Source organism: Triticum urartu, chromosome 1A (assembly GCF_056163025.1).
Source record: "Triticum urartu cultivar PI428250 chromosome 1A, HENAU_Tu73, whole genome shotgun sequence".
Lineage (NCBI taxonomy): Eukaryota > Viridiplantae > Streptophyta > Magnoliopsida > Poales > Poaceae > Triticum > Triticum urartu.
Window position 1 is genome coordinate 505,027,682 of NC_141873.1, and position 69,739 is coordinate 505,097,420.

The following is a 69,739-nucleotide window of genomic DNA, read 5'->3' on the forward strand; positions in this document are numbered from 1 at the left end:
GGTTTGGATGCACCGGCGAAGTTTGCGCCAACTCTCAATGTGAGAAAGGGCAATGCACGGTACCGAAGAGGCTAGCAAGGATGGAAGGGTGAGAGTGCGTATAATCCATGGACTCAACATTAGTCAAAAAGAACTCACATACTTATTGCAAAAATCTACAAGTCATCAAAAACCTCGGTACCACGCGCATGCTCCTAGGGGGATAGATTGGTAGGAAAAGACCATCGCTCGTCCCCGACCGCCACTCATAAGGAAGACAAACAAATAACACCTCATGTTTCAAATTTGTTGCATAACGTTTACCATACGTGCATGCTACAGGACTTGCAAACCTCAAAACAAGTATTTCTCAATTTCACAACTACTCAACTAGCACGACTTTGATATTATTACCTCCATGTCTCAAAACAATCATCAAGCATCAAACTTCCTTAGTATTCAACACACTCATAAGAAAGTTTTATTATTAGTCTTGCATACCAAGCATATTAGGATTTTAAGCAAATTACCATGCTATTAAGACTCTCAAAATAATCTAAGTGAAGCATGAGAGATCAATAGTTTCTATAAAACAAATCCACCACTGTGCTCTAAAAGATATAAGTGAAGAACTAGAGCAAAATTATATAACTCAAAAGATATAAGCGAAGCACATAGAGTATTCTAACAAATTCCAAATCATGTATGGCTCTCTCAAAAGATGTGTACAGCAAGGATGATTGTGGTAAACAAATAAGAAAAGACTCAAATCATACAAGACGCTCCAAGTAAAACACATATCATGTGGTAAATAAAAATATAGCTCCAAGTAAAGTTACCGATAGAAGTAGATGAAAGAGGGGATGCCTTCCGGGGCATCCCCAAGCTTTGGCTTTTAGGTGTCCTTAGATTATCTTGGGGGTGCCATGGGCATCCCCAAGCTTAGGATCTTGCCACACCTTGTTCCATAATCCATCAAATCTTTACCCAAAACTTGAAAACTTCACAACACAAAACTTAAAGTAGAAAATCTCGTGAGCTCCGTTAGCGAAAGAAAATAAAAGACCACTTCAAGGTACTGTAATGAACTCATTCTTTATTTATATGTGTGTTATACCTACTGTATTCCAACTTCTATATGGTTTATAAACTAATTTACTAGCCATAGATTCATTAAAATAAGCAAACAACACACAAAAAACAGAATCTGTCAAAAACAGAACAGTCTGTAGTAATCTGTAGCTAGTGCAAGATCTGGAATCCCAAAAATTCTAAAATAAATTGCTGGACGTGAGGAATTTATCTATTAATCATCTGCAAAAATAATTAACTAAATAGCACTTTCCAAATAAAAATGACAGCAGTTCTCGTGAGCGCTAAAGTTTCTGTTTTTTACATCAAGTTCAACAAGACTTTCCCCAGTCTTCCCAACGGTTCTACTTGGCACAAACACTAATTAAACACAAAAAACACAACCAAAACAGAGGCTAGATAATTTATTTATTACTAAGCAGGAGAAAAAAGCAAGGAATAAAAAAAAATTGGGTTGCCTCCCAACAAGCGCTATCGTTTAACGCCCCTAGCTAGGCATAACAAGCAAGAATAGATCTAGGTATTGCCATCTTTGGTAGGCAATCCATAAGTGGCTCTCATAATAGATTCATAAGGTAATTTAATTTTCTTTCTAGAAAAGTGTTCCATGCCTTTCCTTAACGGAAATTGGAATCTAATATTTCCTTCCTTCATATCAATAATTGCACCAATCGTTCTAAGGAAAGGTCTACCAAGAATAATAGGACATGAAGGATTGCAATATATGTCAAGAACAATAAAATCTGCGGGCACATAATTCCTATTTGAGACAATAAGAACATCATTAATTAATCCCATAGGTTTCTTAATAGTGGAATCCGCAAGGTGCAAGTTTAGAGAGCAATCATCAAAATCACGGAAACCTAACAAATCACACAAAGTCTTTGGCATCGTGGAAACACTAGCACCCAAATCACATAAAGCATAGCATTCATGATCTTTAATTTTAATTTTAATAGTTGGTTCCCACTCATCATAAAGTTTTCTAGGGATAGAAACTTCCAATTCAAGTTTTTCTTCATAAGATTGCATCAAGGCATCAACGATATGTTTAGTAAACGCTTTATTTTGACTATAAGCATGAGGAGAATTTAGCATGGATTGCAACAAGGAAATACAATCAATCAAAGAGCAATTTTCATAGTTAAATTCCTTGAAATCCATAATAGTGGGTTTAGCAACATCTAGGGTTTTAATTTCTTCAATCCCACTTTTATCAAATTTAGCATCAAGATCAAAAGATTCAGAATTCTTGGAACTCCTTCTAGGTCAAGGTGGATCATATTCAGTCCCATCATTATCAAGATTTATATTGCAAAACAAAGATTTAATAGGGGACACATCAATAACTTTTAGATCTTCATCATTATTTTCATAGGAACTAGAAGAACACGCTTTTATAAAGGCATCTTTCTTAGCACGCATCCTAGCGGTTCTTTCTTTGCACTCGTGAATGGAAATTCTCATGGCTTTTATAGACTCATTGATATCATGCTTAGGTGGAATAGATCTAGGTTTCAAAGAATCAACATCAAGAGCAATTCTATCAACGTTCCTAGCCAAATCATCAATCTTAAGCAATTTTTCTTCAATCATAGCATTACAATTCTTTTGCGAAGTAATAAATTCTTTAATATTAGATTCAAAATCAGAGGGAATCTTATTATAATTTCCATAATAATTTTTGTAGGAATTACCATAATTATTAGAGGGATTACTAGGATAAGGCCTAGGATTGAAATTTCCTCTATACGCGTTGTTACCAAAATTGTTCCTACCAACAAAATTCACATCCATATATTCATTATTATTCTCAATCAAAGTAGAAAAGGGCATATCATTAGGATCAGAAGAAACACTCTTATTAGCAAATAATTTCATAAGTTCATCCATCTTTCCACTCAAAACATTAATTTCTTCTATCGCATGCACCTTTTTATTAGTAGATCTTTCAGTATGCTATTGAGAATAACCATAATATTATCTAGGAGTTTAGTAGCTTCTCCTAAGGTGATTTCCATAAAAGTGCCTCCCGCGGCCGAATCAAAAAGATTTCTAGAAGCAAAATTCAATCCGGCATAAAAATTTTGTATAATCATCCACAAATTTAAACCATGAGTAGGGCAATTACGTATCATTAATTTCATTCTCTCCAAAGCTTGTGCAACATGTTCATGATCAAGTTGCTTAAAGTTCATAATATCGTTTCTAAGAGAGATGATTTTAGCAGGAGGAACATACTTAGAGATAAAAGCATCTTTGCACTTGTTCCATGAATCAATATTATTTTTAGGCGAAGACGAAAACCAAGCTTTAGCACGATCTCTAAGGGAAAAAGGAAATAGCTTCAATTTAACAATATCATTATCCACATGTTTCTTCTTTTGCATGTCACACAAATCAACGAAGCTATTTAGATGGGTAGCGGCATCTTCACTAGGAAGGCCGGAGAACGGATCTTTCATGACAAGATTCAGCAAAGCAGTATTAATTTCACAAGATTCAGCATCAGTAAGAGGAGCAATCGGAGTGCTAATAAAATCATTGTTGTTGCTATTGGTGAAGTCACATAATTTAGTATTATCTCAAGCCATCGCGACAAACAAGCAAACAAACACACAAGCAAACAAAAAGCAAGTGGACAAAAAGGGGAAAATAGAGAAAGAGAGGGAGGATAGAGAGAGAGAGGGCGAATAAAACGGCAAGGGTGAATTGGGGGGAGAGGAAAACGAGAGGCAAATGGCAAATAATGTAATGCGGGAGATAAGGGTATGTGATGGGTACTTGGTATGTTGACTTTTAAGTAGACCTCCCCGGCAACAGCGCCAAAAATCCTTCTTGCTACCTCTTTTAGCACTGCGTTGGTTTTCCCCGAAGAGGAAGGGATGATGCAGCAAAGTAGTGTAAGTATTTCCCTTAGTTTTTGAGAACCAAGGCATCAATCCAGTAGGAGGCTACGCGCGAGTCCCTCGTACATGCACAAAACAAATAAATCCTCGCAACCAACGCAAATAGGGGTTGTCAATCCCTATAGGGCCACTTACGGGAGTGAGATCTGATAGATATGATAAGATAATATTTTTGGTATTTTTTTATGATAAAGATGCAAAGTAAAATAAAGTCAAAGTAAATAGCAAAGTAAATAACTAAGTAGTAGGAGATTAATATGATAGAGATAGACCCGGGGGCCATAGGTTTCACTAGTGGCTTCTCTCGAGAGCATAAGTATTCTACGGTGGGTGAACAAATTACTGTTGAGCAATTGATAGAATTGAGCATAGTTATGAGAATATCTAGGTATGATCATGTATATAGGCATCACATCTGAGACAAGTAGACCGACTCCTGCCTGCATCTACTACTATTACTCCACTCATCGACCGCTATCCAGCATGCATCTAGAGTATTAAGTTAAAAACAGAGTAACGCCTTAAGCAAGATGACATGATGTAGAGGGATAGACTCATGCAATATGAAGAAAACCCCATCTTGTTATCCTCGATGGCAACAATACAATACATGCCTTGCTGCCCTTACTGTCACCAGGAAAGGACACCGCAAGATTGAACCCAAAGCTAAGCACTTCACCCATTGCAAGAAAGATCAATCTAGTAGGCCAAAACCAAACTGATAATTCGAAGAGACTTGCAAAGATAACCAATCATACATAAAAGAATTCAGAGAAGATTCAAATATTAGTCATAGATAGACTTGATCATAAACCCACAATTCATCGGTCTCAACAAACACACCGCAAAAAGAAGATTACATCGAATAGATCTCCACAAGAGAGGGGGAGAACATTGTATTGAGATCTAAAAAGAGAGAAGAAACCATCTAGCTACTAACTATGGACCTGTAGGTCTGAAGTAAACTACTCACACTTCATCGGAGAGGCTATGGTGTTGATGTAGAAGCCCTCCATGATCGATGCCCCCTCCGGCGGAGCTCTGAAACAGGCCCCAAGATGGGATCTCGTGGATACAGGAAGTTACGACATTCGAATTAGGGTTTCGGCTCCTGTTCTGATCGTTTGGGGGCACGTGGGTATATATAGGAGGAAGAAGTACGTCGGTGGAGCAACAGGGGCCCCCTACCTCGTGGCCTCCTGTTAAATGGCTTGACGTAGGGTCCAAGTCTCCTGAGTTGTATTCGGTGAGAAAATCACATTCCCGAAGGTTTCATTCCGTTTGGACTCCGTTTGATATTCCTTTTCTTCGAAACCCTAAAACAGGCAAAAAAACAGCAATTCTGGGCTGGGCCTCCGGTTAATAGGTTAGTCCCAAAAATAATATAAAAGTGGATAATAAAGCCCAATAATGTCCAAAACAGTAGATAATATAGCATGGAGCAATCAAAAATTATAGATACGTTGGAGACGTATCAGACAGCGGTAAAAGTTATCCTTAGTTACCTAAGCAGACTAAGGAAATATTTCTCGGTAATGGAGGTAATAAAGAGTTTGTCGTAAAGAGTTACGTCGATGCAAACTTTTACACCGATCCGGATGACTCCGAGTCTCAATCTGGATACATATTGGAAAGTGGGCGCAATTAGCTCGAGTAGCTCCATGCAGAGCATTGTAGACATAAAAATTTGCGAAATACATACGGATCGGAATGTGGCAGACTCGTTGACTAAACTTCTCTAACAAGAAAAACATGATCACACCTTAGTACCCTTTGGGTGTTAGTCACATACCGATGTGAACTAATCACATAAAGATGTGAACTATTGGTGTTAAATCACATGACGATGTGAACTAGATTATTGACTCTAGTGCAAGTGGGAGACTGAAGGAAATATGCCCTAGAGGCAATAATAAAGTTGTTTTTTATATTTCCTTATATCATGATAAATGTTTATTATTCATGCTAGAATTGTATTAACCGGAAACTTAGTACATGTGTGAATACAAAGACAAAACAGAATGTCCCTAGTATGCCTCTACTTGACTAGCTCGTTAATCAAAGATGGTTATGTTTCCTGACCATAGACATGTGTTGTCATTTGATGAACGGAATCACATAATTGGAGAATGATGTGATGGACAAGACCCATCCGTTAGCTTAGCATAATGATCATTTAGTTTTATTGCTATTGCTTTCTTCATGACTTATACATGTTCCTTTGACTATGAGATTATGCAACTCCCGAATACCGGAGGAACACCTTGTGTGCTATCAAACGTCACAACGTAACTAGGTGATTATAAAGATGCTCTATAGGTGTCTCCGATGGTGTTTGTTGACTTGGCATAGATCAAGATTAGGATTTGTCACTCGGTGTATCGGAGAGGAATCTCTGGGCCCTCTCGGTAATGCACATCACTCTAAGCCTTGCAAGCAATGTGACTAATGATTCAGTTACGGGATGATGCATTACGGAATGAGTAAAGAGACTTGCCGGTAACGATATTGAACTAGGTATGAGGATACCAACGATCGAACCTCGGGCAAGTAGCATACCAATGACAAAGGGAACAACGTATGTTGTTATGTGGTTTGACCGATAAAGATCTTCGTAGAATATGTAGGAGCCAATATGAGCATCTAGGTTCCACTATTGGTTATTGTCCGGAGATGTGTCTCGGTCATGTCTACATAGTTCTCAAACCCGTAGGGTCCGCACGCTTAATGTTCGATGACGATTTGTATTATGAGTTATGTGATTTGATGACCGAAGTTTGTTCAGAGTTCCGGATGAGATCACGGACATGACAAGGAGTCTCGAAATGGTCAAGAGGTAAAGATTCATATATTGGAAGATTGCATTCCGACATCAGAATGGTTCCGAGTGGTTCAGACATTTTTTCGGAGTACCGGGAGGTTACCGGAACCCCCGGGAGAAGCATTGGGCTTATTGGGCCTTATTGGAGGAGAGGAGAAGGGCCACATGAGAGGGGTGCCCCCCCTTCCCAAACCAAATTGGACTAGGAGTGGGGGCCAGCCCCCCTCTTTCCTTCTCCCTCTCTCTCTCTCTCCCTTCCCCTTTTCCCTCTCCGGTGGAAGGAAGGTGGGGGCGGCGAATCCTACTTGGACTAGGAGTCTAAGTTGGACTCCCCCCTTATGGCGCGCCCCCTAGGCCAGCCACCTCCTCCTTCCCCTTTATATACGGAGGCGGGGGCACCCCAAAGGCACAACAGACATCTCTTAGCCGTGTGTCGTGCCCCCTCTACAGTTTACCACCTCGGTCATATCGTCGTAGTGCTTAGGTGAAGCCCTGCGCCGGCAACTTCACCATCATCGTCGCCACACCGTCATGCTGACGGAACTCTTCCTCGTCCTCAACTGGATCTAGAGCTCGAGGGACGTCATCGTGCTGAACGTGTGCTGAACACAGAGGTACTGTACATTCGGTGCTAGGATCGGTTGGATCGTGAAGACGTTCGACTACATCATCCGTGTTACTAAATGCTTCCGCTTTTGGTATACGAGGGTACGTGGACACACTCTCCCCTCTCGTTGCTATGCATCTCCTAGTTAGATCTTCCGTGATCGTAGGAAAATTTTGAATTACTACGTTCCCCAACACGTACATAACCTTCCAATATATGAATCTTTACCTCTCGACCATTTCGAGACTCCTCATCATGTCTGTGATCTCATCCGGGACTCCGAACAAACTCCGGTCACCAAAACAACTCATAATACAAATCGTCATTGAACGTTAAGCGTGCGGACCCTACGGGTTCGAGAACTATGTAGACATGACCGAGACACATCTCCAGTCAATAACCAATAGCGGAACCTGGATGCTCATATTGATTCCTACCTATTCTACGAAGATCTTTATCGGTCAAACCGCAATGACAACATACGTTATTCCCTTTGTCATCGGTATGTTACTTGCCCGAGATTCGATTGTCGGTATCATCATACCTAGTTCAATCTCATTACCGGCAAGTCTCTTTACTCGTTCTGTAATGCATCATCCCGTAACTAACTCATTAGTCACATTGCTTGCAAGGATTATAGTGATGTGCATTACAGAGAGGGCCCAGAGATACCTCTCCGATACTCGGAGTGACAAATCCTAATCTCGATCTATGACAACCCAACAAACACCTTAGGAGACACCTGTAGAGCATCTTTATAATCACCCAGTTACGTTGTGATGTTTGATAGCACACAAGGTGTTCCTCCGGTATTCGGGAGTTGCATAATCTCATAGTCAGAGGAATATGTATAAGTCATGAAGAAAGCAATAGCAATAAAACTTAACGATCATTATGCTAAGATAACGGATGGGTCTTGTCCACCACATCACTCTCTAATAATGTGATCCTGTTCATCAAATGACAACACATGTATATGGTCAGGAAACTTAACCATCTTTGATTAACGAGCTAGTCAAGTAGAGGCATACTAGGGACACTCTGTTTGTCTATGTATTCACACATGTACTAAGTTTCCGGTTAATAAAATTCTAGCATGAATAATAAACATTTATCATGATATAAGGAAATATAAATAACGACTTTATTATTGCCTTTAGGGCATATTTCCTTCACAATCCACCTGCGGCTACCATCTGGCACTGTTTGTTTGACAGTCTGAAGCTGAACTGAATCATAATTAATCACTGCAGGCCCTTGCCTTTTATTGGATCATAGAGATAGGGTGCATTTAAAGGATTTTGTGAAACGCCCACCATTTGTGAAACGCCCACCAGTGTGTCCAGGTAGCTAGTTAAGAATCTTTAGGACACAGAATAAGTTTTTAATTAAGTAGCATAGTTAAAGTAGACATATGAGTATCTGGTGGATTAGCAGGTAAACATGTAGCACATACTAGCCACAGATACGAGGGTGCTTGCATTTTTCGGAATTTATTTTAGGCTTTCTGGTGATATGCGTTCAGCGGAAGAAGATGTTCTCGTCAACTACAAAGATGTCTGTGGCGGCTTCCCCGATCTCATGATGATATGTCGCCCCAGTCTTTCAAAAGTGCTCACAGAGATAGGGTGTGTGGGTGCATTTATATAGGGGATGACTGTATACGCGCATGTATGAATGTTTGCGTTTGTACTATGTTAAAAACAATGTGGGTCGTCATCAAATATATAGTTAAGGGTAATGTTTAGATCCGGCGCATCGGCCGAAACTTCGGTCGGCTCCTGCCTCCTCACGCACAACACACACGCACATGTAGCAACTTCTCCCCTGATGTGGGCCTGTGCATCTTATCCATCCCTCCCCGCATTGTTCCCACGCAGTCCGCGTGCGCCCACGAGCAGCGCCCCCGAGCCCCGTCGCCCCGCGCCCCACCTCCTCGTCGCCCGGCCCCGCCGCCTCGCCGGCTGGTCGCCGGAGGGCGCCGCCACCGTCGGGTCTCAACCCCATCCACCGTCGGCTGGGAAGGGAGCTGCAATCATGGGAAGGGAGCTGCAATCGTGTACTGGTTTTGCTGGAACCGGTAACGGCGGCGAGTTGCGGGATTCACCCCGATGAGCTGTTGGGGTCACCACGGCAAGTTGGACTTGGAATGGACGGGGTGATGCTGCAACCACAAATCACGGTTGCTGCAACCGACGCAGTGTTTTGCTGGAAGTAGCACCCAAAAATGCTCCCATCGAAGTCGTTTTTGCTGGACCAGCAGTTTTTGCTACATCCGGCATCGTATTTTGCTATAGCTGGCATCGTTTTTTGCTGCAACCTGTCGACTGTCCGCTACGAACGCCGGCGCGGCAGAAGATGCAACCAGGGTGGACAAATGCTACAACCGATGTATACATTTTCTACTGGCTACGTTTTTATTTGCTGGAACTAGTCAAGTGTCTAGCTTCCACCCAGGGAGAAAATGCTTCAACCATTTGTGGAAAAGCTTCATTCAGCTAGAGGAAAAGTTTTTAGAGTGGCATGAGGAAAAATCTTGCTCCGCGTAAAAAAGCTTCAATGGTGGAAAAAGCTTCAACCGGCAGGACAAAAAGCTTCAAGCGGTAATGGCAAAAAAGCTTCAACCGGGAGAGCCCGGCGAATGACCGGTGGCGACGAGGACGGAGATCGGAGACCGGGGGCGACGAGGACGGCGACTTGGGGCGAGGACGGCGACCGGGCGGTGACCAGCGATCGGGGGCGGGGACGGCGACCGGGAGGCGACAAGGACGGCGACCGGCGACCGGGGGTGAGGGCGGCAAGCCGGCGACGAGGACGGCAACCGGCTACCGGGGGCGAGGGCAGCGAGCCGGCGACGAGGACGGCGACCGGCGGTAAGCTGGTGATGCTTCAAGGTCAGGCCTCGGAGCGGTCCATGGCGGGTGTCCAGCACAAATAGCGTTGCGGGGGATTTTTGTCGTTCACGCGCGTGAGGAAGGGGGCGATAGAAGGGTGTGATCTAACGGCTCTGGGCAAAGCGATCCGACGGTGGGCAGCCGATCGGCTATGTTGCACGGATACTTGGATACTTATCGGATACGTGATACGGGGATACGCCCCATATGCCAATTTTCTGAAAACATGGATACGGCGATACGCTTATATGTAGATATTACATATATTAATTATTAAAAATATTGAAAAGAAAATAGAGCTTCTAGGTCAAAGCATGCCTCAATAGAATTATTCCCTTTGTTTTCTTGCACTTGGTCCACTTTTATTAATTAGCAGTTGGATTTTCGCGGGTTTGTTGTTCCAATCAGTGCATCGACTCTCTCTTGCTCACATTTCAATTGAACAAAAATATTGACAGTCATGTTTTGGCATGAACTCACACCCATGTTGGGTATCTTTAAAAGATGTGCCTTTACTATTGAGGGAGGGGATTTCACGTCAAACGAGAGGTTTCAGGTATCCAAAAAGTATCGCAGAAGTATCCTTGGAGTATCAAACATTATTTTCTTTTTTTTAAATCAGAAAATCGAGATATACTTACGGGATACATATCAGGCAGTATCCGAGTATCGGGGCAGTATCCGGCTGAATACGCGCGCTTTCTAAAGTATCCGCGCGCCGACCGGCCGAATCGTTCGGCCAGTGCACCGGCGCAGATCACTGCCCTATAGTTAACCGCAAGAGGACGTTGGTGAAATTTTTCAAGAAAAAAAAAGATGTTGCGATGACGCCACATTCGTGGACTCATACTAACAAGGATAAGAAGCCATGAAAACAGCCTTAACATGAGATTTACAGAACTCAATCATCGATGGTAATACAAAATTGCAACGTGGCTACAACAGTTAGTACTATTACGATCTGTCAGCAGAAAAGAATCCACAGCGCTACATTACGTGGTCTTAGATGTTGACGAAGGGCGCGCCGGTAATGAACTCGGTGGCGGCGAGCGCGACGAGGCCGAGCATGGCGAAGCGGCCGTTCCAGAGCTCGGCGTCGGCGCTCCAAACGCCGCTCGACTTGCTCTCGACACTCTGGCCCTGCAGCAGCGGCACCAACGATGCCACGGAGAACACCCCCGTGGTCACCAGGAACCAGCCAAGCCCAGCGCCGCTGCCGGCCTGGTCGAGGAGCCCACCACCGCGCGCCGCCTCGACGGTGAGCGCCGCCACGAATCCCACCATGGCCAGCCGGCCGTTGATGCGCTCCGGCGCTGGGCCGCTGAAGGCGAGCGCGTCCCACACGGAGGGGTTAGCCTTCTTGGTCATGGGCTTGGGTGCAGCCGGGATCGGGGTCGGGGTCGCGCTCGTGCTCGGAGAGAAGGAGGAGGTCGATGCGCTCGTTGTCTCCTTGGTTGAGTCAGGCTGCACATACACAAACAATTTTACATTGAGATCGAGTCTTGAAGTAACACTAGCCAGCCAGCGCATCCGAAACAGTTGAGCACGAGACGTGAAAGCTCACCTCGGTCTGGGCCCTGACGACGAGGGCGCGCCGGCGCGGGGCCACCACTAGAGAACGGGCGGCGGACCGGCCAACGACGGCGAAGGAGCTCAAAGCCACCATGGTCGCCATTACTCAAGGCAGAGAAGAGCTAGCGCAGGAAGAGAACTAGAGAAGGTGCTGCTGGCTAGATCGATGGTGATGACACTTGGTTGACGTTGTGTTGCTATGTCACTTGGGAGCGAGCAGGCGCGCATTTTATAGCGGCCGTGAGGGCGTCGCCAGTGGACGCGGCCGTGGCCACGTGAACGAGGTGATAGAGCTGTACGTGGAGGGAGGGAGGCGGCCGGCTCACGTCGACGTGGACACCGAAGGCCCCATAACCCGCTCTCGCCAAAAAGTGCACAAGACTAGAGAACCAGCAGAGTAATGCTACATATATATATAAGTTTACGAAAACACTAACACCCACACGTGTGGCAACATTGCAACTCGCCCACACGTCTGAATCATCGTCCAGTTAAGTTTGCATGAATCTTGACACATCGAGATAGTTTTCGCGTGCCACGTAGGACAAGGCCGGCGTGTGGGCGTTAGAGAGGTCGCCCACACGCTCCATAGCACGCGGTTGCTAGTTGCACTGTGTGGGCGAACTAGTTTCTGCCCACACAGCCACCACCTAGTCCATGCGCGTGTGGGCGAATTGCTTTTCGCCCACACAACAGTCGTATGTTGTTGGATGGCAACTGCAGTTGCGCATACATGGCAACTAGGCAAACACACATGACAACTATGAATCGTTTGCTAGACAGCAATTGTAGTTGCGCGTACGTGGCAATCAGATAAACATACGTGGCAACTGTGATTAACCACACGTTGCAACTAGGTAAACACACATGACAACTATTGTTTGACCACATGTGGCAAATAGTTAATCACACACGACAACTATGATTTGATTACACGCGGCAACTACCATAAATTAGACATGACAATTATAGTTAACCAAAACAGAGAGAGTTGATGTGCTTTTACAATCATATTTGCCATCCCGGATAACTACATCTGTCATCCCGGATGGCAACTAAATCGTCACCCTGCGCGTACCTAATGTAGCTGCGCCAGGACGTGTGGGCATATTTGCTTCGTGCCACACGCGCGGGACGGGGATGAGTAGTACTTGTTGGGCGTGTGGCACGAAGTAGCTGCGCCCACACGTGTGGGCAATTCTATTGTTTGCCCACACACAGCCCGTATGGACTGCCCCCTGCTCATGCCACACACAGTGTGTGGGCGAATGCCTATTATGCCACATGTGTGGTGGATATCGGCGTCTTGAGTTTATATGAGTTTCACAAACAGATAGGTTGTGATTGGAGCTTAAGGGGGAGGAATGGCCCACCCCCATGAAAATCAGGGGGAAGTGGTTAGGTAGAAAGAAAGAATTTTAGTCAGCGTGTAATTGCGTGTAACTCTTTATATGCTTAGCATTATTGGAACCATGTACTAACAAAAATTCCTCTTACAGCATCTACAGCCGCAAGGTTGCAAATCTGGCGCAGATAGTGATCAGTCGGGCCAAAAAATTAACCATTTGCAATCACATGCCCTATTTTCAAAACACCTATTACATGCAGCGCCATGCATGACGATCGTCCCGTCCATCTTGGGTCAGCTGGGCTATCAAAACACACCGAAAATTGCTCATAATTAAGATTTTCACACCCGTATTAGTCCCACATGACCGCATGACAAGCTAGTCGACCGGCTTAAATAGCCAGGTCGTGCAGAAGCAGTAAGCTTCTGACATTATTGGATCCTTTATATAGAAGATAGACTGTTACTAAGAATCCACAACCCCCCCCCCCCTCCCCCACCCCTCCCCAAAAAAATCTACACTAAGCCATATTTTCTCTAGGAAGGGCAAGTCTCATTTAAGAATGGGGAAGCTATAGAGCTCCCATGGCCATTGGCGCAGCCGCCTACCAGCCCAGTCCGACTCCACCACCCATAGCGCCCTCTCCCCAATTTCGGCAAGATTTTGATGAATTTTTTTATTCATTTTTCCATCTTCCCCGTCATCTCCGACGACGGTGGCTCATCCCTCCTCCTCGTCCCCGTCCATGAGCAAAGCACAACCGCACGCGGAGGAGCACTTACAGGGCAAAAAGTTCACGTAAAGGAGAAACCGACAAAGAGAAACAAGGTCGCCAGCCACCATCACTGATTTCAATGAATCGTTGCCTTTCGAACCACGATATTGTGCCACTAGGAGAAGGAAGATGAGAAGAACCATTTAGACGAAGAAGTGCCCAAAACCGTGGCCCATGGAGGAACAAATATTGCCTACATCCACTCCTTCGTCACGTATATACATTGCGCACGGTGAGGAACTATCAAATTGCTTTTGCAGATCATCTATCTTGGATCATAGCTAGCTCATATACATCATCAAGTGATGAGAAGGCATCCAGGAGGTCGGTCGGCCGCAGAAGCCAGGGGTAGATGTCGCGATGGCAAACAAGTTGTTCGATCAAATGCCTTGAAGGAATAGGGATGTGTGTGAGAGAGAGTAGTGTTAATGGAGGGTGAGCCCACGTCCAACTTAACGGTGGAACAAACGGTATTTGACCGTTTTATGCCACATCAACACTTACTACGAGCCCTTTCTGTCGGAAACATGTTTAATTCACTCCAAACGGCTCACTAGTGTTAGCTGCCAAAAATTATGTTGGAATAGATACAATTTTGTAGCCGTGGAGTAAAGTGGTTGCGAGTTAAAACCCTAGACATAGATGTGATTGTTTTATGATATTCACCCTTTTTTAGGAAATACCAGCATGGCGGTAATATATTAACTTGGCATAACAATTACAGGAATTAAGAAGCTAGAGGGTCTCCATGACTCCATCCCATGACCCTCACCATGCTTAGCTAAAGCATGTGCTGCTCTTTTAGCCTCTCTATAAGACGATGCTTAGATATCTCACGTGTGAAATTGATAGATAGATACAAGTACTCATGATTGCCGTACTGGTGGTGACGGTGCACCGATGGCGAATCGTGAACATTGCGTAAGTAGGCCGGTCGACTGAGTCACACGCTGTGCACGCCCGCGCGTATGTGTAGCCTCATATGGCTTCCTATCCATTCCCATGAGAGCAATATGACGCGTAGAAACTGTGCAGTTGTGTCTGAACCTGATTTTTGTATGGATCACGACCACACACATAAAATATTTTGCAGTGACGCCACACTCCTGGACTCATACTAAAAAAGGATAAGAAGCCATGAAAACAACCTAAACATGAGATTTATAGAATTCTACTACCGGAAGGAGGGAAGCATAACCGGAAGGAGGGAAGCATCGTTGAAGGCTATATGGCCGAAAAGGTCATTGAGTTCTGCCGATAGGAGAGCCTCGATACATCCATGAGGTTAGATTTCATGGTTTTGCAATGATCGGAATGATCAAGATCACTCCAAGTTTGATAAATTTGAACTGGCCCTTTTACCATCTTATCTTGAAAGATATGCAGTCATTAGTTCCTTATATGCAATAACACCTACATTGTTTGCATGCACAACATCCAGAAAGCCAATCTGTTGTGAAACCGCATGATTCCTTGTTCTGCCGCTGGTTCATTGAACGCCTATGTGCTGCCCTCAAACTCGCGACAGTGTCAAGGGTACCAAATCAAATGGGTACGTGAGTTTGCTATGAAACAAAAAGATGGTAAATCATAGATATAGAACTCCATGCTCTCGAAGAAAATAACAAAAAACTTCATTTTTACATTAGTATACCATAAGAAAGCAAATGGCTGCTATGCCTTTTGAACTAGGCAAAATCAGTGGTATAGAAGGATAACTCCCATGAGTTTCTATGTAAAATTATGGTAAAAAATTGTGCCATATATATAGTTTCAAATAAATAATAAGTTTTTAATTAATTAGCATATTAAAAGTAGACATGTGAGTATATGATGGATTAGCGGATAGACATGTAGACCACACTAGCCACGGAGACGAGGGTGTCCTAATCCAAACAATGTTCTTCGTCACGGAAATTGATAATGCTATACGCACAGGCAAAGGCTACGGACCTTCACAGACCACGCTGCATGCCTTACTCTAATCCCCCCGAGAGGTCGCATCACTTAACCAAATCCCGGCCAATGAAATTCTAACCACGCCGTACTCCCCTGTAAACCCCCCGTATGTCTAGATTGCTTCATGAAAATATATAGTCTACCGAAGAGGGAGTAGGTGAAATTTGTCAAGAAAAAAAAAAGATGTTGCGATGACGCCACACTCGTGGACTCATACTAAGAGCATCTCCAGTCGCACCCGTGGGGCTTTTCTCGGACGTTTTTTCCGCGCCGGTGCCGAAAAAACGACCCGGTCGCGCTCCCAGAAGCTCATTTTTCACCGGCTCGGGGCAAAACTGGTGCCGGCGGACCCAGGCCGAACCCGGCTTCCTGGGGACGCCTGGGGCGCCGGCACAAGTGAAAAGGGCGCGTGGGTCCGCCCTGTCGGCGAGGTGAGCGCCTCTTCCCGCCGTTTCTTCCCGCGTTTTCCCCACTTTCCTTCCGTACTCTTCCTTCCTCCCGCCAATCTCCTTCCCGCTCGCCTCCCTCCCAGCCGGCCGCCATGCCACCGAAGAAGTACGTCGCCCCCCGCGCGGCGGCAACCGCGACCGCCTCCGTCGCCCAGCCGAAGCAGAGGAAGCCGAGGGCGCCGCCGATCAAGCCACCGAGCATGTCAAACGCCGAGTAGAGGGCGGAAGTTCAGCGGCGGGAGGCTGTCACCGCCGACCGTCGGAACAGGGCCATCGCCAAGAAGGCCCGCGACAACGCGGCGCGCGTGGCTGCGGCTGCCTTGGCGGACCAAATCGATGCCGAGGCGACTCGCGCGGGGATGATGAATCCACCCGAAAGCCATGCTCAGTACGCGCCCTGGGGTCAGCAAGGCGTCGGCTCTCCGCAGCCATGGGGATCGCCCTCGCCGGGCTACGCCGACGGGGACGCGCACGGTGGGTTCAACCCAAACGTCACCTTCCCCATGGATACCCGGCCCAGTGCACGCCCTCTCCCGCCTTCGCTGGCGTGCAGTACCCTCCATACAACTACTCGCCGCCCAGTTTGTCCCTCCGCGCAGTTGCTATGCATGTTCGCCGAATTCAAGCACCTCCACGTCTACAAGCGCATTGACAAGTGCGAGAAGTGGGCGGAAGTCCGGCGCACCCTCGACGAGGCCAAGGAGACCTACAAGCCGGACGCGCCGACTCCTGGCGCATCGGAAGGGCGGCCGGACGGCAACAAAGTTGCCAAGAAGGGGAAATACGCCGACGCGGCCACCGCTCGAGTGCAGGAGTCCATCGAGCACTGCCTCGCCGACGCGCAGGCCCGGGCCGTCCTTCGTGAAGAGAAGACCGAGGCGCGGTGGCCGGCGTTGATGTCGAGCAGCGCCGTCAAGCTCGACCTGCTCCGGACGAACGTCGCCGCGAAGAAGAGAAACACCGACCTGGCTTTCCTGCTGGGTGGGGCGGACATGCTTCAGAGCACCGACGAGGCGGTCAAGGCGTGGTACTTGGCGGAGCGCGGCCTCATCCGGAACCAGCTTCCCTCGACAAGGCCGCCGACGCCAACGCACACGCCGACGCCGACGCCGACCCACACGCCGCCGCCGCCGCCAAGCCCGCGTGACCACACCTCCACGACGCCCAGCACCACTGAAGCCGCGCCGACACCGCCCAGCGCAGAGCCTGCTCCGACACCGCCAAGCCCGCGCACGCCAACTCCGCCGACGTCTGGGGCAGAGCCCGCCAAGTGATGCGCACGCGAACTTTTGTCGCTCTATTTTTTGTACGCCGAACTGTGACTTACGATCGCTCGACTTGTGGCGTCTTTTGTGAGCGGGAGCGACCAAGTTCGAATTTTTCGCGTCCTGGGGGCGGCGCCTGAGGGCGTGACTGGGAGCTAGGTCGCCCCCAGGGGCCGAATTAGCGCCGGTTCGCTCTCAGACCGTTTTTTTTAGCGCCCTAGGGGGCTGAACGGCTGAAGATGCTCTAACAAAGGATAAGAAGCCATGAAAACAACCTTAACATGAGATTTACAGAATTCAATCATCGATAGTAATACAAAATTGCAACATGCCTACAACAGTTAGTACTATTACGATCTGTCAGCACAAAAGAATCCACAGCGCTACATTACGTGGTCTTAGATGTTGACGAAGGGCGCGCCGGTAATGAACTCGGTGGCGGCGAGCGCGACGAGGCCAAGCATGGCGAAGCGGCCGTTCCAGAGCTCAGCGTCCGCGCTCCAGAAGCCGCTGGACTTGCTCTCCACGCTCTGGCCCTGCAGCAACGGCAGCAGCGACGCCACGGAGAACACCCCCGCGGTCACCAGGAACCAGCCAAGCCCAGCGCCGCTGCCGGCCTGGTCGAGGAGCCCACCACCGCGCGCCACCTCGACGGTGAGCGCCGCCACGAATCCCACCATGGCCAGCCGGCCGTTGATGTGCTCCGGCGCTGGGCCGCTGAAGGCGAGCGCGTCCCACACGGAGGGGTTAGCCTTCTTGGTCATGGGCTTGGGTGCAGCCGGGATCGGGGTCGGGGTCGCGCTCGTGCTCGGAGAGGAGGAGGAGGTCGATGCGCTCGTTGTCTCCTTGGTTGAATCCATGCCAGGCTGCACATACACAAACAATTTTACATTGAGATCGAGTCTTGAAGTAACACTAGCCAGCCAGCATCCGAAACAGTTGAGCGCGAGACGTGAAAGCTCACCTCGGTCTGGGCCCTGACGACGAGGGCGTGCCGGCGCGGGGCCACCACTGGAGAACGGGCGGCGGACCGGCCAACGACGGCGAAGAAGCTCAAAGCCACCATGGTCGCCATTACTCAAGGCAGAGAAAAGCTAGCACGGGAAGAGAACTAGAGAAGGTGCTGCTGACTAGATCGATGGTGATGACACTTGTTTTTTTTAGCATCAGTACAGACACAAGCTTCGAGAGACTGAACCGACATATCATCTTGAAATTTACGAAGTCACCGTAGGCGTCTCGTCGTCGACGGGAACGTCTCCTTCCACTGAAAGCGCATCGCCGAAAATCCTGAAATAAATCCAGAAATAATGCGAGCACCAGGATTTGAACCCTGATGAATTGGGGATACCACTGTCCATCTAACCAACTCAATCACAGGTTGATTCGCGTGATGACACTTGGTTGATGTTGTGTTGCTGTGCCTAGCGGGCAGGCGCGCATTTTATAGCGGCCGTGAGGGCCTCGCCGGTGGACGCGGTCGTGGCCACGTAAACGAGGTGATAGAGCTGTACGTGGAGGGAGGGAGGCGGCCGGCTCACATACATCGACGTGGACACCGAAGGCGCCCCAAAAAGTGGCACGAGACGAGAGAGCCCAGCATGTAGTAGGAGCGTACACGGACCATGTACTGACAAAAATGTTCCTCTTAACCTAGGCATAACAAAATATGACTCTGAGTGCTTTTATGGCATCTCTAGTCCATCCTCCAAAAGTTAAATATGTGGAAAAACCTTTTGATTGGGGAATTATCGCTTTACTAGCCCATTCCTCGTTTCATTTAGTTCTTCAAATGTGGCTTTCCTCAACAACAAAAAAATCACACTAAGCCATATTTGTTCTAGGATAGGCAAGTCTCAAAAAAGGGGAAGCTACGGAGCATGGCCACTGCGCTGCCGCGCAACATCCCACCTGCCAGCCCGGTCTCACTCCGCCACCCATAGCGCCCGCCTCCCCAATTTCCACAAGATTCCGATGAATTTTTTTCTTCTTTTCACCATCTCTGACGATGGTGGCCCTCCTCCTAGTCCCCGGCCACCAGCAAAGCACAACCGCACGCAAAGAAGCACTTATAGGAAAAAACTAGGTAAAGAAGAAACAGACAAAGAGAAACATGGTGTCAACTGCCATCGTTGATTTCGATGAATCGTTGCTTTCCGAACCGCATCATCGTGCCACTAGAAGAAGGAAGATGAGAAGAACCATTTAGACAAAGAAGTGCCCAAAACCGTGGCCCATGGAGAACAAATTTTGCCTACATCCACTCCTTCGTCACATGCATACATTGCGCACGGTGAGGAACTATCAAATTGCTTTTGCAGATCATCTATCTTAGATCATAGCTAGCTCATGTACATCATCTAGTGATGAGAAGGCATCCAGGAGGTCGGTCGGCCGCAGAAGCCAGGGGTAGACGTCGCGATCGCACACAAGTTGTTCGATCAAATGCCTTGAAGGAATAGGGATGTGTGTGAGAGATAGTAGTGTTAATGTAGGGTGAGCCCACGCCCAACTTAACGGTCAAACAAACGGTATTTGACCGTTTTATGCCACATCAACACTTACTACGAGCCCTTTCTGTCGGAAACATGTTTAATTCACTCCAAACAGCTCACTAGTGATAGCTGCCAAAAATTATGCTGGAATAGAAACAATTTTGTAGCGGTGGAGTAAACTGGTTGCGAGTTAAAACCCTAGACATAGATGTGATGGTTTTATGATATTTACCCTTTTTTAGGAAATACTGTCATGGCGGCAATATATTAACTTGGCATAACAATTACAGGAATTAAGAAGCTAGAGGGTCTCCATGACTCCATCCCATGACCCTCACCATGCTTAGCTAAAGCACGTGCTGCTCTTTTAGCCTCTCTATAAGACGATGCTTAGATATCTCACGTGCGAAATTGATAGATAGATACAAGTACTCGTGATTGCCGTACTGGTGGTGACGGTGCACCGATGGCGAGCGTGAACATTGCGTAAGTAGGCCGATCGACTGAGTCACACGCTGTGCACGCACGCGCGTATGTGTAGCCTCATATGGCTTCCTATCCATGCCCATGAGAGCAATATGACGCATAGAAACTGTGCAGTTGTGTCCGAACCTGATTTTTGTATGGATCACGACCACACACATCAAATATTTTGCAGTGACCCTACACTCCTGGACTCATACTAACAAAGGATAAAAAGCCATGAAAACAACCTAAACATGAGATTTACAGAATTCTACTACCGGAAGGAGGGAAGCATAACCGAAAGGAGGGAAGCATCGTTGAAGGCTATATGGCCGAAAAGGTCATTGAGTTCTGCCGATAGAAGAGCCTCGATACATCCGTGAGGTTAGATTTCATGGTTTTGCGACGATCGGAATGATCAAGATCACTCTAAGTTTGACAAATTTGAATTGGCCCTTTTACCATCTTATCTTGAAAGATATGCAGTCATTAGTTCCTTATATGCAATAACACCTACATTGTTTGCATGCACAACATCCAGGAAGCCAATCTGTTGTGAAACCGCACGATTCCTTGTTCTGCGGCTGGTTCATTGAACGCCTATGTGATGCCCTCAAACTCGCGACAATATCAAGGGTACCAAATCAAATGGGTACATGAGTTTGCTATGAAACAAAAAGATGGTAAATCATAGACATAGAACTCAATGCTCTTGAAGAAAATAACAAAAAACTTCATTTTTACATTAGTATACCATAAGAAAGCAAATGGCTGCTATGCCTTTTGAACTAGGCAAAATCAGTGGTATAAAGGATAACTCCCATGAATTTCTATGTAAAATTATGGTAAAAAATTGTGCCATATATAGTTTCAAATAAGTAAATAAGTTTTTAATTAATTAGCATATTAAAAGTAGACATGTGAATATACGATGGATTAGCGGATAAACATGTAGACCATACTAGCCACGGAGTTGAGGGTGTCCTAATCCGAACAATGTTCATTGTCATGGAAATCGATAATACTAACGGACCACGTTGCATGCCTTACTCTCCCCCCCCCCCCCGAGATTTTAATTGATGCCAGCCAATCAAATTCTAACTGTTAGACTGTATATATACGTAGCCTCTGTATATCTGTTGTAACATTGTATTGTACCTCTTAATACTTCTATATAATGAGATAGCCACACCCCGTTTAGGGTGTCGAGCAGTTTCCCAAACATACGTTTTACATGGTATCAGTTTAGGGTTACGATGTCTTCCGCTGCACCTGCCGCCTCGGTCGCGCCCCCCCCCCCCCCCCCGCCGCCGCCACCGTTGCTGTGCCGCCCCCTGCGCCGGCCCCTGCCGTCGCTCCCTCGTCGCCGTTTCTGGCCTCCTAGCCACTGGCTGCGGCCTCGGCCTGATGGACCACCCAGCCGCCCGCGGTCTCCCAGATCGGATCGGGAGCCGCCAACGATGACCTGCCTCCGCCGCCGTCCTCTGGCGGCCCATCGCCCTCGACCACCACGGGTGTTCCACCGGCGCCGCCGTCCTTCCAGGGTCAGCCGCCGGCATACGGCACTGCCCCTGCCCCGACCTATGGCGCCGCCTCTGCCTCGCCGTACGCCGCCCTGCACCCGTACGGTGCTTCGGGTCCGGCCTATGGCCCCCGTGGTATGGCGCCCCTGCATCCACTCCGGGTGCTCCGCCACCATCGCCGTCCGCCTGGCCGATGCATCCCTACGGCGCTGCCGCCGCAGCCCTATGTGGCACCGACGCGTCCTCAACCCTACGCGGCGCCGCCCCCTTCGCTGCCCTACGGGGCCGCGTCTCCTTCGTCATCAGGGGACCCATATGTTGGTGCTATCCCCGGCTATGGTGCACCCTTGGCGATCGCGCCGCCTCAGGAGACGGATCCATCTATGGGTCTCTACGCGCCACCGACACAGGATCGTGCTCCACCGCCATCGCCGTTTTACTTCGCACATCTCCTTCCGGTGAAGCTCACGCCGGACAATTACCTGTCGTGGCAGGCTCAGGTGCTTCCTCTCCTCCGCAGCCGCTGCCTGGAGGGCTACGTCGACGACTCCATCCCGTGCCCGCCGCCGTATCATCTGGCTCATCATGTGTGGGTGGCCCAGGATCAGGCAATCTTCTCTGCCATACACTCGTCTCTGACCCCGAGCGTGTCGTCGCTGGTCATCTTTGCCGCGACGTCTAAAGATGCTTGGTCGTCGCTTCACAGCAGCTTTGCCTCTCAGTCTCAGGCGCGTGCTCATTCTATACACACCGAGTTGGGGGTGACCAAGCTTGATGGCCTCAGCATCACGGACTACTTCAACAAGATGACTGGTCTCGCGGACACGCTGGCCTCGATTGGTCAGCCGCTTGGTGATGAGGACTTCACCACCGATGTACTCAATGGCCTGGATGATGACTATGATAACCTCATCGAGAATGTGCATGGCTGCGAGACCCCACTGCCACCCTGCGAGCTCTACGCGCGCCTCCTTGGCCGCGAACAGCGCATCAAGGCGCGCCGAGCCTCTCCGGGGTTTGTCTCCGCCAACGCCGCGACTCGCGGCAAGTCGCAGAAGCCGGCGCCGCTTGGTGGGAAAGCGGCGGCCTCGCCTCAGTCAGCTCCGTGGGGTGCGGCGCCCTCCATCACTGGTGGCAGCCGGCCCGTTGCTTGATGTCCCTGCTGCGGTGCTCAGCAGGCCTGCCAGTTGTGTGGCATTGAGCGTCACATTGCCTCCCGCTGTCATCGTTGCTTCAAGCAAGACTTTCTGGGCCTAGGCAACAATGGCAAAGGGAATGATAAGCAAGATGCCGCCGCAGTGACGAGTCATGAGCATGGCCGCACTCCATCCTACTCCATTGATCCTACGTGGTATATGGACACCGGAGCTACCAATCACCTCACCGGAGATATGGGCAAGCTCTCTACTCAGGAGCCATACCGTGGTCATGATCAGGTGCACACTGCCAGTGGAGCAGGTATGCACATCTCACATGTTGGTCAGGCTTCTCTTCTTGCACACAACTTTCGCAAACTGCATCTTTCCAATGTCCTTTGAGTTCCCTCTGCTACGCGTAGTTTGTTGTCTATTCCTTAACTTACTCGTGATAATAATGTCCTTGCTGAATTTTACCTTTTTCGTTTCTTTATCAAGGATCGGGACACGAGGGCCGTTCTTCTTAGCGGTCGTCTACGCCATGGCCTGTATGCACTTGACGCGCCGCGCACACCTCCCATGCAGTTTTCTCCTCAGGCGTTCAGTGGTGTTCGTGTGTCACCTACGCAATGGCATGCGCGCCTTGGTCACCCTGCAGCTCCTATAGTTCATCATGTGTTGCATCGTCATGAACTACCAGTTGTGTCCAATAAAACTGCTGAAACTATATGTGATGCCTGTCAGCAGGGCAAGAGTCACCAACTTCCGTTTTCAGATTCTAGTCGTGTTGTGAAACATCCTCTTGAGCTTGTGTTTTCTGATGTGTGGGGTCATGCCCAAACATCTGTTAGTGGTCACAATTATTATGTCAGTTTTATTGATGCTTACAGTCGGTTCACTTGGCTATATCTTATTAAGCGCAAGTCTGATGTGTTTGATGTTTTCATTCAGTTCCAAGCACATGTTGAGCGTCTCCTTAAGCATAAAATTATTCATGTTCAATCCGACTAGGGGGGTGAATACCATAATCTCAACTCATTTTTTAACAAACCTGGGATTTCGCATCGTGTGTCTTACCCTTATACACATCAGTGGAATGGTATTGCCGAACATAAGCATCGTCATCTTGTAGAAACTGGCCTAACCTTGCTAGCTCATGCATCCGTTCTGTTTCGGTTCTGGAGTGATGCTTTCTCCACAGCCTGTTTTTTGATAAATAGGCTCCCCTCACGACTTCTGAAGATGCAAACTCCGCTTGAACTCTTGCTCAATGAAATTCCAGACTACACATTCTTCAAGGTGTTCGGGTGTGCGTGTTGGCCTCACCTACGTCCGTACAACAAGCCTAAGCTAGAATTTCGGTCTAAGAAGTGTGTTTTTCTCGGGTATAGTTCCCTTCACAAAGGGTACAAGTGCCTTCATGTTCCTACAAATCGCGTCTACATATCTCGTGATGTTGTGTTTGATGAAAATATGTTTCCCTTTCGTGCACTTCCGACAAACTCTACCACTCTCACGCCACCAGTGCACATGCTTGTACCTTCGCCTGATCATTTTCTGGATGTTGCATATGCCCCTGTGTTGCTCCCTAATCATGTTGTAGGTATTGGACGCGGTGCACGCCTTGAGCTCCTTGAGGAACAAGCGCCGGATGATGCTCGCAACTGGAACGCCTCTCATGTGCATGGGCCATGCATGCCGGGTGGCATCCGCCAACCCGTCGCTGCCTCGCCCGGGGAGCGGGCGCCGGCCTCACCCGCCCCGACGCTGGCTTCGCCCGGGGAGCAGTCGCCGGCCTCACCCGCCCTGACACTGGCTTCGCCCGGCCCGCCAACGGCGGCCTCGCTCGCCCCGACACTGGTCTCGCCTGGCCCGCAGACTCCGGCGTCGCCCGGCCTGGCGGTCACCTCGCCTGGGCCAGCTGCCGCCTCATTCGGCCCGGTGGTGGTCTCGCCCGACCTGGCGGCCACTCCGACTGGGCCGACTGCAGTTTCGCCCGGCCCAGCAACCCCGACAGACCTTGCTTTGGCCTTCGATGGGCTGCCTTTCCTCGACGCATCATCGCCTGCTTCTCTGACGCCAGGGAGTCCTGGTGAGAGCTCGTCGGGTGTCTCGGCTTCATCACCATCACCTGTCGCTGTGGTGTTGCCAACACAGCCTGTTGTCACCTTGCGTCCTCGCACATGAAGTCAATCTGGCATTGTTCGTCCGAAGGAACACAAAGATCGGACTGTCGCATGGCTTGCTGCTTGCATGGCTCATACTGCTGCTGACCCCACTGCAGAACCTCGTCACTTTCCGGCTGCGCTCAGTATCCCTCATTGGCGCGCGGCAATGGAACAGGAGTTTCAGGCTCTACAAAAAAATGATACTTGGCAACTTTTCCTCCAGTGTCTAGCGTCAACGTCATTGATTCCAAGTGTGGTTTTAAAGTCAAGAGACATGCTGATGGTTCTATAGAACGCTACAAAGCACGACTAGTCGCCAAGGGTTTCAAACAGAGGTATGGTCTTGATTATGAAGACACGTTCAGTCCCGTTATCAAACCTACTACTATACATTTGCTGTTGTCTCTTGCTGTCACTTGAGGATGGTTTCTTCGTCAGCTCGATGTGCAGAATGCTTTCCTACATGGAATTCTGGAGGAGGAGGTTTATATGCGCCAGCCGCCTGGTTTTGTTGATCCGGCACGTCCTCATCATCTATGTCGTCTGGTTAAGGCACTGTATGGACTCAAATAAGCTCCTCGTGCATGGCATGCCCGCCTTGGCTCTGTTCTTTGAGCTCTTGGATTTACTCCCTCCAATGCGGACACGTCGCTGTTTCTCCTTCAGCGCCCTGAGGTGACGATGTATCTCCTGGTTTATGTTGATGATATCATTCTCATCAGTTCCTCTGATGCTGCTGCTGGTCGTCTTGTGACTGCGTTGAGTGGTGATTTTGCTGTCAAGGACCTAGGTGCTCTGCATTTTTTCCTCGGTCTGGAGGTCTCACGGTCTTCTGCTGGGTTGACCCTCACTCAGAAGAAATAATCCATGGATTTGTTATGACGGGCTGGCATGTTGAAGTGCAAACATGCTATCACTCCGATGCCTGCCACTGATCGGTTGTCTGCTTTTGATGGAGAATCTCTTTCACCTGATGATGCTACTGAGTATCGCAGTCTCGTTGGTGGTCTGCAGTATCTTACTATTACCAGGCCTGATATCTCCTATGCAGTTAACCGTGTGTGTCAGTACCTTCATGCACCCAGGACATCTCATTGGTCAGTTGTGAAGCGTATTTTGCGGTACATCTGTCTTACTGCCTCCTATGGTTTGCTCCTTCAGCCTGCCCCGTCTGGTGAGCTCTCTGCTTCTTCCGATGCAGATTGGGCTAGTAATCCTGATGACAAGCGATCCACGGGGGGTTATGCGGTATTTCTGGGTTCTAACTTGATCGCCTGGAATGCTCGCAAGCAAGCAACGGTGTCTCGCAGTAGTACTGAGGCTGAGTACAAAGCGGTTGCTGATGCGACTGCTGAGATCATATGGGTACAGTCTCTCTTGAGGGAACTGAGAGTCTCTCCAGCCCGTCCTCCAGTTCTGTGGTGTGATAACATCGGTGCTACATATCTCTCGTCTAATCCGGTGTTCCATACTCGGACGAAGCACATTGAGGTTCACTATCATTTTGTTCGGGAACGCGTTGCACAGAAGCTACTCTGTATCAAGTTCATCTCGTCAAAGGATCAACTTGCTGACATCTTCACGAAGCCTCTTCCACAACCACAGTTTGTAGGCTGTAGGCGCAATCTTAACTTACTTTGTACTTCAGGCTATAGTTAAGATTAGACTCTATATATATGTAGCCTCTATATATCTGTTGTAACATTGTATTATACCTCTTGGTATTTCTATATAATGAGATAGCCACACCCCGTTTAGGGTGTCGAGCAGTTTCCCAAACATACGTTTTACACTAACCACCCCGTACTCCCCTGAACACACACACACACAAACACACACACACACCACCACCACCCCCCCCCCCCCCCCCCCCCCCCCGTCGTATATAGTCAACCGAAGAAGACGTAGGTGAAATTTGTCGAGAAAAAAAAGATGTTGCAGTGACGCCACATTCGTGGACTCATAGTAACAAAGGAATTTCAGGATAAGAAGATAAGAAGACATGAAATGAAAACAACCTAAACATGAGATTTACAGAATTCTACTTACCCATGGTACAAAATTGCAATGTGGCTACACTGGTTAGTGCTATTACGATTTGTCAGCTCAAAATGAAAATCCACAATGCCACAGTCTCTTAGATGTTGACGAACGGCACGCCGGTGATGAACTCGATGGCGGCGAGCGCCACGAGGCCGAGCATAGCGAAGCGGCCGTTCCAGAGCTCAGCGTCGACGCTCCAGACGCCGCTGGACTTGTTCTCCACGCTCTGGCCCTGCAGCAGCGGCACCAGCGACGCCACGGAGAACACCCCCGCGGTCACCAGGAACCAGCCAAGCCCAGCGCCGCTGCCGGCCTGGTCGAGGAGCCCACCGCCGCGCGCCGCCTCGACGGACAGCGCCGCCACGAAGCCCACCATGGCCAACCGGCCGTTGATGCGCTCCGGCGCCGGGCCGCTGAACGCGAGCGCGTCCCACACCGAGGGGTTAGCCTTCTTGGTCATGGGCTTGGGTGCCGCCGGGATCGGGGTCGGGGCCGGGCTCGTGCGTGGGGAGGAGGAGGTCGACGCGCTCGTCGTCTCCTTGGCTGAGTCCATGTCAGGCTGCGCATACACAAACAATTTTACATTGAGATGGAGTCTTGAAGTAACACTAGCCAGCCAGCATCCGAAGCAGTTGAGCGGAGACGTGAAAGCTCACCTCGGCCTGGGCCCTGACGACGAGGGCGCGCCGGCGCGGTGCCACCACCGGAGAACGGGCGGCGGACCGGCCAACGACGGCGAAGGAGCTCAAAGCCACCATGGTTGCCATTACTCAAGGCAAAGAAAAGCTAGCACGGGAAGAGAACTAGAGAAGGTGCTGCTGGCTAGATCGATGGTGATGACACTTGGCTGATGTTGTGTTGCTGTGTCTATTGTGAGCGAGCAGGCGCGCATTTTTAGCGGCCGTGAGGAGGTCGCCGGTGGACGCGGCTGTGGCCACGTGAACGAGGTGATAGAGCTGTACGTGGAGGGAGGGAGGCGGCCGGCTCACGTCGACGTGGACACCGAAGGCCCCATAACCCGCTCTCGCCAAAAAGTGCACGAGACTAGAGAACCAGCATGTACTGACAAAAATTCCTCTTACACCATCTACAGCCGCAAGGTTGCAAATCTGGCCCCTGAAACATCTGCGGACGCGCCCACGAATAGTGATTAGGCGAGCCGAAAAATTAACCATTTGCAATGACATACCCTATTTTTGAAACACCTATTACATGCAGCGCCATGCACGACGATCATCCCGTCTATCTTGGGTCAGTTGGGATGTCAAAACACACCGAAAATTGCTCATAGTTAAGATTCTCACACCTGTATTAGTCCCACCTGACCGCGTGACGAGCTAGTCGACCGGCTTAAATAGCCGGGTCGTGCAGAAGCGATAAGCTTATGACATTATTGGATCCTTTGTACTAAAGAAGATAGACTGTTATTAAGAATCCAACCCCCCCCCCCCTCCCTCCCAAAAGAAATCCACACTAAGCCATATTTGCTCTAGGATGTGGAAGTCTCGTTTAAGAGTGGGGAAGCTATAGAGCTCCCATGGCCATTGGCGCAGCCGCCTACCAGCCCAGTCCCACTCCACCACCCATAGCGCCCCTCCCCAACTTCGGCAAGATTTTGATGAATTTTTTTCTTCATTTTTCCGTCTTCCCCGTCATCTTTGACGACGGTGGCCCAGCCCTCCTCCTCGTCCCCGCCCACGAGCAAAGCACAACCGCACGTGGAGGAGCACTTACAGGGCAAAAAGTTCACGGAAAGGAGAAACCGACAAAGAGAAACATGGTCGCCAGCCACCATCACCGATTTCAATGAATCATTGCATTCCGAACCGCGTTATCGTGCCACTAGGAGAAGGAAGATGGGAAGAACCATTTAGACAAAGAAGTGCGCAAAACCGTGGCCCATGGAGAACAAATTTTGCCTACATCCACTCCTTTGTCACATGCATACATTGTGCACGATGAGGAACTATCAAGTTGCTTTTGTAGATCATCTATGTTAGATCGTAGCTAGCTCATGTACATCATCTAGTGATGAGAAGGCATCCAGGAGGTCGGTTGGCTGCAGAAGGCAGGGGTAGACGTCGCGGTCGCACACAAGTTGTTCGATCAAATGCCTTGAAGGAATAGGCATGTGTGTGTGAGAGAGAGAGTAGTATTAATGTAGGGTGAGTCCATGTCCAACTTAACGGTCAAACAAACGGTATTTGACCGTTTTATGCCACATCAACAATTACTACGAGCCCTTTCTTTCGGAAACATGTTTAATTCACTCCAAACAGCTCACTAGTGTTATCTGCCAAAAATTATGCTGGAATAGATACAATTTTGTAGCGGTAGAGTAAAGTGGTTGCAAGTTAAAACCCTAGACATAGATGTGATGGTTTTATGATATTCATCCTTTTTTTAGGAAATACCAACATGGTGGTATATATTAACTTGGCATAACAATTATACAGGAATTAAGAAGCTAGAGGGTCTCCATGACTCCATCCCATGACCCTCACCATGCTTAGCTAAAGCACGTGCTGCTCTTTTAGCCTCTCTAAGACGATGCTTAAATATCTCATGCGTGAAATTGATAGATATATACAAGTACTCGTGATTGCCTTACTAGTGGTGACGGTGCACCGATGACGAACGTGAACATTGCCTAAGTAGGCCGATCTACTGAGTCACACGCTATGCACGCACGCGCGTATGTGTAGCCTCATACGACTTCCTACCCATGACCATGAGAGCAATATGACGCGTAGAAACAGTGCAGTCCGTGTTCGAAGCTGTTTTTTGTATGGGTCACCACCACACACATAAAATATTTTGCAGTGAGGCCACACTCCTGGACTCATACTAAAAAAAGGATAAGAAGCCATGAAAACAACCTAAACATGAGATTTACAGAATTCTACTACCGAAGGAGGGAAGCATAACCGGAAGGAGGGAAGCATCGTTGAAGGCTATATGGCCGAAAAGGTCATTGAGTTCTGCCGATAGGAGAACCTCGATACATCCATGAGGTTAGATTTCATGGTTTTGCAATGATCGGAATGATCAAAATCTCTCCAAGTTTGACAAATTTGAACTGGCCCTTTTACCATCTTATCTTGAAAGATATGCAGTCATTAGTTCCTTATATGCAATAACACCTACATTGTTTGCATGCACAACATCCAGGAAGCCAATCTATTGCGAAACCGCACGATTCCTTGTTCTGCCGCTGGTTCATTGAACGCCTATGTGATGCCCTCAAATTCGCGACAATATCAAGGATACCAAATCAATGGGTACATGAGTTTGCTACGAAACAAAAAAAATGGTAAATCATAGACATAGAACTCCATGCTCTCGAAGAAAATTACAAAAAACTACATTTTTACATTAGTATACCATAAGAAAGCAAATGGCTGCTATGCCTTTTGAAGTAGGCAAAATCAGTGGTATAAAGGATAACCCCATGAATTTCTATGTAAAATTATGGTAAAAAATTGTGCCATATATATTGTTTCAAATAAATATATAAGTTTTTAATTAATTAGCATATTAAAAGTAGACATGTGAGTATATGATGGATTAGCGGATAGACATGTAGACCATACTAGCCACGGAGACGAGGGTGTCCTAATCCAAACAATGTTCTTCGTCACGGAAATTGATAATGCTACGGACCTTCACGGACCACGTTGCATGCCTTACTCTAACCCCCCCCCCCCCCCCCCCCCCTCCCCTCCTCTAACCACCCCGTACTCCCCTGTAAACCCCCCGTATGTCTAGCATTGCTTCATGAAAATATATAGTCAGTCTACCGAAGAGGGCGTAGGTGAAATTTGTCAAGAAAAAAAAAGATGTTGCGATGACGCCACACTCGTGGACTCATACTAACAAAGGATAAGAAGCCATGAAAACAACCTTAACATGAGATTTACAGAATTCAATCATCGATAGTAATACAAAATTGCAACTTGCCTACAACAGTTAGTACTATTACGATCTGTCAGCACAAAAGAATCCACAGCGCTACATTACGTGGTCTTAGATGTTGACGAAGGGCGCGCCGGTAATGAACTCGGTGGCGGCGAGCGCGACGAGGCCGAGCATGGCGAAGCGGCCGTTCCAGAGCTCAGCGTCCGCGCTCCAGAAGCCGCTGGACTTGCTCTCCACGCTCTGGCCCTGCAGCAACGGCACCAGCGACGCCACGGAGAACACCCCCGCGGTCACCAGGAACCAGCCAAGCCCAGCGCCGCTGCCGGCCTGGTCGAGGAGCCCACCACCGCGCGCCACCTCGACGGTGAGCGCCGCCACGAAGCCCACCATGGCCAGCCGGCCGTTGATGCGCTCCGGCGCTGGGCCGCTGAAGGCGAGCGCGTCCCACACGGAGGGGTTAGCCTTCTTGGTCATGGGCTTGGGTGCAGTCGGGATCGGGGTCGGGGTCGCGCTCGTGCTCGGAGAGGAGGAGGAGGTCGATGCGCTCGTTGTCTCCTTGGTTGAATCCATGCCAGGCTGCACATACACAAACAATTTTACATTGAGATCGAGTCTTGAAGTAACACTAGCCAGCCAGCATCCGAAACAGTTGAGCGCGAGACGTGAAAGCTCACCTCGGTCTGGGCCCTGACGACGAGGGCGCGCCGGCGCGGGGCCACCACTGGAGAACGGGCGGCGGACCGGCCAACAACGGCGAAGGAGCTCAAAGCCACCATGGTCGCCATTACTCAAGGCAGAGAAAAGCTAGCGCAGGAAGAGAACTAGAGAAGGTGCTGCTGGCTAGATCGATGGTGACGACACTTGGCTGATGTTGTGTTGCTGTGCCTATTGTGAGCGAGCGGGCGCGCATTTTATAGCGGCCGTGAGGGCCTCGCCGGTGGACGCGGCCGTGGCCACGTGAACGAGGTGATAGAGCTGTACGTGGAGGGAGGGAGGCGGCCGGCTCACGTCGACGTGGACACCGAAGGCGCCCCATAGCCCGCTCTCGCCAGAAAGTGGAACGAGACCAGAGAGCCCAGCATGTAGCAGGAGTGTACCAGCACCATGTACTGACAAAAATGTTCCTTTTAACCTATGCATGACAAAACATGACCCTGTTCTTTTGGCAAAGGGAAACGTTGGCTTCCGGTCGACCGGCTAACGATTTGGGCCGGTCCAGTGCGCGACGTTCGATCGCCCCCGATCCAGCCAACTCCACGCAAGCCACGTGTCCTTTGATGCCCCCGCAGCCGCCCTCCCGCTCCTACCCCTTATCCTTTCCCGTGGACTCCCAGCCACATCTTCTTTCTTCCCTCTCCTTCTTCAACCTCCCGCCTGCCCCATCAAGCTGACCCGTTGCTCCTCTTCCCTTTTTCTACAGCAGCCACAGATGCAGGCCCGTACGGCGCACCTGTGCAGAGTGTTCGACTGCACAGGGCCCCCAAATTGACAGGGCCCCAAATTTTCTAGAGCATTGATGACTAGTTTAGGTGTGGGTAATCAACACATCAGCAAATACACGTTGGAACCTGGAACGAAATAACTCCAAGGCGGAGGCCCAGTCTCACGCACGTCTCCTCCTCTTCTCTCTCCTTTCTCTTTCACTTCTAGCTCAAATCCCTTTCTCTCCCCATGGTCCAATCACACCACCAAAGGTCTCGATTCTATTCCATTCCAGTGGACCAATTCCTTCGTATTTCCCCCAAAACTAATCTCTGTATTCAATGAGTTGGTATTGTTCTACCCTCTGTCCATCTATTTATCCGGTTTCTCATTTCTCTCATCTTCTCACACATCTTCGCTGCTTCTTTCAGTCCCATTGTTGCTGGCTGCTGGTCCTGCGACCTGGGTGCATTGATCGGAGTTGGAGGTATGCCACAAGCGCTAGGTTGCCGATTAACCAAGACGAGGAACCGGAAGACCCTAGCCATGTTGCCACCAAATGGTGTTCCTTCCAAATAAATCAAAGGTTGTTTCATCAAATTTCGTTTCTATATTAAGTTTTAATGCATGATATTTGCATCCTATTTTTTTATTTCTGAAAGTATTCTAGTTCTATAATTACGAATCTTGAGTCAATTTATGAAAAACCTAAGAAAAAAAAACGAAATTCGACCTTGAAAATATGCTCTTGATAAGTTTTTACCAAAAGGATCAAAGTTTCTTGTGAAAATCAGAGTGCAGATACAAGCTTTATTTGTCTTTTTTTTAGACAAACAAGCTTTATTTTTCTGATTGCCATTTGTTATGTTGAGGGCCTAATTTTTGATTTCGCACCGGGCCTCCATTTTCTCGGGTATGGCCCTGCACAGATGGTGGTGCTTCCTTCCTTTTCTTCTATCCTGCGAAAACACCATGAGCGGTGCTACTAAAGGCATCCTGTGCTACTCATTTTTCTCTGGAGGAGCCACCGCAAGGGTGGTTGATCCCTGCACACGCGCGCCACCGCGACTGCCCAAACACCAGTGCTGCGCGCGGCGACGACGTGCACTACGAGTTTCTCCGCGCGTGGGCTGCTGCATGGTCTGAGCAGCACCACACCCCTGCTACAACTGGTGTCGCGTGTTGCTACCACGGGCGTCGGACTTTGCCACAACCGCCATCGTGTTTTGCTACAACGCAAAAAAACTGCTGTCGCCCTCTTCTTTGCTACAACCAGCGCCCCCGTTCTACAACCGGCTTCAATTTTTGCTACAATCGACGCTGCGGTTCGCTACAACGAGCGTCGTGTTTTGCTACAATGCAGAAACTGGCATCATGTTTCTTGCTATAATCGGTCACTGCCCTGCTACAACCGGCTTCATTTTTTGCTACAACGGGTGTCGTGGTTTGGTGCAATCGGCACCTCGATTTGCTACAAACGGCGTCTTTTCTGCAAATCGTCGGTGTGTTTTTGCTACAATCACTTCTCAGCCAGCTACAACCAGTGTCGAGTTATGCTACAACCGACTAAATCGGCGGCGTGGTTTGCTACACACCGTGCTATAACGGAGGCGGCTAGGGGTTGCGACGATGACGACCAAACGATGCCAGGGACGACGGCGCCGTGCTGCAACAGATGCGGCCAGGGCTGTGATGACGATGACCTCGCGCCAATCATCACCATGAATGGTTGTAGCAATTTTCCAGCACCGGTTGTAGCAAAAGCAGACGTCGGTTCCAGCAAAATCGTCGTCGCCACCATCACGGATCATTGCATTGTCATGAATGGTTGTAGCAAATGTCATCACCGGTGGTAGCAAAAGTCAACGACGGCTACAGCAAGCCTTCGTCAATGCCGTAGTAGATTGTTGCATCGCCATGAATGATTGTAGCAACTGTCTCGCTGGTCGTAGCAAAAGCCGATGACGGTTGCAACAAATGGTTGTCGTTGTTGTTGCCAATGCAGCATCCCCACGAATGGTTTTAGCAATTGTTGTCGTCGGTCGTAGCAAAAGCCATAAACGGTTGCAGCACCGAGGCTCGCCAATTGTAGCTTCGACCGTGGGCTGATGAAGGAGCAAGGGATGGGTGGGCACGGCCATGATGACCGGCGTGCTCGCATGGCTGGTTTGGGGTGCTGGTTGTGGGGATAGTCGGATAGAGAAGAAAAGTTTGACGAGCGAGAGAGCGGAGAGAAGCTGGTGCTAGCTCCTCGGGCGCACAAGGCGCCCCTGCGTTGGTCTTTTTTTCGATGCACATGTACAAGATACGAAGTGGAAACATGAGTCTTTTTTTTCGATACACATGTACAAAGATGCAAAGAGAAGAATGAGCAAGCACGTCAAGTCTTTTTTAATACACACGTACGAACATGCAAAGAGAACGAGCAACTATAGATAATATTTTTTCCGATGCACTAGTACGATAAGAGCAGCGAGTCTTCCTTTTCTTTTATATATACGCACGTGCAAAACATCGGAAGACAAACAACCGAACGGAGTAGTGGCAGGCGCGCTAGGCGACCGGCCGAAAATTCAGCCGGTGCGCCGGCGCCTAGCATTGGCCTTTGGCAAATGTGCCTGTAGCTTCTCTCTGTTAAAAAGTGCCCTAGCGCTGCTGGATATCTTACTTTGCTAGTTCTAGTTTCTGGCTTTGTGTTGCTATAGATTTGTGATGCTTTACTGCGGCAGCGTGCCTGCTGTCCCTCCTGAGCTCTCGTGATGTAATATACACTGGATCTGTTGTTTCGTTTTTTTATGAAATGGAGCAGGGGCGCAGCCCTTTCATTCTATTTTTTTTTACATAAAAGATATTCGAGCCTGTGATGTCCGTGCCAAATTTCAGCGTATTTGGACATCTGAGAAGCTCGTGGCAAAAAAAAACAAAATCGCTCTGAATAATAAATTTTCTCACAGACCCCTTCTTTTTTTTACTGTGAGCTAGCCGAATGTCCAAACACGGTGAAATTTGACACGAACATCACACTTAAACATCTTTAACCACAAAAAAAATCAGATTTTTTATTTTGATTTTTACCATTTTTAATGAATTTACTGTTATGCATCGTTTTTTGTTTTTTATTTTTTATGCCAAAACGCCGCTTCCGACGCTAAGTGTTTTTGTGGCATCTCTAGTCCATCCTCCAAAAGTTAAATATGAGGGAAAACATTTTGACTGGGGAATTATCACCTAACTAGCCCATTTCTCATTTCATTTAGTTCTTCAAATTTAGCTTTCCCCCAAAAAAGTCAACACTAAGCTAGTATGGTCTAGGATGGGCAAGTCTCATTAAGAATGGGGAAGCTATAGAGTTCCCATGGCCACTGTTGTCACCGCGCACTATGCTGCCTGCCAGTCCGATCCCACTTCGCCACTCATAGTGCCCCCTCCCTCTGAAAGTGCGTTATATCGACTAGAGGGGGTGAATAGGCGATTTTTATGAAATCTTCACTAAGGAATTTCAGGGTGAGGAAATTCTTGAGTGAAGAACTACTTGCAGCGGAATAAGTACTCAGAAGTAAGCATAACATAGCATGAGCATGGTCTTCAAGAAGAAATGAAAACAAGCACAGAGTACAGAAAGCGTAAACACAGGATAAGACAAACAGACTGAAGAAATTGAGCTGAGAAAATAGATAAAGTCTTCAGTCAAAGTCTTCAAACAGATATGAACAAGCACACAACACATATAAGAGGAAATGGAAGGGTTGAGGAAATAGAACCAGTTAGCTCGGTGAAGACAATGATTTGGTAGACCAGTTCCAACTGCTGTGACAGTTGTACGTCTGGTTAGGGCGGCTAGGTATTTAAATCTGAGGACACACAGTCCTGAACACGCATCTCAGGACACTTAGTCCTCATCGTATTTCCCTTAAGCTAAGGACACACAGGCCTCGCCCAATCACTCGTGGTAAGTCTTCAAGTGACTTCCAAACCTTCACAGACTCGGTCACTCGGCGATCCACAATTTCCTCTTGGATGCTCTAGACCATGACGCCTAATCATCTGAAAGATGCACAGTCTTCAAAGGTAACAAGCGTCGGATCCACGCAGGATCAATCTCTTCAGTGATGTTCAATCACTTGGGTTTGTAGGTGTTTGGATTTGAGTTTTCCTCACTTGATGATTTTCACTCAAAGTCCTCGGAGGATGAGATGCTCTCAAATGACAAGTGTCAGTTTCTCTCGGAGCAGCCAACCAGCTAGTGGTTGTAGGGGCAGCTATTTATAGCCTAGGGAGCAGCCCGACATGATAAGACATAAATGCCCTTCAATGATATGACCGTTAGGTGGGTAGATATTTTAGGACAGCTGGCACAGGGCACAACAACGGTCGGAAATTTGAGTATCAAATTCCTCAAGGCTATCATGTTCCTCACTGTGTAGGCAATCCGCACTGGCGAATTCCTAACTCCTCAGTCAGAACAAATTCCTCAGAGACCAGAAGTACTTCGTCTCTGTCACTGAAGAATATGACTGAACTGTATGAGATTTCCAATGGCTTCACTCGAAGGGATTGGTAGGTGTAGGATTTTGAGTTGAGCATCACTTGGAAATTTTTCCTTAGTATCTCCTCGCCCCCCTTGAACAGTACAGTGTTTCCTATGACTCAAGAAAGAGAAAATGAAACTACGAAAACAAAAGTCTTCATGCTTCATGTTCCTCGAATGACTGCCAAGTCTTCAGGATTACACCAATTTCTTCACTTTCAAAGTCTTCAGAAAGTCTTCAGAAATCCAAAGTCTTCAGTCGAAGAACTTTATTTTTAGGGTTCTACTTTCTCCGTAAATATCAAACTCTTCATATACTTATAGACATGTGTACACTCACAAACACATCAGTCCCTTAACCTATAAGTCTTCAATACACCCTAAGGGGCACTAGATGCACTTACAATCTCTGCCTTTTGGTGATTGATGACAATATAGGTTAAGTTTTCAACGGGGATAAACATATGAAGTGTAAATACTGATATTGAGGATTTGATTGCAAGATATAGAAGAACTCCCCCTGAAGATGTGCATAGTGAGGATTTTGCTTTAGAAGCAGTGCACACTTGAAGAGTAGAATCATGGAGATCTCCCCCTATATCTTGTAATTCATACACGCATTTAACATATAATATGAAGAATTTGAAATGCATGATAAAATATGGTGACTGATGTAATTCAGCATGCGTGCATTAATCTTAATGAGGAATAAGCATGCAGAAGAAATCAGCAGAAGTATCAGACCGCCATAGAGTTTAAGATTACAACTCGACCCAGCAAAGTCTTCAAAAGAACGAGAGTTGTAACTTAGAAGAAAAAAACGCCCATATAGGTAGATCCGCTTGAAGACTAACTCAAATTTCTCCCCCTTTGTCATAGAATGACCAAAAGGATCGAAAATGAGGACTAACGCCCCTGGAGAATATCAAGTTGATGGAGGAGCGCCAGCGTTGTTGGGGTCGTTTGTCGTTGTAGGGCCTGTTGCAGTGTCGTCCAAGTCTTCATACTCGTCGGTGTCGCGGGATGAAGAATATGAGCTGGCCACCAAGGAAGGAACTTTGACTTTCTTGAATTTCCTCGGAGGAGATGCAGACCAGTCAAAGTTATCCTTGAGACCCATTTGTTTTAGATCTTCTTCACCATACAGATGTGATAAGACAGCCCAGGTGCGACCGAAAACTTCATGGAGGTAGTAGTGGTTTTTCTTCACTGCATTATGTGTAGCAGTCATGTTGTGAAGAATTGAACCAAACTGACGCTTAACCCATTTATGGTTGTGATCCACCTTTTGGTGAAGACTAAAAAGCAGCTCACGGTCAGTCATCACCCTGGGAGTTGTGGCTTGAGGATTTGACTTGGATGCATTTGCAGCAGAGTCATCATTGGTGGAATAAGATGCAGCTTTGCGAAACTGACCATCCAATGGACGAATGCCTTCATCAATGACAACAGGTGCCTTTCCCTTTTCATCAGTTGAGGTATAAGTCTGCTTGAGGACTTCAATCGGGGGCAGGTAGCTGAGGTGATTCTGAAAATCAGCCTTGTAGTTGAGTGAAGACCTTGTTCTGAGAAATCTCATAATCCAAGGAGCATAAGGCTTCAACTCAAACAGAGAGAGTGCAACATTTGCCAGAGTCCTCATGAAGAAATCATAGTAATTGACAGGAATGCTATGAATGATGTTGAATAGCAGATTCTTCATGATGCCAACTATTTCCTCATCAGATGAGTCATGGCCTTTGATAGGACTCATTGTCCTCATCAGAATGCGATAGACTATTCTGGGCACATAGAGTAAGTCCTTCACAAGGAATTTGGTCCTTGGGGATTGATCGGGTTTCAGAGGCTTCATTAGAACTTGCATGTAATGAGCAGTGAGTTCAGGTTCTTGGTACAAGAAGCGAGCTCCTTCACTGGGTGGACTGATGGGCAGGGCGTGAAGTAATTCAGAGGCCGGTGCCTTATAATGAGTGTTATCGGTCATCCAGTCCAAGACCTAGGTGTTGATATCCTCAGGATCACTTGTGATGTGCAGTGTCGCATAGAACTGAAGAATAAGCTCTTCATTCCAATCAACAATGTCAGAGCAAAAATTGAGGAGGCCCGCGTCATGAAGAACACCAAGGACAGGAGAGAAACAAGGCAATGATTTCATGTCCACGTGAGGAATATGCTCATGGTAGAAGATTTTGTCCTTGTTGAATAGCAGTGAAGAATAGAAGTTGGCCTAGCTGGCAGTCCAGAAACGCTTCCTCCTTAGACGAGCAGAGTCATAAGGATTGTAGTCAGTGAAGAATACATGCTCGCCAAAGAAGTCATCAGCCTTGAATTTCTGCTTCTTCGAGAAGGGATCCTTTGGCTTGGGGTGAGGAGTGTCAGTCAATTGCATCACAACCTCAGGGATCTCGATCTCAGGTTCTGCAGGCTGAGAAATTTCAGGTTCTTCTTCAGTGGCAGCCTGGGACTTCAATTCTTCATTTACATATGCTTCAGCACTAGTGGCTGAAATCTCTTCATGGACAGATGGTGTGGCATGAGGTTCTTCAGATCCCAGTTGAACTTCAGTGGTTACAGGGGGCTGAGGAATTTGTTGAAGGGGTGTGAACAGAGGAGAATCGGGGTGCTGACTTTCCCAAAAGTCATCGTTCAACACTGGAGTTGTGCATCCAATGTCCACATCTTCTTCTTCATTTATTTCTTCAACGTCGGCCTCTTCAGCAGTGAACTGAGGCATGGGCGATGAGAGTATTGGGGTTGAAGGGATTTCATTCACTTCAATTTCTTTATCCAACTGCTCTGACGAAGCAACAAAAGGAATGTCATCATCTGATCCACTTGGGATCATGTATTCTTCATCAAAAGGAACAAGGTCCTTTGATGGCATGGATGAGACAGGAACAACATCAATTGGATTGTCATAGGAACTTGTCAGTGGCTTCATTTTCTTCAGAGCTGAAGAATCTGATGCAGTTGATGCCTTCCTTTTCTTCACATCTGCACGCTCTGCAGCCTTGGTCTTCTTCACATCTGATGCAGATGGAAGGATAGTAGTTGGTGTAGGCGCAGGAGGAGCAGAGGAATTTGGTCCTAGATCTTCAGGCACAACTGATGCAGTTGCCCTGACTTCTTCATTTTCTTCAGGCACTACACTAGTGGTTGCCCTGGCAATTTCTTTAGTGGCTGGAATGCAGTCATCAGCCCTGGAATTAGCATTTTCTTCAACAGCCTGAGTGTCATCAGCGGTGCTGGCATTTTCTTCAGTAGGCTGAGCAGATGCTGCAGCCTGAGGAATTTCTTGTTGCGTTTGTGATGCAACAGTGGAGGTGAAGTTGTCAGCAAGTCTCATAAAACGAACCTTGGCTCCTAGCCAATCAGCGTGGTATGCGTCAAATTCATCACTGAGTTTCTTAATCTCAGATTGAATAGTGACAAGTTCTTCAGTTGTCATAAAGACAACGTTTTTCTTCAGGAAGCGCTCCTTTTTGTACTGCCTTTCTTGATCTGCCTGGCCTTTTCAAATTTCAATTTCTCTTCCTGAATGAAGTGAGTCAACATATGACTTTGGCCAGGAGTCAACTTGAAATCAGGCATGGGAGTGTTGGGGTCCTTGTGCCAGAGATCAATGTAATCAAGGATCAACTTTGGATCCAAAAGTAGAGGCACACTTGTGCCTTTGGCTCTAGCGGCCCTAACTTGCCTGTCCCTGATGATTTTAGCAAGTTCTTCATCATCAGCTTCGTCTTCATCAGACGGCACTTGAAAAGCGACCTTCTTATTTTGAGGACTTGGTCGAGAGCCTCGTCCAGCAGTTGCCTTGGTCTTCAGCAGAGTGGGGCCAGTTGAAGAATGTAGTGGAGCTGAAGAACTTGCAGAGGCGCCTGAGGCAATAGAGATGCATGTTGTCCTTTGGCACGAGGCAAGATGCGCAGGTGCAGAGGACTTTGACGGAGGAGCTGAGGACTTTGGAGGAGCTGGTGTGGATTGAGGAATTGGCCTTGAGGGCTTTGAAGAAACTGGTCGTGAGGGCATTGCTGAGGAATTTGGCCGTGAGGGCATTTGGGTAGAAGCACTTGGCTTATGAGCTGGCTTCTTTGGCATTGCCTTCTTGGGCTTACTTGTAGAGGCCTCAGCAGTGGCAGTAGTAGCAACAGAGTCTTCATTGAATTTTCTCACTGCTTCCTTAGCTACTCTGGCAAGCTTGGCCTGGCGCTTGGCCCATTCATCAGGATAATCCTCACCACGCTTGAGGCTGGTGGGATCAGCTTCTTGGCCAGGTGCCAAAGGAAGTCTTGGGCATGAAGGATGAAGAGCGAATTTCTTCATATACTTGGGAGTGACATATCTGTATTCCCTCCATTCCCGTGCCCATCTCCACTCTATCCTTTGGATGCGCACTTTGCGCTCATTCTTAGTTTCCTTCCCATGGGTGGCCTCATCAAGAGTGCAATAATCCTTGTATATGTCATCAGGTATTTCAAACGTAGTGTTGACTTCTATCTTCTTTCCTCCCTTCTGAGGTTTCTTGCCATCTGCCATTTTCTTCAGCTGAGGGTTTTTAATGATTGAGTTCTCTGAAGAGGTATGCAATTTTTCTTCGAGGAACACTACAAATTAGTTAAGTTGATGAGAACATAATGATTCAGCAGCGGACATGTGTACCTGTGAACAGAGTATAGGTGCGAAGAATTTGAAGAGGTTATATGCGTTCTCAGAAGTTTTTGCAAAAAGAACAAGTTTGAGGAAATTGACCAGATGAGTCTTGAAGAATTTCACTAAGCGTTCTTCGACTTAGGTTTCTTAGTTGTACAGATTTGAAAATCCACACAATTGAGGAATCTTGAAGAAAAATGTTGCTTAGAGAAACAGATCAAGAACAGATGATATGTGAAGAGTTGAGGAATAAACACCTTTTGAAGATTTGAAGAAAACATCAGAATCAACAAGGGCAGTAAAAGTAACTTTTAATTACCCTTGAAGAAGAACACGACGAACCAGGAAGTGTAGATTTGAAGCTCGTCGTTTCAGATCTTCCACGCCCTAACTTGGCTGAGGAAGACAGCTATGGCGGCGGCAGAGTGAAGAAATCCGCGTCCAGCGTGAGTACGGCGGTGACGAGGTCGAGGCAGTGAAGCTCTTCCTCATCGGTGACGATGAAAGTAGCGGCGGCGCTAGGGTTGGGGAGCTTGAGCGAGGGAGTGAGGTCGAGCGGAGTAAAAGTGAAGTGAGGAAGGGAGAGGGGTATTTATAGCCGAAGTGAAAAACTGCTCGCCCGAGGAAATAGGATGAACGTGCCCCTGACCTTTCTCATTTGCTTGACATGTGTCACCCACGTATACAAAGGTGGCGATCGTGCGAGATCTTGGGTGAATAGATAAACATCACACAGAATGCGGAACATTTTGAGCGGCAAAGCCAAAAATTTAGATAAGATGGGTTTTAAAGTTCCGTTCGCAATTTCTTCAGCTGACAAGGATACAGTGAAGATTCTGAACGAGATTCAAATAGAACGCACATGAAGAATTTGTGAATAGACTGGGTTGAGTTTAGCATAGAGGGGAAAGGGTCTGATCACATTCACTTAGCAGAAAGAGCAACTAGAAGAAATAGCAATAAGTGAATGTTGTAGAGGACATAAACTCATATATATAGTCAAAGAAGAAAAATGACGGAAATAGTGAAGACAATGCAAGTTGAAAAACAACCGAGGAATTTCAAAGAACTGAGGAAAAACTCAATTGAAGATTTTCAACATTTGGTGATGGCGTGACCCACTGTATAAGAATGATGATTTCAGACACCCCGTATAATTGTCGTACGGTTTTGAGAATCAAATTCTTCGTTAATTTCTTCACACTTACAGTGTTATTCTTCATTGATTGAAGAAAAACGTTTCTTCATGTGTTGCACATCTAAGTCATCAATTTTGCATAAGTGTTAGGATGAGTGTCCTTTTCAAAGAACATTCGAAGATTCTAGGATATTTAGCTCACACCGCAACTTGCTAAATCTCTTCTCATCCAAGGGCTTAGTGAAGATATCGGCTAGCCGTTCTTCACTCTTCACATGCTCAATAGAGATGTCGCCCTTCAACACATGATCACAAAGAAAATGATGACGAATCTGAATGTGCTTTGTCTTCGAATGCTGAACTAGGTTATGAGCAATCTTGATGGCACTCTCATTGTCACAGTAGAGTGACACATTCTTCACATTGACGTCGTAGTCCTTGAGAGTTTGCTTCATCCATAGCAGTTGAGCACGGAAATAACCAGCAGCAATGTACTCAGCTTTAGCAGTAGACAGTGATACGCAGTTCTGTTTCTTCGAGGACCAACAGACCAAAAATCGTCCGAGGAAATGGCATGTGCCAGATGTTGACTTGCGGTCCACACGATCACCAGCATGGTCAAAGTCTGAATATTCAATGAGATCAAAAACTTAGCCCTTGGGGTACCATAATCCAAGTGTGTTGGTGTGTGAGCTAGATATCGAAGAATATGCTTCACAGCCTTATGGTGTGATTCCTTCGGTGTAGCTTGAAATCGGGCACACATGCAAACACTAAGCATAATATCTGGCCTAGATGCACATAAGTACAATCAAGAAGCAATCATGGAGCGGTATATCTTTTGATCGAAGTCAATACCATTTTCATCGGTGCATAGATGACCATTTGTGGGCATAGGGATTTTGACTCCTTTGCAATTTTTCATGCCGAATTTCCTTAGTACATCCTTGAGGTATTTCTCCTGAGATATGAATATGCCATTGCGCTGTTGACGAATCTGAAGACCTAAGAAGAATTTCAATTCTCCCATCATAGACATTTGATATTCTTCACTCATCATATAGGCAAATTCATCACTGGAATGTTGATGTCGCTGATGATTTTCTCAATTTGCACTTCATTTGCAACGCGAGGATGAGCGGGTTGTCGTTGAGGAATTTGATCAGCATTTTCTTCAGCACCATTTTCCTCACGTGCATCAGCATGACGTTCTTCATGTTCTGGAATGACTTCTTCAGCAGATTCTTCAGTAGGAATGACATCCTCAGTAGCCTTGAACTTAATAGATTCCTCAGGAGGTATTTCATCTGTCACAGGAGGTAGGTGCTCTCTTTGCGAGCCATTAGTTTCATCGAACCGCACATCTACAGTTTCAACAACCTTGTGATGACAGGTGTTGAAGACTCTGTAGGTGTGCGAGTCCTTACCATAACCGAGCATAAAACTTGCATGTGCTTTCGGTGCAAATTTAGAACTGTGATGATGATCTCTAATCCAACATTTAGCACCGAAGACTTTGAAATAACTCACATTGGGTTTCTTGTCAGTGAGGAGTTCATATGCAGTCTTCTTGAAGAATTTGTGAAGATATACCCTGTTGATGATGTGGCACGCAGTATCAATTGCCTCAGGCCAAAAGCGAGGAGGCGTCTTGTACTCATCAAGCATAGTGCGGGGCATCTCAACAAGAGTCCTGTTCTTGCGCTCTACGATGCCATTTTGCTGAGGAGTATAAGGAGCAGATAACTCATGGGTAATACCAAGTTCATCAAGATAGTCATCAAGACCAGTGTTCTTGAACTCAGTTCCATTATCACTTCTGATGTGCTTGATCTTCACACCAAAGTTGGTTGAAGCCCTCGATGAAAATCGTTTGAAGACTTCCTGCACTTCAGTTTTGTAAGTGATAATATGGACCCATATATATCAAGAATAATCATCAACAATGACAAAGCCATATAAGGATGCAACATTAGTAAATGTGGCATAATGAGTAGGGCCAAAGAGATACATGTGAAGTAATTCAAATGGTCGAGTAGTAGTCATGATAGTCTTCGCTGGATGCTTGGCCTTGGTCATTTTTCCAGCTTCACAGCCTCCGCATAAGTGATCCTTGAGGAATTTGACATTTTCAATGCCAATGACATGCTTCTTCTTCGCAAGCATGTGCAAATTCCTCATGCCAGCATGACCAAGTCGTCGATGCCATAGCCAGCCTTCTGAAGCTTTTGCAAGTAGACATGTAGCAGGTTGTGGTCCTATAGAGAAATCAACAATATACAAATCTCCTCTCCTAAAGCCTTCGAAGACTTTGGAATTGTCAGCTTCCATGATCACAACACAACGATACTTGCCAAAGACAACAACCATATCAAGATCATAAAGCATTGAGAAAGACATGAGGTTGAACCCTAAGGACTCGACAAGCATGACTTTGTCCATGTGTCGATCCTTTGAGATTGCAACCTTACCTAGACCCAATACCTTGCTTTTGCCTTTGTCAGCGTAGGTGATATGCTTCAGATGTGATGGAGATAAAGAAGTGTCCATCAATAAGCTCCTGTCACCAGTCATGTGATTTGTACATCCACTATCGAGGACCCACTCAGTGGCTTTGGGTTGATCATCCTACAGATGAATTAGTGCATCTTACGAACTCATATACTTCATCAGTGAAGAATATGGTATTAATTTCATCAGATCAATTTCATCAAGAAATAAAACAGATAAAGCAGTATGAGGACATGAGAAATGAAAATTCATTTCTTCATGATTAACTTGAGTCCTTTCAAGCACGTTCACATCTCCAGCAAATTCTTCAGACGATTAAGTTCGTTTGGAGACCTGATCCTGCATAAGAGATTAGTTCTTTTTCTTCACCACCCACATCTGAAGGGGTGACAAAGAGTTCATCATTCTGCGACCTCCATAAGAGAAAGGTGGCATAGATGCCAATTCACTTCGTTTCACATAAGAGGGGTTAGGATAAGCATAAGAGTAAGCAGAGAAATTCTTCGAGGACTTATAAACATAATGATTTGAAGAATAATGCACATATCCATAATCCTTAGATTTTCCCTACGAAATAGACGAGTTAGCACGATGATGTTCATATGAGGACTTTGATCCTTTTGAGGAATTTGATCCATGTGAGGAGTTTGGTCCTTATGAGGACTTGGATCCATATGAAGATTTTGGTCCATATGAAGAATTTGGTCCATATGAAGAATTCGATCTGGGGTTCCTATTCTTCACAGGTGGTGTCATGATGACATTCACCTGAAGATTTTCAAGGCACCATTTGGGAACCCAGATGTTCTTCATAGGAGGACCGTTCCTGCAATTAGTGCCAACATATCTAGCAAATACTTCACCATTCTGATTTTTCAACAGTTTATAGTTGGAGTCAATTGACTCATCAGAAGAATATGAAGATTCACATGTAAAGCCAGATAAAGTAGATGGGTCCACTGAAGGTCCCTTTACAGCAACCCATGAGGTTTTGGGATACTGCTCAGGTTTCCAGTAGGTCCCATCAGCATTGAGTTTCCTCTCAAAGGCAATACCCTCTTTTCTAGAATTCATGTTGAGGATCTGCCTTTTAAGCACGTCACAAAGAGCCTGATGCCCTTTGAGGCTTTTGTACATGCTTGTCATATACAATTCCTTCAGCCCTGCATCATTAGTGATACTAGCAATGTCCTCAGATGAGGAATTAGTGACAGCAGAGGCAGTTGAAGAATTTGCAGCAATGGAAGTATTTGAGCATTCAGGTGAAGAATTAGCAGTTTCATGTTCAATGCACGTCAAACATGGAGGAACAAATTCATCCTGAGTAGCGTTAATCTGTTGAGCAAGTAATGAATCACACTCCTTCTGAAGATCCTCGTAACTCACTCTTAACTGGTCAAGATCTTGCTTTCTTTGAAGAAATTCATAAGAAAGTTTCTCATGATCAGATAGGAGAGTGTTATGATGACCTTGAAGATTGTCAAACTTGGACTGAAGTCTCTGAATATTTTCAGTAAAAAATTTAGTGTGATCCATTTCCTCGCCCAACATATCATCGCTTTTATCTAGCATGTTTTGAACCTTTTCAAGAGCCTTTTGTAGTTTCACAGCAATCTTAGCAAGTTTAGAATAGCTGGGTTTGAGGTTTTCATCAGATTCATCCTCACTAGATTCAGAGAAGGGATATTTGAGTACCTTTGAGCCTTTTGCCATGAAGCAATAGGTGGGAGCGTAGTCCTCATCACCGTCATTAGTAGTGTTGGGGAGGTCCTTTTCTTCAGAATTGAAGGTGGACTTGCTGACGAACGCGGTAGTGAGGGCTAGGCTCGCCACACCAGAGTCTGACTCCTCAAATTCCTCCTCTTCCTCATTTTCCTCAGATTCAGCCTCAGAGTCCATTTTCCTTGCCAATGAACGCCTGAGCCTTCTTGGAGCTGCTCTTCTTGTGAGATGAGGACCTTGAAGGTTTTGATGACGAGGACTTTGAAGATTTCTTCTTCATTGAATCATCAGAACTATAATCCTTGTACTTCTTCTTCTTTGATCCCTTTTCCCACTGAGGACAATCTTGAATGTAGTGTCCAGGCTTCTTGCATTTGTGGCAGAGTCTCTTCTTGTAATCATGGGATGAGGAATCTGTTCTCAAGTCACCACCTCTTGAGGATTTACCAAAGTCACCACGTCTTGAGAACTTTTGGAACTTCCTCACAAGCACAGCTAGCCCCTCGCTCAGTTCTTCAGGGTCACCAAGGCGGCTGTCAGAATCTTCACCTTCAGATTCAAACACTGCCTAGGCCTTCAGAGCCCGTGATCTACCATAGCTTGGTCCATAGAGATCTCTCTTCTTAGCAAGCTGGAACTCATGAGTGTTTAGTATCTCGAGGATATCGGCGGGATCAAGTGACTTATAGTCTCCACGTTTGTAACACCCCGGATGTAACTTTCCCTATTTATACTCCAACTCTTGCCGTTTCCGGCGTTAAGTTATATTTATTTCCTCGGGTTCGGGTTTTTTTTGTCTCCGGTGTTGTTATCGTTGTCATGCATCTCATATCATGTCATCATGTGCATTGCATTTGCATACGTGTTCGTCTCATGCATTCGAGCATTTTCCCCGTTGTCTATTTTGCATTCCGGCGCTTCGTTCTCCTCCGGTGGTCATTTCTAGCTTTCTTTCGTGTGTGGGGATTAAACATTTCCGGATTGGACCGAGACTTGCCAAGCGGCCTTGGTTTACTACCGGTAGACCGCCTGTCAAGTTTCGTATCATTTGGACTTCGTTTGATACTCCAACGGTTAACCGAGGGACCGAAAAGGCCTCGTGTGTGTTGCAGCCCAACACCCCTCCAATTTGGCACAAAACCCACCTAACTCTGCTCCATCATCTAGAGCGTTCGATCACGATCGCGTGGCCGAAAACCGCACCTCATTTGGACTCTCCTAGCTCCTCCTATGCCTATAAATAGGCCCCCCTCGAAACATCCCGGATCCCCTCCTCTTCAAACCCTAAATTTCGCCCCCGCACCGGCCGGACGCGTCCGCTTCCCCGCCGCCGCGAATCGCGCGTCGCCACGTGGCACGGCAGCCGCGCCGCCGCCGAGGCCCGTTCGGCCCAGGACGGGCCCCCGTCGCCGCCTACCGGGCCGCCGCCTCCTCAGCCGCGCCGCCCGCTGCCCTTCTCCTCCCCAGCCGCGACGCGCCGCCTGCCGCCAACCGCGCCGCGCCGCCGAGCCGCCCGCGTCGCTCCGCGCCGCCTCCCGCCGCCCTGCCAAGCTCCGCCACTCCGGCGACTCCTCCTCCTTCCCCGACCGACTCCGGCGAGCTCCGGGTCAGCTCCGGTGGGATCTCGGCGATCCTCGATTTCCGTGCCCAGATCCGGATCCGGTGAACAGTGAAACCCTAGGTGGTGATTTTTTCCCTAAGTCCCGTAAATCCCAGTCCATATGCACATGTTCGTAGCCCCGTAACTATGCATCCGTAGCTCCGATTCATGCATATAGCATATCAAAATGTTCACCTCAGAGAGTACATCATTTCATTCCATTGCATCATTTTCATTTGAGCTCATCTTGATGCCCGAAATGCTGTTAGAAGAGGGCTACTTGAGTTGATTGTCAGATCTGCTACTCCGTTTAGCACTTTTGTCATTTTTGCCATGACTATTGTGTGCATGATATGCCCGTGAGTTCTACATATGTTTTGTTAAGGGTTTTGTCATCTTTCCAAAGGTGCAACCCATGTATTTTTAGGATGTGTGTGGTGACTTGTGCAAGCTTGCAAAGTGGTGCACTTGCTAATTCTGTTTTCAGGGACTTAGTGATTTCACTAAGTCCTGGGCTGCTTATCTCATGATGCCATATGTTCTTGTTGTTTCCTAGTGATCCGTGCCTCTTTTGAGGATGATCAGTAAGGGAGTTTTGTTAATATTGTAGTTCTCTATCCATCCATGTCTTTGTTTGCAATTATGGAGCACCCTAGCTTGAGTCAATCGAGCTCTACTTTTGCCACTTTGTGAATCTGGGCAGATTGTCAACTTGTTTGCAATTTTGCCGGTGATGTTGTAGTTGATCCTTGCATGCTATGCTATTGTTCTTGCCATGTCTAGCTTGCATTTTGTGCCTTCTTTATGGGTGTATGCTTGTCTTGCCATGACTTGCACCGTAGTGAGTGCATCGAGCTCGTAAACATGCCTACTTGAGTTATATTTCAGCATGTGTCAGTTTTTCACTAAGTATGAAAACTGATTATGTTTTTGCTATGTTCACATGCTTGCAATTGTATTTTCTGATCCCTTTTGGCTCAAGGTCACTAAGGGACTTTTGTTAAGCTATTTGAGTAGCTCCATGCCATGCTTTACTTTGCCTTGTTCAGGTCCTGTAGCATGTAGTTTTGTTGCTCCGAAGAGTGCTACCTGATCTGAAATTCCAGACAAGTGTTAATTTCACTAAGTCTGAGAACTGTTTGTCATATGCATTTTTGCCATGCTTGTTTGAACCCGTTAATGGATGAATTGGCCGTAGCTCAGTGCTAGACTTTTATTAAGCATCCTGTGTGAATCCCTGCCATGTATTTTGTTGACATGTTTGGTTGCTGTAGCATGTTCATTTCATTGCATTTAGATGCCTACTTGCTGTAAATCGCAGACCGGTGTCATTTTTGAATCGCTTGCCATTTCCAAACCGTAACTCCGATTCCGGCGTTCTTTATATCGTTTTCAAGCGATTTCATCTCATATTTCCAATGGCACACTTGGTTTTCCATGTTGAGGCCAGGTTCATGCATTTCCTGTCATATCTTGCATTTTGCATCCCGCATAGCATATCATCATTGCATCATATCGCTTGATCCTTGCACGTGGTTGATTGTGTCCTTGTTGCTTGTCTGTCTTGTTTGGGTAGAACCGGGAGACGAGTTCGCTAACGAGGAGCCCGTTGAGTTTGCTTTTGAGGATCCAGTCAACTCTGACAACTGTGCAGGCAAGATGATCATACCCTCGAAATCACTACTATCTTTGCTATGCTAGTTTGCTCGCTCTTTTGCTATGCCATTGCTACGATGCCTACCACTTGCTTGCAAGCCTCCCAAATTGCCATGTCAAACCTCTAACCCACCATTGTCCTAGCAAACCGTTGATTGGCTATGTTACCGCTTTGCTCAGCCCCTCTTATAGCGTTGCTAGTTGCAGGTGAAGATTGGAGGCCGTTCCTTGTTGGAACATCTTTTATTTACTTGTTGGGATATCATTATATTGCCATGTTATCTTAATGCATCTATATACTTGGTAAAGGATGGAAGGCTCGGCCTTTCTCCTAGTGTTTTGTTCCACTCTTGCCGCCCTAGTTTCCGTCATATCGGTGTTATGTTCCCGGATTTTGCGTTCCTTACGCGGTTGGGTTATAATGGGAACCCCTTGATAGTTCGCCTTGATTAAAGATTTTCCAGCAATGCCCAACCTTGGTCTTACCATTTGCCACCTAGCCTCTTTCTCCCTCGGGTTTCCGTAGCCCGCGGGTCATCTTATTTTAAACCCCCCCCCCCCAGGCCAGTGCTCCTCTGAGTGTTGGTCCAAACTAGAGTCCTGTGCAGCGCCCCCTCGGGGAAACTCGAGGTTTGGTTTTAGTTGTATGGAGGGCTCATCTGCGTGTGCCTTGAGAAAGAGATATGTGCAGCTCCTATCGGGATTTGTCGGCACATTCGGGCGGTGTTGCTGGTCTTGTTTTAACCTGTCGAAGTGTCTTGAGTTACCGAGATACCGAGTCTGATCGGAACGTCTTGGGAGGAGGTCTATTCCTTCGTTGACCGTGAGAGCTTGTCATGGGCTAAGTTGGGACTCCCCTGCAGGGATTGAACTTTCGAAAGCCGTGCCCGCGGTTATGGGCAGATGGGAATTTGTTAATGTCCGGTTGTAGATAACTTTAACATTAACTTAATTAAAATGAATCAACCGAGTGTGTTACCGTGATGGCCTCTTCTCGGCGGAGTCCGGGAAGTGGACATGGTGTTGGAGTAATGTTTGCGTAGGATGTCCTCTAGTTTCTCGCTCGTGCTTTGCCTCCTCTTCTCGCTCTCTTTTGCGAATAAGTTAACCACCATACTTGTTAGTCGCTTGCTGCAGCTCCACATATTTTTTACCTTGCCTTACCTATAAGCTTAAATAGTCTTGGTCGCGAGGGTGCGATATTGCTGAGTCCCTGTGGCTCACATATTACTATTACACCAGATGCAGGGCCCGATGATTCCGCTCGAGGAGACGCATATGAGCTCAAGTGGGAGTTTGACGAAGACTCTCAACGATTCTATGTTTCCTTTCCCAATGATCAGTAGTGGTGCCCAGTTGGGGGTGATTGGGACCGTGTCGCGTGTTGGGTTATCTTTTATTTTGGCGCCGTAGTCGGGCCATGAGTGTTTGGGTGATGTAATGTTATTTATGTACTTGATTGACGTGGCGAGTGTAAGCCAACTATTGTTATCTCCCCTTTATTGTTTATATTACGTGGGATGTTGTGAAGATTGCCTAACTTGCGACATATGCCTTCAATGCGATTATGCCTCTAAGTCATGCCTCGACACGTGGGAGATATAGTCGCATCGAAGGTGTTACAACGTTCTTGTATCATTAATGCCAAGGTATCAAATGAGGAATCAAGCGATCTCTGCAATTTCTTCACCACCTCATGGTCGGTGATATCAGTGGCACCAAGTGCTTGAAACTCATTTGAGATGTCAGTGAGGCGATCAAAGGTTTGTTGAACATTTTCATTGTCGAGTCTTTTGAAGCGGTTGAAGAGATTTTGAAGAACGTCAACTCGAGAGTCATGCTGTGTTGAGACTCCCTCATTGACCTTGGACAGCCTGTCCCAGAATAGCTTAGCTGTATCCAAAGCACTCACTCTGTCATACTGCGCTTTGCTCAGATGGCCACATATGATATTCTTCGCTTGAGAGTCGAGTTGCTTGAATCTCTTCACATCAGCAGCGTTGATGGTGGGAGTGACGGAGGGAACACCATTCTCCACAACGTACCAGAGATCGTTATCAATTGCCTCAAGATGCATGCCCATCTTATTCTTCCAGTAGGGGTAGTCCGTCCCATCAAAGGTAGGACACCCAGCAAAAACCTTGATCATACCTGCGGTCGACATAACTAAAACTCCAGGCGGTTAAACCAAAATCACACAGAACAAGGGAGTACCTTGCTCTGATACCAATTGAAAGTGCGTTATATCGACTAGAGGGGGGTGAATAGGCGATTTTTATGAATTCTTCACTGAGGAATTTCAGGGTGAGGAAATTCCTGAGTGAAGAACTACTTGTAGTGGAATAAGTACTCAGAAGTAAGCATAACAGAGCATGAGCATGGTCTTCAAGAAGAAATGAAAACAAGCATAGAGTACAGAAAGCGTAAACACGGGATAAGACAAACAGACTGAAGAAATTGAGCTGAGGAAATAGAGAAAGTATTTAGTAAAAGTCTTTAAACATATATGAACAAGCACACAACACAGATAAGAGGAAATGAAATGGTTGAGGAAATGGAACCAGTTAGCTCGGTGAAGACAATGATTTGGTAGACCAGTTCCAACTGTTGTGACAGTTGTACGTCTGGTTAGTCGGCTAGGTATTTAAACCTGAGAACACACAGTCCCGGACACCCAGTCCTGAACACGCAACTCAGGACACTTAGTCCTCACCGTATTCCCCTTGAGCTAAGGTCACACAGACCTCGCCCAATCACTCATGGTAAGTCTTCAGGTGACTTCCAAACCTTCACAGACTCGGTCACTCGGCTATCCACAATTTCCTCTTGGATGCTCTAGAGCATGACGCCTAACCGTCTGGAAGATGCATAGTCTTCAAAGGTAACAAGCGTCGGATCCATGCAGGATCAATCTCGTCAGTGATGCTCAATCACTTGGGGTTTGTTAGGTGTTTGGATTTGGGTTTTCCTCACTTGATGATTTTCACTCAAAGTCCTCGGAGGATGGGATACTCTCAAATAACAAGTGTCAGTTTCTCTCGGAGCAGCCAACCAGCTAGTGGTTGTAGGGGGCGGCTATTTATAGCCTAGGGAGCAGCCCGACATGATAAGACACAAATGCCCTTCAATGATATGACCGTCGGGTGGGTAGATATTTTGGGACAGCTGGCACAGGGCACAGCAACGGTCGGAAATTTGAGTATCAAATTCCTCAGGGCTATCATGTTCCTCACTGTGTAGGCAATTCGCACTGGCGAATTCCTAACTCCTCAGTCAGAACAAATTCCTCAGAGACCAGAAGTACTTCGTCTCTGTCACTGAAGAATATGACTGAACTGTATGAGATTTCCAATGGCTTCACTCGAAGGGATTGGTAGGTGTAGGATTTTGAGTTGAGCGTCACTTGGAAATTTTTCCTTAGTATTTCCTCGACCCCCTTGAACAGTACGGTGTTTCCTATGACTCAAGAAAGAGAAAATGAAACTACGAAAACAAAAGTCTTCATGCTTCATGTTCCTCGAATGACTGCCAAGTCTCCAGGATTACACCAATTTCTTCACTTTCAAAGTCTTCAGAAAGTATTCAGAAATCCAAAGTCTTTGGTCGAAGAACTTCATTTTTAGGGGTCGACTTTCTCTGTAAATATCAAACTCCTCATATACTTATAGACATGTGTACACTCACAAACACATCAGCCCCTTAACCTATAAGTCTTCAATACACCAAAATCACTAAGGGGCACTAGATGCACTTACACCCTCAACTTAGGCAAGATTCCGTTGAATTTTTTTCTTCATTTTTCTGGCATCTCTGACGATAGTGGCCCAGCCCTTCTCCTTGTCCCCGGGCACGAGCAAAGCACAACCGCACACGAAGGAGCACATATAGGGCAGAAAGTTCAGGTAAAGGAGAAACCGACAAAGAGAAATATGGTCGCTAGCCACGATCGTCGATTCCGTTGAATCGTTGCATTCCGAACCAAGTCATCGTGCCACTAGCAGAAGGAAGATGAGAAGTACCATTTAGAAAAATAAGTGCCCAAAACCATGGTCCGTGGAGGACAAATTTTGCCTACATCCATTCCTTCGTCACATGCATTGCGCATGGTGAGGAACTATCAAATTGCTTTTGCGGGTCATCTATCCTAGATAGTAGCTAGCTCATGTACATGTAGTAACGAGAAGGCATCTAGGAGGTTGGCCGCAGCAGCCAGGGGTCGATGCCGCAGTCGCAGACAAGTTGTTTGATCAAATGCCTTGAAGGAATAGGCATGTGTGTGTGAGAGAGAGAGAGAGTAGTGTTAACGTTGGCTGGACCCACGTCCAACTTTTTCCCGAGAAAACTTTCGATCTTTTCACCTTCAATCATGGTAGTATAACGAATAGTAGAAATAATAAAAGTTACATCCAGGTTGTAGACCATCTAGCGATGACTACAAGCGATGAAGCGAGCCAAAGGCGCATCACCGTCATCGCCCCTATGTTGCCGGAGCCAGGCAAAACTTGGGGCGTGTTTGGTTGCCCGCATTAGGCCCAACCTGGCCCGCGTAGAAATAAAGTGGTCCATTTGGTTGCCTGCTTTCACTGTGTGGCCCGCATCGCACGGAACTTAAAGCACGTCTAGGCCAGGCCTAGGGGAAACTCCCGAATCGGCAGTAGCTCGCGATCCTGGCTCGTGGGAGGCAGGGGAGGGCGACGCGCTTCTCCCCTCGTGTGAGCAGGGGAGATGGCGCGAGCTCGCCCGTGTCGTTGAAAAATTGGCAGGAGGATTTCGGCTTACCTCCCGCCGAGTCCACCCCTATTTAGCCCCTCCCTCACCGCCCCAACTCCCGCCACCATTCACCCTCCGTTCGAGCTTTCCTGCCGATGTGCATCGGCACCGACGACCAGATAAGCGGCGCATCTTCATCGGCCGGTGGTCCACGGCATCGGCGCTCCTTCACCGGTCGGCGTTGATCTTCCACGACCGTCCCCCCTCGTCCTCAAGCTGCAGCCATGGCCTCTGTGAGTTCAATCCCCTTTCTCTCTGTTCCCTCTAGCTAGATTTGAGCTGCATCTAGGGTTTGATCTAGATGCATGGTTGATTAGTGGTCTGATCGGTGAGCTGATATGGTTGATTGCTATGCTGCGGTTGCAATTTGTGGTAGGGCTAGATGTTCAAGCATGTGGTAGGCTAGATTAGTAGTACAGTTTGAAGTTGAACCTTGTGCTTGTGTTGAATCATGCTTAGACCTATGATTTGTAGCTATTGATTGTCCATTTGTAGCATGTTGTTTGTTGTAGTTGTATGTTCCTGCTCATAGATTGTCCGGTCTGCTTGGTAGGGTAGCGATGAAGCATGTGCTTACTATGATAGTGATGAACCATGTACATGTATGCTTCTGCTTTCATGGATTGTCCGGTATGTCGAGTGCTATGCTTACTGTCAATGTGTGCTACGATTGTAGGACATGACCACGCAGACACAAGATCTTAGTCAGGCCCTTGTCTTGTCCGACAGCCAGTTTGCTCCATCGTTTGTCGAGGACTCGCAGCCTATGTCCTAGATGGCACCTGATTCAAAGGTGTTCGCCTCTGATTCCCTCTATGTGCCAGTAGTGCTCGTTGAGCCAACTACTGCTGTTGTTGTTGCTGCCGCTGCACTCAAGCTAGCAGCAGCAAAGGCAAAGAAGGATGGTAGGCTGAACAACATGAAGTGGTAGCCGTTCATGTCCACGTTCGTGCTGAACAAGATGTGTGATCTCATCTCTAGTGGAGTTAGGACTGACAAGGGCTTCAAGGAGGTGCACTTGAACACTGTTGCGAAGCAGGTGTTCGAGTTCTGTGGGCAAGAGGTGTCTGCCACCCAGGTGTACAACCACCTGAGGAAGTGGAGAAGTCGATGGATCCAAGTGTCCAGGCTGAGAGACCTTAGCGGTGCCTCATGGGATGAGAACACTTGCTCCATAGTTCTGGAGGCAGAGCACTACGCCGACCATGTTACGGTTAGCTCACAACCCTCTTCCTTTTCATACTGTCCACCATTGCCTACTCCTAATCACAACTAACAACACTTGTGTTTCATTCTTAGGACCACCCAAGGGACGCTGAGTTCCTCAACACACCATACAGAATTACAACCAGATGCAGCACATCTTCTCCTTCGGGCTGGCAACTGGGAAGCATGCCATGGGCTCGGGGGAGCCTCTTGGTTCTCCCATGCCAGACTTCCCTGGGACCCCGGACGTCGAGGTCCTCGATGGCCCTGACAAGCCCGCTGCGAAGCCCTTCGACAAGCCATTTGACCCCGTCCATGATAGGAAGAGGAAGAGAGGAGGCCTGATGGAGGAGGAGATCAATGTCTTCTGCAGCATGACTGAGACGGTGAAGGAGGTGGCAACAGCCATCAGGGAGTGCAAGCCCCTTAACGTCCACCCTCACCTGTATGGCGCTGTCATGACCCAGGGTGGCTTCAGCGACGAGGCTCTCATGGCAGCTCTCAGCCACCTACTTGACAACAAGGCCCAGGGTGTTGGGTTCGTTGTCATGGCCGACGCTCACAGGGTGTTGTGGCTTAGGAGCTGGTTGGGCAAGCACTACTACTAGAGTAGTGCTGCCTGTGAGCGTGCATGATCCCCGACGGCGATGGCGGTGGCGACGATGATGACATACATTTTGTGTAGCTAGGGCTCAAAAACTATTTCATGGTCTGTATATTTTGGTGAGGTGGTATATACTAACCCCTCACGCTGATGGTGAACTTGCGGTGGTAGGACGACACCCTCTTTTGGATGTGTGGTAGGTTAACACCAAGGTAGTGCTAGGAAGAACTTGCTATGTTCTATGATCATGCATGCTTTACTTCTCTTCTGCTCCATTGTTGTTTGTGTGCTACTTTACTTGCTACTTGTGTGCTCCATTTATTTGTTGTTTCAACTCTTGCTCTTGTGCATTGCTAGGGCAAGTGGTATGTCGTGTTCATTGGTAAGGTCCCAGGGGTTTATAGTTCATGGGAAGAGGTCGGTGCACAAGTGGCATCTTATAGCAACAGCACCAATAGAGGGTTCAAGATTAGGTAGGCAGCAGAACAAGCTTACTCCAACTGGGTGTGAACGCACGGCAGCAATGTTGAAAGTCACAAGGTTGGAGGTGTCAAGGTGGATCGTCAGTTTGGGCTGAAGCTGAAGAACTTCATCATCTTCGCCCAGTTCATCGCCATTGTTGTGCTGTGGCGTTGGTGTGCTAGGTGTGGGTAAGCTCACCAACTAGGGTACAAGGTAAGCACAACATGTACGCCGTATGCAACCAAACGCCGTGTTTATGTGCTGCTCGGGTCAATGTAGGCAACCAAACAAAGTGCACTTGGGTATTACCTAATGCAGGGACACTAGATGCAGGCAACCAAACAACTGGCAGATGGCGTATTAGGGCCTGTTTTTGCTCAACCAGGCTGGTTTGGGAAGTGTATGCGATGCAGGCCCTGTAGCAAACAGCAACCAAACACGCCCTTGATGTAGTAGACAGTCGAAAAGTAGTCGTGCTAAGGCCCCGTAGGACCAGCACACTAGAACAGCAACTATCGCTGATGAAGAGTAGCATAAATCAAAAGGATTCAACCTGAACACACACGAACATAGATGGACAACGTCCAGATCCAAGCAGATCCACCAAAGACAAATCCACCGAACACACATCTCCACACGTCCACCGACGATGCTAGACGCATCATCGGAATGGGGGCTAGGTGGGGTGAATCTTATTCCATCTTCAGGGAGTCGCGGCCATCTCACCTTCGTGAGTAGGACACAAACCTAACAAAATTTTAAAAACATCTAAAAACGAAGCCCTCCCGTTGGTAAGGGCCGGGATCCATCATGCCTCCATGGCCCTAAGGTTGGAAGACAAGACGGACGGGTGGCAGCGCCGGTGGGAGGCGGGGGAACCCTAAGTTATTTTGGGGAGAGGAGCTAGGAGGCAGTGGCGGCGGTGTTACGGGGAGAAACAAACGGCGTTGACCATTTTATGACATATCAGCACTTACTACAAACCCTTTCTATCATAAACATGTTTAATTCACTCGAAACGGCTCACCAGTGTTAATTGTAAAAAGTTATGCTGAAATAGACGCATTTTTTGTAGCGGTTAAGAAAAGTGCTTGCGATTTAAAAACCTAGACATAGATGTGATGGTTTATGATATTCACCCTTTTTTAGGAAATACAATCATGGCGGTATATACGAATTTGGCATGCATAACAATTACAGGAATTTGTTGAAGTAATTATGCATCTATGGGATGCCATTAGCTGAGACAGATTGCATCTAGATCACCTAATAAACATGAACAGAGAGGGTTTAGAGATCCTTTACACGTCACGGGAGTCGACATGATCGCCTGCTCGGTGCAGGCGTGATGCAAGGGTGATGTAGTTGAAGCAGAGGTTCTCCTTGACGTCCTATTTCCTTCAGGACGCCACCGGCACTGGCCGGGGACAGCAGTGGCGGCTGGCTTGAGTCTTCCCGTCGCTGCAGCGCTCCCCCTGATTGGATGGGGTGAGAATATCAGGAGGAGAGTAAACCTTACGTGAATTGTGATCGCGCAGGTGGCCAGCTCTCTCCCGTATCCATTTATATGGCGCTGGCGACAGGGGACCCAAAACCTGAGTTGGTTTTTGGGCGCCCCCGATTAGGGTGCGTTAGTTCTGATCGAGGCTCACGTACGTTGGTACGTGGACCCCTTCATTTATCGTTATCCCCTTAATTTTTTTGTGATCTAACTGCCTGTTAAGCCGTCAGATCAAAACCAACATTCTCCCCCTTGATCGTTAGGCTTAACTTCATTTGCCCATTCTACATAGGAATGATGTACCAAAGTGAGGTGTTATAATAGCTCAAAACGCCATAGAACCTCAACACTTATAGCACACCCGCCTATTTCGAAATGGAAAACATTTTGGTAATTGGGGAGTGGTTTATTTTAATGGTCCTCTTATTCCAGAATCATAAGGCTTCCAGTAGTCCCATGCCGGCAACATGCTCAAGAAAAATACTGGGTGGTAAGCCTTTTGTTAGCGGATCCGCAAGCATATGCTTCGTCCTTATATGTCTAATATCAATTGTTTGATCCTGGATTCTATCTTTCACAACACGATACTTTATGTCAATGTGTCTGGCAGCACTACTTGACCTGTTGTTACTCGTATAGAAAACTGCGGGTTCATTATCACAGTACAATAAAATTGGTCTAGATATGTTGTCAACCACTTTAAGTCCGGGAATAAAATTCTTTAGCCATACAGCCTGCCCGATGGCCTCATAACATGCTACAAATTCTGCTTGCATCGTAGATCCAGCAGTTAACGTTTGTTTGGAGCTTTTCCATGATATAGCTCCTCCCGAGAGTTTGAATATATAACCTGACGTGGATCTCTTACTATCCACACACCCGGCAAAATCAGAGTCTCAATAACCAACAATTTCTAGGTTATCAGTTCTTTTATATGTAATCATGAAATCCGTAGTTCCTTGCATATAACGCAAGACTTTCTTTGCGGCCTTCCAGTGGTCCAGTCCTGGATTTGATTGGTATCTGCCAAGCATCCCGGTTATAAAACATAAATCTGGGCGTGTACACACTTGAGCATACATGATACTTCCGACAGCTGAAGCATAAGGAACTGACTTCATCAGATCAGTTTCACACTGGTTCGTCGGACATTGAAATGTCCCAAACTTATCTCCCTTAACTATAGGAGCAGGTGAGGGTAAGCACTTATGCATATTGAATTTTTTCAGTACTCTCTCAAAGTATGCTTTTTGAGATAGTCCTAATGTTCCTCTGGACCTATCTCGGTGAATCTCGATGCCGAGGACATACGAGGCTTCACCAAGATCTTTCATATCAAAACTGGATGACAGAAAATTCTTGGTCTCATGCAGCGTATCCTTATCGCTACATGCCAACAATATATCATCAACGTATAGGACTAAAAATGTGAACCTACTGCCTTTAAACTTAACGTATATGCATTTGTCCACAATGTTTTCGGTGAAACCAAAAGTTTTGATAATTTTATCAAACTTGAGGTACCACTCTCTTGAAGCTTGCTTCAAGCCATAAATTGATTTCTTTAGTCAACATGCTAAATGTTCCTTTCCTTCCACAACAAAGCCTTCTGGTTGAGCCATGTAAACGTTTTCTTTTAAGTCTCCATTCAGAAATGCCGTTTTAACATCCATTTGGTGTAGCTCTAGGTCGTAATGAGCTACTAATGCCATTATGATTCTAAAAGAATCCTTGGTTGACACAGGAGAGAAGGTTTGCTTATAATCAATGCCTTCTCTCTGTGTATACCTTTTGCCACTAGCCTTGCCTTGAACCGTTCAACATTCCCTTTGGAATCATACTTGGTTTTGTAGACCCACTTGCAGCCTACTTTCTTAGCTCCATCGGGAACTTCTACTAAGTCCCAAACATCATTTGAGCCCATAGACTTCAACTCGTCTTCCATGGCAACCAACCACTTGGATGAATTTTTGCTTTTAATGGCTTCCTTATAAGAGGTTGGATCCTCCACCTTTCCCAGATCATTCATATCCCCAAGCAAGTATGTGATATAATCATCTGATATGGCTTTCTTTCTCTCACGACGTGGCCTGCCCACAGGGGGAGGTGGTGGAGGAGCATCATTGTTCTGAGGGTCATCTTCATTACCCGACTGGTGATCCTCTTCACCTTCTGGATTGACATTAGTTTCAGGATCACCATCAGCCTCAGGACCTGAAGTACTAGATTGAGGATTAGCATGAGACGTCACTACACTTTGTAGTGGCAAAACAATCTCTTGGATAGTCGGGGATGGAACACACACCCGTTTCTCCTCAAGATTGATCTCCCTTATTTTGGTGGCTTCATTATCCTCAAAAAATACTTCTTGTCGAGTCTCCACATACTTGGTGGTGTGACCCGGACAATAGAAATGATATCCCTTTCCCCTATGAGGGTATCCAATGAAGAAACAACTAACTGTCTTTGGATCTAATTTCTTAAGTTGTGGATTGAAAATTCTAGCCACAGCGGGACAGCCCCATACACGTAAGTAATTCAAGCTCGGTTTCTTTCCCGTCCACATCTCATAAGGTGTGTTCGGTGCTGCTTTAGTAGGAGCGAGATTAGCACATGTGCGGCCGTCTTTAATGCCTCCATCCATAGGCTGACTGGTAAACTTGCATGACTGAGCATGCTTCGCACCATGTCCATAAGTGTGCGATTTCGGCGTTCGGCCACGCCATTTTGTTGAGGTTCACCAGCCATTGAATACTGGGCAACAATTCCATTCTCAGAGAGAAACTTAGCAAAAGGTCCTGGAATTTGCCCATAAGGGGCATGCCTACCATAATACTCTCCCCCGCGATCTGATCGTACAACTTTTATTTTAGCGTTTAGTTGGTTCTCAACTTCGGCTTTGAACACTTTGAATTTGTCCAAAGCTTCCGATCGATCACGTATAGGATAAATATATCCGTATCGAGAAAAGTCGTCTGTGAAGGTAATGAACGAATCAAAACCATCCATAGACTTAACATTAAGGGGTCCACATATGTCAGTGTGTATGAGTTCAAGGACTCCCGTGGCTCTTACCGCTCCTTTCTTAATCGTTTTTGCGTATTTGCCTTTTATACAGTCAATGCATTTGTCTGCATCAGAGAAGTCTAATGGAAGGAGTACGTCATTTTTAATAAGTCTTTCAATTCTCCCCCTCGAAATGTGGCCTAAACGACGGTGCCACAATTTCGAAGAGGTACTCGTACCTGAAGGAAATATGCCCTAGAGGCAATAATAAAGTTATTATTTATTTCCTTATATCATGATAAATGTTTATTATTCATGCTAGAATTGTATTAACCGGAAACATAATACATGTGTGAATACATAGACAAACAGAGTGTCACTAGTATGCCTCTACTTGACTAGCTCGTTAATCAAAGATGGTTATGTTTCCTAACCATAAACAAGGAGTTGTTATTTGATTAACGAGATCACATCATTAGGTGAATGATCTGATTGACATGACCCATTCCATTAGCTTAGCACCCGATCGTTTAGTATGTTGCTATTGCTTTCTTCATGACTTATACATGTTCCTATGACTATGAGATTATGTAACTCCCGTTTGCCGGAGGAACACTTTGTGTGCTACCAAACGTCACAACGTAAATGGGTGATTATAAAGGTGCTCTACAGGTGTCTCCAAAGGTACATGTTGGGTTGGCGTATTTCGAGATTAGGATTTGTCACTCCGATTGTCGGAGAGGTATCTCTGGGCCCTCTCGGTAATGCACATCACATAAGCCTTGCAAGCATTGCAACTAATGAGTTAGTTGCGAGATGATGTATTACGAAACGAGTAAAGAGACTTGCCGGTAACGAGATTGAACTAGGTATTGAGATACCGACGATCGAATCTCGGGCAAGTAACATACCGATGACAAAGGGAACAACGTATGTTATTATGCGGTCTGACCGATAAAGATCTTCGTAGAATATGTAGGAGCCAATATGGGCATCCAGGTCCCGCTATTGGTTATTGACCGGAGACGTGTCTCGCTCATGTCTACATTGTTCTCGAACCCGTAGGGTCCGCACGCTTAAGGTTTCGATGACAGTTATATTATGAGTTTATGAGTTTTGATGTACCGAAGGAGTTCGGAGTCCCGGATGAGATCGGGGACATGACGAGGAGTCTCAAAATGGTCGAGACGTAAAGATCGATATATTGGACGACTATATTTGGACATCGGAAAGGTTCCGAGTGATTTGGGTATTTTTTGGAGTACCGGGTAGTTATGGGAGAAGCAATGGGCCTTGATGGGCTTTAGTGGGAAGAGGAGAAAGGGCCAAGGGGCTGCTGCGCCCTCCCCCCCCCCCCTCCCCTCTGGTCCGAATTGGACTAGTGAAAAGGGGGCCGGCCACCTTTCCTTCTCCTCTACTTCCTTCTCCCTTCCTCCCCTCTTGATGGACTCCTACTAGGACTTGGAGTCCTAGTAGGACTCCACATCCTGGCCGCACCAATTGCCTTGGCCGGCCTCCTCCTCCTCCATCCTTTATATACTGAGGCAAGGGGCACCCCATGAGACACAAGTTGATCTTCGTGATCGTTCCTTAGCCGTGTGCGGTGCCCCCCTCCATCATATTCCACCTCGGTCATATTGTAGCGGTGCTTAGGCGAAGCCCTGCGACGGTAGTACATCAAGATCGTCACCACGCCGTCGTGCTGACGGAACTCTTCCCCGACGCTTTGCTGGATCGGAGCCCGGGGATCGTCATCGAGCTGAACGTGTGCTAGAACTCGGAGGTGCCGTAGTTTCGGTGCTTGATCGGTCGGGCCGTGGAGACGTACGACTACATCAACCAAACGCTTCCGTTGTCGATCTACAAGGGTACGTAGATCACACGCTCCCCTCTCGTTGCTATGCATCACCATGATCTTGCGTGTGCGTAGGAAAAATTTTGAAATTACTACGTTCCCCAACAGTGGCATCCGAGCCTAGGTTTTATGTGTTGATGTTATATGCACGAGTAGAACACAAGTGAGTTGTGGGCGATATAAGTCATACTGCTTACCAGCATGTCATACTTTGGTTCGGCGGTATTGTTGGACGAAGCGGCCTGGACCGACATTACGCGTACGCTTACGCGAGACCGGTTCTCCCGACGTGCTTTGCACAAAGGTGGCTAGCAGGTGACAGTTTCTCCAACTTTAGTTGAACCGAGTGTGGCTACGCCTGGTCCTTGCGAAGGTTAAAATAGCACCAACTTGACAAACTATCGTTGTGGTTTTGACGCATAGGTAAGATTGGTTCTTGCTTAAGCCCGTAGCAGCCACGTAAAACTTGCAACAACAAAGTAGAGGACGTCTAACTTGTTTTTGCAGGGCATGTTGTGATGTGATATGGTCAAGACATGATGCTAAATTTTATTGTATGAGATGATCATGTTTTGTAACCGATTTATCGGCAACTAGCAGGAGCCATATGGTTGTCGCTTTATTGTATGCAATGCAATCGCGCTGTAATGCTTTACTTTATCACTAAGCGGTAGCGATAGTCGTGGAAGCATAAGATTGGCGAGACGACAACGATGCTACGATGGAGATCAAGGTGTCGTGCCGGTGACGATGGTGATCATGACGGTGCTTCGAAGATGGAGATCACAAGCACAAGATGATGGTGGCCATATCATATCACTTATATTGATTGTATGTGATGTTTATCTTTTATGCATCTTATCTTGCTTTGATTGACGGTAGCATTATAAGATGATCTCTCACTAATTATCAAGAAGTGTTCTCCCTGAGTATGCACCGTTGCGAAAGTTCTTCGTGCTGAGACACCACGTGATGATCGGGTGTGATAGGCTCTATGTTCAAATACAACGGGTGCAAAACAGTTGCACACGCAGAATACTCAGGTTATACTTGACGAGCCAAGCATATACAGATATGGCCTCGGAACACGGAGACCGAAAGGTCGAGCGTGAATCATATAGCAGATATGATCAACATAGCGATGTTCACCAATGAAACTACTCCATCTCACGTGTTGATCGGACATGGTTTAGTTGATTTGGATCACGTAATCACTTAGAGGATTAGAGGGATGTCTATCTAAGTGGGAGTTTCTAAAGTAATATGATTAATTGAACTTAAATTTATCATGAACTTAGTCCTGGTAGTATTTTGCAAATTATGTTGTAGATCAATAGCTCGCGTTGTTGCTTCCCTGTGTTTATTTTGATATGTTCCTAGAGAAAATTGTGTTGAAAGATGTTATTAGCAATGATGCGGATTGGATCCGTGATCTGAGGTTTATCCTCATTGCTGCACAGAAGAATTATGTCCTTGATGCACCGCTAGGTGACGGACCTATTGCAGGAGCAGATGCAGACGTTATGAATGTTTGGCTAGCTCAATATGATGACTACTTGATAGTTTAGTGCACCATGCTTAATGGCTTAGAATCGGGACTTCAAAGACGTTTTGAACGTCATGGAGCATATGAGATGTTCCAGGAGTTGAAGTTAATATTTCAAGCAAATACCCGAGTTGAGAGATATGAAGTCTCCAACAAGTTCTATAGCTAAAAGATGGAGGAGAATCGCTCAACTAGTGAGCATGTGCTCAGATTGTCTGAGTACTACAATCGCTTGAATCAAGTGGGAGTTAATCTTCCAGATAAGATAGTGATTGACAGAATTCTCTAGTCACCATCACCAAGTTAGTAGAACTTCGTGATGAACTATGATATGCAAGGGATAACGGAAACGATTCCCAAGCTCTTCGTAATGCGGAAATTGATGAAGGTAGAAATCGAGAAAAACATCAAGTGTTGATGGTAGACAAGACCACTAGTTTCAAGAAAAGGGCAGAGGGAAGAAGGGGAACTTCAAGAAGAACAGCAAGCAAGTTGCTACTCAAGTGAAGAAGCCCAAGTCTGGTCCTAAGCCTGAGACTAAGTGTTTCTACTGCAAAGGGACTGGTCACTGGAAGCGGAACTACCCCAAGTGATTGGCAGATAAGAAGGATGGCAAAGTGAACATAAGTATATTTGATATACATGTTATTGATGTGTACTTTACTAGTGTTTATAGCAACCCCTCAGTATTTGATACTAGTTCAGTTGCTAAGATTAGTAACTCGAAACGGGAGTTGCAGAATAAACAGAGACTAGTTAAGGGTGAAGTGATGATGTGTGTTGGAAGTGGTTCCAAGATTGATATGATCATCATCGCACACTCCCTATACTTTCGAGATTAGTGTTGAACCTAAATAAGTGTTATTTGGTGTTTGCGTTGAGCATGAATATGATTTGATCATGTTTATTGCAATACGGTTATTCATTTAAGTTAGAGAACAATTGTTGTTCTGTTTACATGAATAAAACCTTCTATGGTCATACACACCAACGAAAATGGTTTGTTGGATCTCGATCGTAGTGATACACATAATCATAATATTGAAACCAAAAGATGCAAAGTTAATAATGATAGTGCAACTTATTTGTAGCACTGCTGTTTAGGTCATATTGGTGTAAAGCGCATGAAGAAACTCCATGCTGATGGGATTTTGGAATCACTTGATTATGAATCACTTGATGCTTGCGAACCATGCCTCATGGGCAAGATGACTAAAACGCCGTTCTCCGGAACTATGGAGCGAGCAACTGACTTATTGGAAATAATGCATACTGATGTATGCGGTCCGATGAGTGTTAAAGCTCACGGCAAGTATCGTTATTTTCTGAACTTCACAGATGATTTGAGCAGATATGGGTATATCTACTTGATGAGACATAAGTCTGAAACATTTGAAAAGTTCAAAGAATTTCAGAGTGAAGTGGAAAATCATCGTGACAAGAAAATAAAGTTTCTACGATCTGATCGCGGAGACAAATATTTGAGTTACGAGTTTGGTCTTCAATTAAAACAATGTGGAATAGTTTCACAAACTCATGCCACATGGAACACCTCAGCATAATGGTGTGTCCGAACGTCATAACCGTACTTTATTGGATATAGTGCAATCTATGATGTCTCTTACCGATCTACCACTATCGTTTTGGGGTTATGCATTAGAGACAGCTGCATTCACGTTAAAAGGGCACCATCTAAATCTGTTGAGACGACACCATATGAACTGTGGTTTGGCAAGAAACCAAAGTTGTCGTTTCTTAAAGTTTGGGGTTGCAATGCTTATGTGAAAAAGTTTCATCCTGATAAGCTCAAACCCAAATCGGAAAAGTGTGTCTTCATAGGATACCCAAAAAGTTACTGTTGGGTACACCTTCTATCACAGATCCGAAGGCAAGACATTCGTTGCTAAGAATGGATCCTTTCTAGAGAAGGAGGTTCTCTCGAAAGAAGTGAGTGGGAGGAAAGTAGAACTTGATAAGGTAATTGTACCTTCTCCCTTATTGGAAAGTAGTTCATCACAGAAATCTGTTCCTGTGACTACTACACCAATTAGTGAGGAAGCTAATGATGATGATCATGTAACTTCAGATCAAGTTACTACCGAATCTCGTAGGTAAACTAGAGTGAGATCCGCACCAGAGTGGTACGGTAATCCTGTTCTGGAGGTCATGCTACTTGACCATGACGAACCTACGAACTATGAAGAAGCGATGGTGAGCCCAGATTCCGCAAAATGGCTTGAAGCCATGAAATCTGAGATGGGATCCATGTATGAGAACAAAGTATGGACTTTGGTTGACTTGCCCACTGATCGGCAAGCAATTGAGAATAAATGGATCTTCAAGAGGAAGACGGACGCTGATAGTAGTGTTACTATCTACAAAGCTAGAATTGTCGCAAAAGGTTTTCGACAAGTTCAAGGTGTTGACTACGATGAGAGTTTCTCACTCGTATCTATGCTTAAGTCTGTCCGAATCATGTTAGCAATTGCCGCATTTTATGAAATCTGGCAAATGGATAAACAAAACTGCATTCTTAATAGATTTATTAAAGAAGAGTTGTATATGATACAACCATAAGGTTTTGTCAATCCTAAAGGTGCTAACAAAATATGCAAGCTCCAGCGATCCATCTATGAACTGGTGCAAGCATCTCGGAGTTGGAATATACGCTTTGATAAGTTGATCAAAGCATATAGTTTTATACAGACTTGCGATGAAGCCTGTATTTACAAGAAAGTGAGTGGGAGCACTACAACATTTCTGATAAGTATATGTGAATGACATATTGTTGATCGGAAATAATGTAGAATTAATCTGCAAAGCATAAAGGAGTGTTCTTAAAAAAGTTTTTCAAAGAAAGACCTCGGTGAAGCTGCTTACATATTAAGCATCAAAATCTATAGAGATAGATCAAGACGCTTGATAAGTTTTTTCAATGAGTACATACCTTGACAATATTTTGAAGTAGTTCAAAAATGGAACAGTCAAAGAAAGAGTTCTTGGCTGTGTTACAAGGTATGAAATTGAGTAAGACTCAAAACCCGACCACGGCAGAAGATAGAAAGAGAATGAAAGTCATTCCCTATGCCTCAGCCATAGGTTCTATAAAGTATGCCATGATGTGTACTAGATCTATTGTATACCCTACACTCTGTTAAGCAAGGGAGTAGAATAATGATCTAAGAGTAGATCACTGGACATTGGTCAAAATTATCCTTAGTGGAATAAGGAAATATTTCTCGATTATGGAGGTGACAAAAGGTTCGTCGTAAAAAGTTACGTCGATGCAAGTTTTGACACAGATCTGGATGACTCTAAGTCTCGATCTAGATACATATTGAAAGTGGGAGCAATTAGCTAGAGTAGCTCCATGCAGAGCATTGTAGACATAGAATTCGCAAAATACTTACGGATCTGTATGTGACAGACCCGTTGATTAAAATTATCTCACAAGCAAAACATGATCACACCTTAGTACTCTTTGGGTGTTAATCACATAAATAATGTGAACTAGATTATTGACTCTAGTAAACCCTTTGGGTAGGTCACATGACGATGTGAACTATGGGTGTTAATCACATGGTGATGTGAACTCTTAGTGTTGAATCACATGGCGATGTGAACTAGATTATTGACTCTAGTGCAAGTGGGAGACTGAAGGAAATATGCCCTAGAGGCAATAATAAAGTTATTATTTATTTCCTTATATCATGATAAATGTTTATTATTCATGCTAGAATTGTATTAACCGGAAACATAATACATGTGTGAATACATAGACAAACAGAGTGTCACTAGTATGCCTCTACTTGACTAGCTCGTTAATCAAAGATGGTTATGTTTCCTAACCATGAACAAGGAGTTGTTATTTGATTAACGAGATCACATCATTAGGTGAATGATCTGATTGACATGACCCATTCCATTAGCTTAGCACCCGATCATTTAGTATGTTGCTATTGCTTTCTTCATGACTTATACATGTTCCTATGACTATGAGATTATGCAACTCCCGTTTGCCAGAGGAACACTTTATGTGCTACCAAACGTCACAACGTAAATGGGTGATTATAAAGGTGCTCTACAGGTGTCTCCAAAGGTACATGTTGGGTTGGCGTATTTCGAGATTAGGATTTGTCACTC

The 69,739-nt window shown here is 46.5% G+C and overlaps 5 protein-coding genes and 1 long non-coding RNA gene across 7 annotated transcripts; 2 read left to right on the plus strand and 4 right to left on the minus strand.

Annotated features, from left to right (window-relative positions):
* Positions 1 to 11,152: 11,152 nt before the first annotated feature.
* On the minus strand, positions 11,153 to 12,067 carry LOC125522956 (high molecular mass early light-inducible protein HV58, chloroplastic-like). The gene is made up of 2 exons (XM_048688001.2): positions 11,867 to 12,067; positions 11,153 to 11,766 (listed from the first exon to the last, which is right to left on the minus strand). The coding sequence occupies exons 1-2, from the start codon at positions 11,975 to 11,977 to the stop codon at positions 11,305 to 11,307; spliced, it is 573 nt and encodes a 190-aa protein (XP_048543958.1). The 5' UTR covers positions 11,978 to 12,067; the 3' UTR covers positions 11,153 to 11,304.
* A 5,861-nt stretch (positions 12,068 to 17,928) lies between these two features.
* Positions 17,929 to 18,853, minus strand: LOC125522947 (high molecular mass early light-inducible protein HV58, chloroplastic-like). Its single transcript, XM_048687991.2, has 2 exons — positions 18,636 to 18,853; positions 17,929 to 18,537 (listed from the first exon to the last, which is right to left on the minus strand). Exons 1-2 carry the CDS (start codon positions 18,744 to 18,746, stop codon positions 18,070 to 18,072), a joined length of 579 nt encoding a protein of 192 aa, XP_048543948.2. The 5' UTR covers positions 18,747 to 18,853; the 3' UTR covers positions 17,929 to 18,069.
* An 8,608-nt stretch (positions 18,854 to 27,461) lies between these two features.
* LOC125536751 (high molecular mass early light-inducible protein HV58, chloroplastic) lies at positions 27,462 to 28,380 on the minus strand. Its single transcript, XM_048700003.2, has 2 exons — positions 28,158 to 28,380; positions 27,462 to 28,060 (listed from the first exon to the last, which is right to left on the minus strand). Exons 1-2 carry the CDS (start codon positions 28,266 to 28,268, stop codon positions 27,596 to 27,598), a joined length of 576 nt encoding a protein of 191 aa, XP_048555960.2. The 5' UTR covers positions 28,269 to 28,380; the 3' UTR covers positions 27,462 to 27,595.
* A 3,006-nt stretch (positions 28,381 to 31,386) lies between these two features.
* On the minus strand, positions 31,387 to 32,322 carry LOC125536758 (high molecular mass early light-inducible protein HV58, chloroplastic). Its single transcript, XM_048700017.2, has 2 exons — positions 32,094 to 32,322; positions 31,387 to 31,995 (listed from the first exon to the last, which is right to left on the minus strand). Exons 1-2 carry the CDS (start codon positions 32,202 to 32,204, stop codon positions 31,528 to 31,530), a joined length of 579 nt encoding a protein of 192 aa, XP_048555974.2. The 5' UTR covers positions 32,205 to 32,322; the 3' UTR covers positions 31,387 to 31,527.
* Positions 32,323 to 32,758: 436 nt separating this feature from the next.
* Positions 32,759 to 52,137, plus strand: LOC125536767 (uncharacterized). Of its 2 annotated transcripts, XR_015607680.1 has the most exons (3): positions 32,759 to 33,190; positions 33,273 to 33,427; positions 51,889 to 52,137. It is a non-coding gene; the product is annotated as an uncharacterized LOC125536767 (long non-coding RNA). The 2 variants fall into 2 exon arrangements; XR_007295219.2 differs by lacking the exon at positions 51,889 to 52,137 and having other exon boundaries at positions 33,273 to 33,485.
* A 4,631-nt stretch (positions 52,138 to 56,768) lies between these two features.
* Positions 56,769 to 57,384, plus strand: LOC147992001 (uncharacterized). The gene has a single exon (XM_087539417.1). It carries the CDS (start codon positions 56,769 to 56,771, stop codon positions 57,228 to 57,230), a length of 462 nt encoding a protein of 153 aa, XP_087395543.1. The 3' UTR covers positions 57,231 to 57,384.
* The last annotated feature ends 12,355 nt before the right edge of the window (positions 57,385 to 69,739 follow it).

What these genes read in the sequence shown, in the direction of transcription:
- LOC125522956 (XM_048688001.2), bottom strand. Translation starts at nt 11,977, where the DNA reads ATGGCGACCATGGTGGCTTTGAGCTCCTTCGCCGTCGTTGGCCGGTCC. An exon ending in TCGTCAGGGCCCAGACCGAG is followed by an intron (nt 11,767 to 11,866) that starts GTGAGCTTTCAC and finishes GTGTATGTGCAG; the next exon opens with CCTGACTCAACCAAGGAGAC.
- LOC125522947 (XM_048687991.2), bottom strand. Translation starts at nt 18,746, where the DNA reads ATGGCGACCATGGTGGCTTTGAGCTTCTTCGCCGTCGTTGGCCGGTCC. An exon ending in TCGTCAGGGCCCAGACCGAG is followed by an intron (nt 18,538 to 18,635) that starts GTGAGCTTTCAC and finishes GTGTATGTGCAG; the next exon opens with CCTGGCATGGATTCAACCAA.
- LOC125536751 (XM_048700003.2), bottom strand. Translation starts at nt 28,268, where the DNA reads ATGGCAACCATGGTGGCTTTGAGCTCCTTCGCCGTCGTTGGCCGGTCC. An exon ending in TCGTCAGGGCCCAGGCCGAG is followed by an intron (nt 28,061 to 28,157) that starts GTGAGCTTTCAC and finishes GTGTATGCGCAG; the next exon opens with CCTGACATGGACTCAGCCAA.
- LOC125536758 (XM_048700017.2), bottom strand. Translation starts at nt 32,204, where the DNA reads ATGGCGACCATGGTGGCTTTGAGCTCCTTCGCCGTTGTTGGCCGGTCC. An exon ending in TCGTCAGGGCCCAGACCGAG is followed by an intron (nt 31,996 to 32,093) that starts GTGAGCTTTCAC and finishes GTGTATGTGCAG; the next exon opens with CCTGGCATGGATTCAACCAA.
- LOC147992001 (XM_087539417.1), top strand. Translation starts at nt 56,769, where the DNA reads ATGCAGCACATCTTCTCCTTCGGGCTGGCAACTGGGAAGCATGCCATG.